Here is a 72,089-nt window from a genome sequence, read left to right as displayed (position 1 = left end):
GGAGCACCGCGGCTACGGCCGTACCGGGCCCTTCCTGCCCAGCGCCGGGCAGGCAGCCGGCACGCGGCGTCTCGGCACGCGGAGGCAGCAGCAGTGCCACAGATGCAGCTGGGCACGTTTAACACCCCAGGACAGGATTAGCTGCTTGCTGCGAGGCAGCGGGCTGCTTTGGAGGCCAGTGCTCACAGTGGCACAGGGAGACAAGCAGAGAGCAGTCCACAGCCATTCATCTTACACAACAGGCCGCGCCGTGTTCGAGCCAGGACTGCGGCTCTCCTGCATCTGGCCCTCCTACTAGCCCTAAATCACTCTCTGCTTCTCCACTCCTCTCCATTACAGAGGAAAAAACTGCCGTGGCTGGAATCAGATACCACAACAGTGTAGGCCGCACTGCTGCACAGAATGCCTGCTGCGTGTGTTTACAGGCCTCTTCAGAGACCTTCGGGCTTCACATTGACTGATCAGGGTGAAAGGAGAAAAACAGAGGGTGTTGATGCTCGTCATTGCAATTTACACGTCAGGAATCCACCTGGGTCTCACAGTAAGGCCCTCTTTTGTTGAGCTGCTTGCCAGGATGACTTGACCAGCGCTCAGAAAATCATTTGTTTCTAAGCAAGCGAAGATGTGAAGTTTTTAGGCATTCCTTGAGCAAAGCCTTAACACACGTGTCTGATGTAATGTACCTGAAACGGTCCTACCAGGAGTCACTTCAAAGGTCAGACCGCACTTGAGTGTTTTGCTGAATCAAGGCTCAAATGCCGGGCAAGCTGGAGCTCGTACCTTCAGTTCCTCCTTTCCCTGAGCGGGACGTGTCCCCAGAGCAGCAACCACCAGCCACGTTAGCAAGGACAGGAGACCCAACAAACAGGCTGAGCTCTTGCTGTGGGCCTAAGCTGCAGCCTAAAGAGCAGTGACGGGGATCAGAGGGTTCAAACGAGGGCCCAAATTCTCCATAGGAGCAACGGCTCCTAGGAGGAGATTAACTCAGGAGCAGCAAAGTCCTGCCTCCCATGATAAAACACATTGACTCACTTGCCATAAATTCAGCTAATTTCCAGCCAAGCAAGTTTGTCTGCCCTGGGAAGCATCTTTTAGAATATAAGTATAGCTTCTAAATTACCCAATTACTGGTAAAACTGGTAAACTCTACCCCCTGAACAGGCAAATACCACGTCCGTTCTGCATGGGAACTGGCCAGGTCAGTCCTAGATCAACAACACCTAGCTGTACTCAGACAATACATTATGAAATAAGGCTTCTAAATCACAACCTAATTAACTTCCTTGTGTCAGATCAGACACACTTTGATTTCTAACATGCAGCTGGACATGCAGAGAGGTTATCCCCAGGAAACAGCAGCAGGTACAGAAAGACAAGAAGGTGCGGGAAAATGGTCGCAATATTGAAGAAAATCAGGATGTGTTTTTCAGTGTCACTGAAAAGTAAAAAACAGTCATGCATGGAAGAAAATCCCTGAAGAAAATACGGACAAACAATTCAAAAAAATGATAGCTGGAAGTGAGATGTTTTCAGGGAAAAAGAGAATAATTTAGAAATTAAAAATAGGTTTAAAGTTTAGGGACACTTGCAACTCTTGGAACTGTATTTTGTAGTTGAAAAATTGTTCCACTACATGCAATATAAAATCAAACAAACATTCTCCTAGCAAACATTTCTCTCTGAAGAAAGAACTATTACATGGAGAGAGAAGTGTGAAGAGAGGAACTTAAGCTATCCTCATTCCACACTGCAGTGCAGCTCATCAGCGAGGCTGCTGCTTGCTGYACAGCGACCACGGGCGAACCATTAAGGAAGGGGAAATGTGGAAAAGCTTCCTGAGCTGAAAACCCGCCTGAAAACAGCAACCCTAAAACTGCACACAACTGTATGTTGTGTGTATGTATGGCAGACAAACTACCAAGAGAGAAAGAGAGGGTTCRGTGGGACTGGACCAACCATGACATGAGAGTCTTCTCCTGGACTTCAGCAAAAGCAGCCGCGTTGCAGAGGATGTGACTGAATAACTCAGACACTAATGAAAGAGATTATGTTTCAATAGAAAGCAGCAAAGTCTCTCAAAGACTCCTTATCAGCCTCTATTGCACCATGAAGAAGAGGTCAGATTCAAGTGGCACATTAGTCAAATAATGGCATCTGAACATTTACTTTCAGCTCACTCTTTCTGATGAAGGCCATGGCCAATAATCACTAATGGAGAAGAGAGGTTTATTTGATGGGGACCTGACGTTTATTACAGCAGACATTGTCATGGTTAATTGATCTGGAGGACTGTGGGCGAAACAGTTACGCTAAGAACAATGCCAGGAACAGAGCGGGGCGCGCGTGCCACTGGTTAGCGTCGCTTCAAAAGGAGGTCACTGAAGGAGCCGTGTGGGTCACTGGTGGTGGAAGGGCCTCCAAACCCACCGAACGCGCCGGCTGCCACAGATGCCCAAGTTGCTGCTGTGCATCAGCACTACAGGTGCTGGGGAGGAAGCAGACCTTACAGGCTATAAATATTTCAGCCATGGCAGATGAATAATAAATTGGTGAGAACAACACAGTGACATGAACTCATGTGAAACTATACCACAGGCTGTGAACAATATGGCCAACTGCATGGAAACAGGACAGTTTGAAAAACACTCCTAAGAGCTGGTCATCAGTCTTCTTGATGCCGTTCCACAGCTTCCTGACAGTATCTGGCCAGGAGGAAAACCACAGAACCAGCAAAATCAGAAGAACCAGCTCTCTGCATGAACCCAAACTGGGAGAATTTCTTTTCATCCTAAGAAGTTCAGTGATAAACTCACAAGTTGCCAGTACGGCGACAGATTTACTGCAAGCCTATGTAAGACAGTGATAATGATGGAAGACAGAGATCTGCAAGAGCAACAGCATTCAAGGAAGAAATGGAAAAAAGAATCTACATCTTCAGTGTATTTTTTCAGTTTCATGCAAAGAAACAAGCTCACAAACAATAGTTTTTAGTAAAATCAACAAAAGACGTTTCTAGGGCTTGGAACAGGCAGATAAAATGAAACCTAACCCTGATTCATCCCAGTCAGTTTTGCTGTTACAAAATCAAACACATAAAAATATCTAAAACAATTTGTTTCTGTTATTCCGGTTAAAGAAACGATATCCAGAGTCCCAGGGTTTGGGTGAGATAGCTGTGAAAACAAATGTCACTTGCCTGATCTCAGTTTCTTTCAAAATCTGAACATCGCTGCTTTACAACAGCCTCTACCACTACTCGTAAGGGAAAGAACGTGCCAGCCTTAAACTGATACTGAGACTCCACCACTCGCGTAGGGGAAAGCAGAGCCCTCCTTGCCAAGGGGAAGAGGCAGCGCTCTGCCCGCCGGGCTGGCGTGCAGGGGAGCAGCGCAGCGAGGGCGGCGCGAGGCCTCCTGCTGCCGCGGAGCTCCGCGGGGCAAGGCAGCCAGCACGGCGAGCGCCGCCACGCACGRCAACATCATACGGGACCTTTCAGAAATCGTTACTTCGACCAAACGCCTTCTTCCCCAGCGCTCGGATTATAACTCACTGATTTACATTGGAATATTATTTAATTAGATCAGTGTGGAATGACTCATCGTATTTTGTCATTTTAATGATTCTTTCTATTTCTCCTGCTTGATGGGTTAATCGCTGCCTATCACGGTTTATGGCCTCTATCTTCTTTATTGTGTTTTGCCTCCCATCAGCTATCCAAGGTGATGTGAACTTGGTGCTATTGACTTTTCTCACTCCTCTGGGGAGGTTGTCATGGAGAATTAAGCTATTGACACATCAACAGGCAACGTGCTGCACTCCGCGCACGTCATCACGAAGAATGTGGGAACCGGCCAGCTCGTGCTTTGTGCACAACCAAAACGTTCCACCGCACACAAGAAATCCCCCACACTGAGGCATCAGAATCTGCTCTCGTTTAGCGCACTGTAAATCTGGAATAAGAAAACATTTTCACCCTGTAGCCTCACAAACTCTCTTTAGAACAATTTCAGGCAGCAGAATTAAATGAATGAATTTCAGACTTCCACCAATACTTTCAATCCTTTCAACAGAAACTGTTTTGTTTCAAGAAGAAGTTGTCTTCATTAGGTGTGATCGAGCAAATGAACTAGGCAGAGACAATTAACACAGCGCTGACCACAAAAAGTGCTGTGACAATTATTTTTGCAATGAACTTAATAAATGTTAATTTGCTCCTTTTCTTCTTATTATTCCAAGTGTGGGAACTATTCTTATCATCGAGAAAATCTGTTAAAAATACCTAACTTATGACTCAGAATGGTGTCATTCCTTAATACAGAACTCCCCATTATCATATAAAAGACACAAAAAGATATGGAAGATTTCTGCACAACGAGAGGGTAAAAGATGATGACATTTACAGAGAGGTTATAACAGAAAYGGAGATTTATTCTGGTTCATTTTTCAAAGGCTGCCCTCTCCTCCTCGTCGGCATGATTTGCTAACAGCCGTTATGGATATGGAGCTCAGTTGCAGGTTCAATCTAAGTATGTTGCACAGTGGATCTGTCCAAGAGCACGTTTTATTCCCAAGCGTTCCTCTGCTTAACCGAAAATAGGTCTCTTAATTTACCGTAAAATAYGCCTCTTTGTGTTCCCCCTCGAATGCTTTTTTTTTTTTTTTCAAATTTTAATGAAAATGTAATTTCAGAAATGTTTTCTTCGCGAAGCTCTTCCCTTGCCAGGTTGTAAAAATAAGTCCAGCTTCTTGTTGTTGCTGTGGTTGCTGTCAGAGTGGATGGCGAGCCAAGGAGTTCGCACTATATGTTCTATTTCCAGTCCCCAATGGAAAGCTTTAGATAAGCTGCTCCAACCAGGGTTATGGAGCCAGTGCCAGGAAATGTGGTGGGAGCTAGAGGGAGTGTTGGACGGTCTAGAAAAGCAGAAGAAAAAGCTCYAAACTCAAAACTGAACGTTTAGAGATCCAAGTCACCTCCCTATTTTGTCAAAGGCATAATCTGATGTTTAACTTTASGGATGCAATACGAAAGTATTAAGTTCCATTACTTAACTGCAGCAATTCTTATTTCAGAGCTCGCCCTTTCTCTGCTACAAGTTAGCTGCAATCTAACACTGTCTCCCATTTCAAGTCAACGGATAAATCAGTTGGCTGATCAGATCACAGTTCTTTTAATGAACTGAATATACTTTTTGACAGCTGTGCTCTGTACCCTCCTCCTCTTCTGGAGATTTCAAATGCACTTAAATTATTAGTTACAATAATGCAAATCCAGTAGGAGAGAGACCCCTGAGACCTTGCATCAGGCAGCTCTATTAATTAAGCTATACGGTGCCATGAAGTGAAAACTTAAAGCTTGTCATGGTTGTGACCTCTGTGAAAAGAATATGGCTTTTAGAGCAGGTTTGACTTTAGCCGCTTAAAAATTAGCTGTCTAAAAATGAAACAAGCTGCACTGGTAATCCAGACTCCCAGGGCTGCCAAAGAAAATGGAAAGGCACTTCTAGAAGAACACTCAAATATTTTAAGGTAAGTGGCTGGACCACCAGGTCAGAAGCATCTCCCAGCAGACTTCCCTGCTCCTTGTCTTGGGAGCTCCTGGACGTGCTGCCAGATGCACTGCTCAGCATGAGCTGGACACTGAAACAAGGCTCAAGAACATCAGAAGAAACAATTTTGTGATACCGAGCTGTAACTTTCCTGTTTTCATACAGAAACGTCACCTCCTTTTAAGCAAGCAACTTGTCACTTCTGCCCAGCCTTGCTCTCTGCTCCTCCCTTCCCCRTTCCCTTTCTGCATCTCTGTCTCCTACTTCCTGCGCCCTCTTCTTTTCTCAGCAAGTCTCCCACACAAACAGCATCCCAGGACTTATTTGCCAAAGCCAAGACCTTTCTTTAAGCCCAGATGCTCCGAAAAACATTTAAAGATATTCTTATACTAATGAAGTAAAGAGGATGAGTAAGAAAAGGAAATAAGACTGATAAGCTGCATGGTGGTCATTGCTGACTGCTCCGAGTAAATCCCTGTGCCCAGACTCAGCTCCAATTCCCAGGGGAATCCCTCCATGCCCCCAGTCTCCCCATGGCAGCACCCGGGGGCTCCTGAGCTTGCCCAGAACGGACAAAATGGGATTGCAGATTTGAGGAAGGCAAAGGTTTCCATGAATCCCCATGAGTACATCTGATATTTTGATACCAGCTCTATGTGTGAACCAGGGAGATAAAAAAGAAGAGTGAGCGTAGCTTCCTGGGAGAAATTCAGGTTCTGTTGTTAGCAGGAGGCTGGATATTCATTAGGAAAACCCATGTGCAAAGGCACCCCGCTCGGCAGGAGGAGGAACGGGAGCCACCCGAGGTCCACGCTGTCCTACATGGCCCGGTCCCAGGGCYGCGCAAACACCTTCCGCTGCCTTCGCCGGGAGGCCGGAGCCCCAGATCCGCTCTTTTGTAAAGGAGCACGCACACAAAGAACGCATTCAACTGTTCTCTTTCATGTAGGGCACAACCCGCATCCCACCATTACCGAACGGGTTCATCTGTCCCTTTCGCTTACGAGCCGGTGCCGGCGCAACGCCTTCATCCTCACCCCCGTGACCCAGGCCGGGCTCGTCCCTGCCTCGCTGTGTGCAGCAGAGGCGGCCCCCGAGGAGCGCTGCGGCGGGGGCGGCAGCGCTGGGCTCGTTTCCCCCCGCGTTACACCCTGCCGTGCTAATTGCAGTGATGGCTGAATAGGCAGTGCCGGAGCAGAGCGGATGCGAGCGCTTTGCCATCACCCATTACCTCCCTTCAGATGTCGGCCGCAAATTTGCTTGTCCCCGCAGCCCCCGGGTCGGGTAAGAAAAAAACAAGAGCCCCAAAGCGCCTGTTGTTGCTGCCAGCTGCTCCTCAGGGGTCAGGGGCTGCAAGAGCGGGAGCCCCGCGGGTCAGGGCCCATGTCAACTGCACGGGGAAGCGCTTCTTGCCCTCCCTGCTGCTCGGCCACAGCAAACGTTATCTGTTCCCCTCCTTCATGAGCCTTGAACCACATTAAAAAAAAAAACAAAAAACACATGAGGAGGTGAAAATAAAGCAAATAAAAAATATTTACAGTGTAATCTCTTCTCTGCACACACCTCTTCCAATCAGGCGTCTGTGAAAGCTGTCCTCCTGGCAAGATAAACTATCATTTTTTAACAAGGTAGATGGATGCCTTCATACATTTTTAAGCTTGGGACAGGATATATTTTGTGGTTTATTTATAATGACATCAATTACACTTGCTCCTAGGTAATAATTCACTCCTTTATAATTATTTATGAGGTGATTTTTAGTTTTTTGAAAGTTTTATGTTTATTGATGTGTTTGGTTAACGAACACTTAAATGACATGGTCAGTTGCTTTGCAGGATGCTGGAAAACAGCAAAATCAATATGTTCTGCACCTGAGAACAATCTTGGTAGTTTTGTAGTAATGATTCCCTGAGCAAAGTCCCAAGAGCCGAGAGATAATTGCAATTCCACATAGTCAACAGTCTGTTCAGATCTATATAATCGGAGTCTTTAGCTGCTTCATTTTGTTTGGTTTTGCTGCATGTGATCTTTGTCATTAACAGCTCTTTCCCTGTGATCTCAACTGGCCATTTTTTGCTTCCCAACCCGTCCATCAGCTTTCGCTTCAGAGTTCCACCTCTCCTGAATCCAGACCCAGCACCGAGCGGAGAACAGGGTTATTTAACTAGCTSCTTTCTGCCACTCAATTTATCTTTGTTGATTGCTACCTCTGGAGAAGGCAAGTTCACAGAGCTCTGGATAAACATTAAAAAAGACCTAATAAGGCTTGTATCCCCAGCTGAAGATAACYGATCTCCCCCTTGCTTTAACAGACAGAGTGCAGAGCACAGGCGGCGCTGATGGACCCACGCRTGCCTCTGCAGCCCCTGTGCGCCAGGAGGCAGCGGCTTTAAGCAAGGCGAGCGGGGCATGTGCCCCCCTGCAGCACGCAGAGCTTCAGGAGGGGCAGCACGGGCTGCAGCTGCACCTGCRGAGGAGGCACCGAGGGAGCCGGGCACCCACAACCTCAGCGAGGTCTGAACGCAGAGCACGCACAGCAAGCAGAGACGCCAAGGGTAAACGAGTCAGGAAACCCTAACGGGGCTCAATGAGYCGTCTCTACCCCGTGGTGGTGGCCTGCTTGGCTGCTGGTGGCGGGCCAGGCGTCCCAGCCCTTGGTGGGGCGCACGGCTCAGGGTGCAGCCTCTGCCCRCCGGCCCCGTCGGCCTCCAGCGCACGCAGGGATTTGCTGCCCTGCTGGGACCAAGCGGTTCTGAGCCACCTGATAGCCCTGAACGAGGCCAGCCTCCGCGCCCCAAGCACCTGGGTGCTGCAAAYCACGTGGCCCAGCCGCACACCTGGACGCCCAGGCATCCGCAGGGCGCACCTCAGAAAACGCAGCCCCGACTCCTTTGCTTAACACGAAACAGGCCCGATGTCCTTCGAGCAGTCCAACGAAAACCTCCAAACGCAATGCTTGGAAAGTTATGAGCTGGTAGCTGACAAAAACAGTTCTTCCTCGTCATCTACAAAAATGAAAATTGGCATATTTTTTCTGAGCTTTAAAATAGAACAGTAGTAATGTTAAAAGGAACAAATCAACTGGGAAGATATTTGTAAATCTTATCAGCCAAAGAGATATATTTACCTGCTAGAAATGAGGATAGCTGACTTTTCTACTCCCCATAACTGTTGCCAAATCTCATAAATATAAGCAGAAAATAAATCCTTTCAGGCACTGAATATGAATATTCTCCTGGGAAAATCCAGCTCATATTGACTTTGATTTATGTGCTTAAAAAAAAAAAAAAAAAAAGCATTTGTTTTATAAGCCCAGGGTGAGCCTTAAAATGTTAAGCTAATGTGTGAAAACCACTAGGCCACACATCCCCTTCTCGGCTGCCACCCGTGCCCCTGGCAGGGAGCGCAGGACTTGGGGCCACGGTGTCTGCTGGGAGGGATCCCACAAATTTGGGTGCTGCCGCGTGGACCTCTCGGATAGCACCAGGGCCCGTTTCCAGCCAGCTCCAGGGCTGCTATTCTCTGACTCTGCACCTAAACTAAGAGTCTGGAGCCTAATACTCACTTTGACCGGAGCCTAGAGGGCTTCTCCATAGCCAGGGAAAGCAGCCAAAGCCTCAGCTTGACCTGACCTGCGCCAGTTCCTGGCTGCTTCTCTTCCACGTCCCCCCAGAAACRCTGCCTCCCGCACCATGGGCTTCGCTGATGCTCCGACGGGAAGTCTAAAATGCAACTTCAACCCCGCTACAACAAATAACAACAGAATATTCTACACTTCCGTGCTTAACAAGTGAACTTGGATTTACAACTAACATGAGCATTACTGGAAAATTTTGGCTAACTGCATCATCTACGTACAATCCATTTACTGCCGAGGTGTGAGCASAACATACATCTTGCAGCCACTCATTCCGATTCAATGCCTGCCTCATTTCAGACACACTAACCCAATAATCAAACAAATGGGCATGTCTTTTTCTTTTTTTTGAACTATCAAGGCAATATCATTAAGCCAGACGCGCTGCCGGGTTGGCGCCAGGCCCGGTTTTGGATGGAGGGTGCCGACGTGGTATCGCGGCGACCGCCCCTCGCTCGTGGAGCTTGGGCCCCGCGCGCCTGCCTGGCCGCACGCACCTTTCCTGCCGGCCACACGTGGGCACGGGCACAAGTGCACGCTTGTTCACTGCAGCGGTGAGGGTCGGTGCCACCTCATCTCCACGCGCCGGGGAACGCGGAGAGCGCGGCTGGCAGTTCTCAGCTCCACTCTGCAGAGGCCCCAACTAAAATTACGACTGAAAAGCAAATGCAGTGACCTTTAAAGGAATCGAGAAGAAGCTATTTCCAGCACATTACTAAATGCTATACTTTAAAGGTTCTAACCTTATTTGCTACAAGCGTATAATATCAGGAAAACCTTGTGAGTGAAGGTTCTGCATTCATCACATAGCTCAAGTCACTTACAGAAGAGATGGGGAAAGTTATTACTTTCCCCCTTGCAGACATTAAAGTTCAGCCTCCTTTCCTGTAGTGTTTTGTAGCATTAAATAAGGTCCAGGGATCAGCCTAGGAATTACCAGCTCCTCAGCTTAGCAAAAGTATAAACTTTCCTACCACCACCACCAGATGCATCATGCCAAGCAGGTTACCTGCTGTCTCCACAGCATAAACACCACTGAACCAAGCGCTGTTCTATGCGAGTTATAATAGAAATTGATTTACAAGACAGAGTTTAAAAGTAAAAGATGGGCCATATCATAAACCCCTGTGAGGCCACCCTTAAGCCTGGAGTTTAATTGCACCAAGTAAGCAGCATGAGGTGTGTGAATGCTTGCCTAGTGCCTTATTTAACACCTGACAGCCAGCACAGGCTTCACGTTTTGATGCTCAGAAAATCATAACGTGAAATGTAAACTTCACGTTATTTATTATTATTATTTATTGATTTATGTTGTACCTTTTGTATGGATAATGGTACTCTACACCAAATAAATCAGGGAGCATAAAACCTAAGTCACAGCAAATAAAGAATGAAAGTAGGCAGAACCAGAAACATCAATAAAATGCAAAAGCGGCTTGAAAACAAGTGTGTTTCTCATCTGATTTTTAAAGGACTGGAATTAGCTGTAAGGATATTGGGGTATCTAATGCTTTACCAGGTAAGTTCCTGATAAGAAAATACAATATAAAAAGACAAATAAAAGAGGCAGAGAACATAAATAACACCACCTGCAGATGTAATGCAATTTGCACAGTGGAATAYAAATCCAGTCAGGGAACAATGGTAAAATAAATTTCCAAATCTGAAACAGTGTCTAACATTTTTAACGAAGAAATGTTCAGATCTCATCCCTGCTAGCTGATACCTGGCCCAGTCATCTCTCCTATGGGGTTATCTATGAGTTTAATATCAAGCATATACTCAAAACTACATAGTAAGTGTGCAACTGAGAAAAAAAGTTGAAGAAAAGCTACAAATGCACCAAGCAAATGCTAACTTTCTACATGTTGTTTGGGCCATCAAGAAGTACCTCCAATTGCTTTCAGCATAACAGGACTGTGTCCCTAAAGAGCTTACAGAGYTACAGGCCCTGGATGTGCTTTAAAGCAGCACAGGAAATCACAGGCACAGATATGGTACTTGACCTTTAGTGGTGCAATGAAAGCACTAAAATATATGTTGGGCTGCAAAATGCTGAGATCTTCCACCGTGAAACAAAACAGATATTGATTTTTTCCTATGCACCTTTTACTACGACAGTAAGTCAAACATCGGTGGTGCCAGATGATTTTGGTTGTTGGAGGCATCATGTGGGAGGCTCAGTAAAAGGCCAGAGCAGTGAGATTTTCGCCCTTTTGCAGCCTGTTTTGCTGAATTAAGTTACCCAGGGCTGTGGGCTGGTTTTGCTGGCAGCTCCTGGCAGCGTGTCCCACCTCGCAGCACGGGAGGCCCCGTCGAGACCTGCTCGTTGCCCCAGGGCTGCCGGGGAAAGCTCTGCTGAACGAGCACAAGACCACATCTGCATGGCCACAGCGGGGCTCCCAGTTAACCAACGAGCGGGAAACCAGGAGGGCTTCCAAAGGAGCATATGTAACGCACGCGCCCGACTTTCGCTGCAAAGCAATTGCCACGGGCTTAGAATAACTCAAGGATTTGACAAATAGCAGTTCTTGGAATGATTTAAAACCACTGAATTAACTGGCACTGATTTGGAAGCTCAGCAACATGCTTTTGACTTTTTAAGAACAAATGCTACTTAAGAGGTCTTTATAAGCGAAGCAACATTTGATGACAAAGAATTCTGATGCGAAACAGATCCATATATCAAATATATTTCTGCAACCCAAATCAGGATGTTGATTTCTACAGACACATGAGAAAGGAAGATTCAGTGTTTGGACATGATTGTGCCAAGTTCCTTCCTGCGCCCGGCCCTAGGTTTAAGAGAAAACGAGCACACGGGGTTTGGCAGTAGATCCTTCACCCAACCTTGTTCAACCCTGCCATTATTGTACACACAGATCTCCGTGACTTCACCACAGGTCGGCAGCTCCGCTCTGCACCAGCCCGGCCCCGCACGCCTGTCCGCTCGTCCGCGGCGCCAGGACCTGGCCTGGCTGCAGCGCAGCGGCAAACAGTGCCCAAGAAGCCCCAGCACACGCTTTGGGCCTCACTGGCTAAATCCCCCGGGGACAGAAAAAAAGCCAGAAGTGCTCTCGGCAGTTTGTAATCAGATGCTTAGATAATGTGCTCGCTATCAAGGGGGGTTTCCAGTTTCACTGTAGTCCATTTTCTAACCTCCTGGCAAGGCCTTTTTTTGCCTTCTCATGCTAAAGACCTCCCAGTGACACCGTAACTTTACCCGGAGCAGCTGGTGACTATTCCTGATGACTCACGCCAGCCCAGCACACACGCGGAGCCCGGTTCTCCATGCCCGTCTCCTTCCTTGGGTGCTTTCAGAGGAGCCCCTGGCCCACATATCTGGGTCCTGAGGCTGAGGCTGTCCTGGCAAGTCGAGCCCCGAACGTGGTCGCGTGGGGCGCGATGCTGGAGAGGCATCGCTCACAGCTGGCCCCGAGGGAACGGGCTCTACGAAGATAAAATGAAGGAAAATAAAATAAAATAAAATAAAATAAAATAAAATAAAATAAAATAAAATAAAATAAAATAAAATAAAATAAAATAAAATAAAATATCCAGAATAATTACTGAAAGGAATAATCTAAAATCTAACATTTCTTTCCATGTCTCACTATCAGGGGTATTTTCTTGCTTTGATTTCATCACTGTTTTGCTTTTTTAATATTTATTACATTCGGTTTAGATGAAATGGGACTTGCAATGTTATTTCAGAAGGAGAAGTTTAAAAGATTATGGCTCTTTCAATAATTTTTGCACAAATAACCCTAGTTGTTGTGAAACGGCGCTTTTTCCATGCCTGTGACTGAGCCGGCGGCACAACAAACGCTGCCCTCCATCTCTCAACACGCAACATGTGGGAAAACTCCCCGTCCAGCCTTATTCGCAGGGCTTTGATCAGCAACGAGAAGCGGAGCTCGGAGGTTGCAGCGGAGCTGCGCGACGCCGGAGACGCCAGGCAGGCCCGGGCGCACTCCCATGGGAAAGCCACCGCGGGCGCGGGGACACGTGCACGCTCCGGCGCGCCACGGGCGGACACGGCGCACGCAGCCTGGCGCTTCCGAGCAGAGAGGCCGCGCTGCCGCAGTTCCCTCCTGCTTTGTTAGCGGACATCAAGGACACTCGGAAACAACACGGACTGACACCCAAGGCCCCCTTTTTTTGTTAAGTTCTCAAAATACATTTTTACACTGCTTCAGCTTTTCGTTTTGTGCTAAGTTCCAGCAATAAACCTGCTTTATTAAACTGACATTTTGCAAGTAGTTAGTCCTGAAAATTGACTAAGCCCTTTTGCTATTAGAAAAATCATTCTGGAGGCAGCTGAAATATTAAATGAAACAAAAAATAGCTAATGGAATGGCAGGAAATCTGATTAATTTCTTTTCATGGAGCAATGCTGATGAAGCAAGATAGCCATTTTATTCAGCAATGAGGTAACTTGTTTGGCAAAAATGGAAACTACCTGAATCTTGGCTGAAAATCTAAACAATGATTTTACCAAAGTTCCTAAATATTAGTTAAATTCATTATATTGTACTTTCATATTTCTTCTATAATTATGATGGATAGGTACCCAGATAAAATTAGAGCTAGTCAAGAGTTGGACAGAAACTCAAAGAACAGCCTAAAGCAAAGATGATGATTCATTTGGAAGAACATTCTCTAAGAAATCAACATTTCAGCCTAGTTACCTGACAGTGCTGCAGTTATATCACATATTKGAAACTGAAACTGATATATCTGTCACACGAGTTAATTTTATTATTCTCTCTACAGTTAGCTAAACATACCCTGGTAATCAAGTTTTCTAAGTGAATTTGGAAATGGAATTAAAAGAGAGCTTTCCAAAGTGAATATTAAATATGCATATTTTTTGGATATATCACCTTACGTGTAGAAAGAGTGGGAGCATAATGCAAACTCACATAAATACTGCAAAGATTTTTTTTCCTTGCACTTTCTGCAATTTTATGTAAGATCATTAAAAACAAAGCATATAGTGAGGTGTTTCCACATACTCTGCACATATGGGCTTGTGTGTTTTGTTAGCTAAAACACACCCCTCTGAATCCCTGCGCTTCACCAAAGTGCCTAATTCAGGTGGGCAATTCCAAAGAGCGGGCGCAGGCACCCAAAGCTGAGCTGCCCTCCCACCAGTGCCCCACGCAGAGCGTGGAGGGTGCCTGCAGCAACTAAAATCTTTTTGCAAGTGCATGCATTTTGGAGGGATAGATGCAGGCTATATGTGCATGCAAGGCAGCACCATTTGGAAACATACACATATATTTTTATTGCCATGATTTTGGGTAGTTCCAAGACAGGAACTCATTTGAGAATATTCGTTCATCTGATGCTGTGAAAACTCCTGCGAGGCGCAGTTTGCTGTAGCAAGCCAACTAATCTTTTAACTCRGTTCGGTTGTGACCTGTTAGGAGAAGTGACGTGCACCCCTGCTACCACCGCGTGCTGCTATTGCTGTTACTGCCTACCCGGGTCGGTCCCTCGCGTTTCCAACCCGAGCGCACACGCGCCCGGCGCGGAGCCGCCTGTGCCTCGTTCTGCCCCGGCGCCGCACGACACAAAAGGACGTGACCCCGAGCGGCACAAAACCTGCGAGTGGAGCAGAGCCAACCAGCTGGGAACACCACTGTGGGCTCAGCAGTGCCCCAGGCCACTATTTCACACCGCCCGCGAGGTCCTGGGGTGCTCCTGACCGCCTCGCATTCGGGGGGAAGGACGCTTTCCTTCCCTGCTCAGGGAAGGTCTTGCTGCCCCGTCGGACGGTGCAGCAGCACTCTATGCATTCCGCCTAGGAGCAGAGCTAACAAAGCAGCCTGCAGCTCCCTGCACTGAAGTCACGCACATGCCTTCTGCCCTTTAAATCACAGTACTTAAAACCAAGAAAAAGAAAAAAAATCCCTCAGCTCTCCAGGCTGGTACCGCACTCCGTCATTAATCTCTCCAAGCTTAGTCTAGTTTCTACAATGTCATCACACATTGCAGCCCATGTCCACATCCGAGAGCCGAGTACACGGATCTGGGAACTCTTGATTTAATACATGTTGCCACCCTGCCCTTGACCTCAGAGGGACTTTGAAGTTTTCTGGCTGGAGATGAAAGTTACAGTATGTGTGGCAGAGAAGGGCTGTAGAGTACGAAAGAATTGCTAACTCAACAACTTGTTAAAACACATACTTCCAGAACTGTTTTTATTATTTATTTTTTTTTAAACTAATAAACACACTATTTCCAGAATTCAGTCCTCTTGTTCAGATTGATTAGATGAGAGCAAAATTTGAGCAGACAGACAGATTAAATCAAGAGTTATGGGTAAATTATTTCCAGTCCTCCAAACTTGGCCTGATGGTATCCATTTCCTAGTGCTCCTCAAGGATTTCTGCTGGAGTGTGGCCTACAAACCTCCATCCCCGTGCCCTTCTCCAGGTTATGGGTGGCCATGAGACGCAATCCGAGGACAACTTCACAGGGAGGGCTTTATTGCTGGGAGCTTGTAAGGGGAGGCCAGACACAGCAGCTACTTGTTGGCTATGAGACCTTCCAAAAGGAGCAAGACCTTGCAAAGGCATCTGCTGCAGTGTGAGCAACCTGGGTGACAAAGAGGAGGGATGAGGCTCCCTCGGATTACTGCTCACCTCCCTGCCACGCGCTCCTGCTGCCTGCGCCCGAAGCACACATCTGCGGGACACACATCTGAAAAGGCCACATGGGATTCAAGTGTGTAATCATTTCTTGCCATCCAAAGGAACTGAAAACAAACAAATAAACCAAAAAGGAAAAAAAAAAAACTGAGTACCAGATCACCTTTTTGTCTTTTCCACACAGGATCACATTTGCACAAGCAGAAGTCTCAACTTTCAATGTGCTGGGCAAAGATTCGCCCATAGTGAGAGCCTAGACAGGCAGGTTTCTAGCAGGAAAACAGACAAAAAAATCCCCCACTTCCCAGATCTCTCATTGGTCCTCTTAAAAGGTGTGTTTTTTGGGTTTTTTTTTTTTTTTTTTAACCAGAAAAAAAGTAGAATCGGCTCTTGATATCACTTTGTGTCTGGAGAATACAACATCTGTGCACAAACAAATTGTGCACAATTTGTCACAGTGAGAGACGTTCAGGTAAGACTAGGAACAGCTTTCCAGCATTCAGAGTGGAGGTTTGTGCGAGTCTTCAGCACCTTCTTTGGAGTCATTCTCCTCCACAGGATGCTAAATTCCACCTCAGATCAACATGCTTGCTTTGCCTGCCCCTCCTGGGCATCAGCTCTGCACTCGTTTTCAGGGCAGCGTTAGCATTACTTTAATTTCCTGGAACCAGTGTCTTTCAGAGTGACAGCAAGAGGAGTTCGGCACTACCAGAAGTCTGCACTACTCGCTAAGCTAAGCACAAAACACTGTAAAAATCACCAAGCAAGAGAAGCAAGTCATTGCAAGGAMCTCCCCCACCAATTAAGAGGGTTCATCAGACTTGCAATTAAATTAAAAAACCATGTATTTTCCTGCCAGTCAGTGAACTGATCTGCAAGCTACAGTGATTTACTGCACTGACCTCCTGGATGCACTTCACCAAACCCCTCCACCATCACCAGCTGATAAACTGCAAAACGGACCTGCAATATTTAAAGAACAAAAGGACACRTGAGTTGTTAGTCTTGTTGCCCACACAGTGATCCTGGTGTCACTCCTTTGAATCGAGTGTCAGCAACAACTTCAGGAGGATCTGCACCGAGAGCAGAACTTCAGAGTCCATCCTAGAAACCAATTTATTTGTTCTTGTTTGCGTCGGGATGTGATTCTCAACCTGTTCGTGGTCAGAACTGCTCCTTATTGCTCTTCCATCTGGCTGAGTACTAGACCCTCTGGGTTCTCCAAAGCTGCCCAGCTCTCTCACAGACTCGGCACGGAGGATGCAGCTGGAATTCAGGTCACCTGGATAGGGCTGCTGCCTACTAGGGTGCTCAGACTGCTGTAATTAAGGAGGAGAGAGCCCTCTGCACACACAGGGACACACTCAACAGCTATCCAGAGAAACCCTGCTGGTACAAGAGCACTGGAAATATGCCTCAGCTTACATGCAGGAGCCAATACCCATAGCTTGCTTTTACTGTTTGCTATATAGGTGCTGACAGATTGTTTCATGAGATTTCCAAGCTCAGGAGATGAACAAAAGCAAATATTGAATCCAAAAGAAAAGGAACTATTCCATCATGCTTTGACTTTCCTCAAAAAGCAGTGCTTCCGTTTCTCTCTTGCTACTCGCTGTTTCTCAGCATGCCTTAGGTCACAGAGAGGAGGTTAAACAATTTTGAAGTGTTAGTGAACTGAACTAAAAAGTCATTTTTTCACACCTAGTTAATATGAACATTTAAAAGGAGGAGATTTTACTTCAGTTTATTAAARGCAGATGTGTCGGATCAGAGAAGACTTACAAAGCCACCAAGGGAGGTGTCACCTTCYCTACCCTATCCTATCCAAGCCTCCTCCATCTCCGAGGGGTGCAGGTATCCTGCACACACATTTCAGCCCATCCTAAAATAACCAATTTCAGGCAATCCAGATGAATTGTCCTATGATCGTGACTGTTTCTCTCCCACCGCTGATAGACAAATCTCCCCAGAAACTCCAAAATCAATGCCACATCGGAACCACTCTTTCAAGACAAATCTCTCTTTTTCTTTTTTTTCCTTCTGGCATCAAAGCTGCCAGACAATTCTTGTGTTAACATTTCTCGTGCTAGATCTTCCTGAGTTACAGGTCCAGAAGCAGAGCTGCCTACCTCAACACTCTTGCAATGTTTTTCAGCTATTTCATATAAGTTGCAGGACTTCCCTGGGAGATTTTCATGGTGGTGGTTTTCCATCTTCAGGAGGTGAGAGATCATCCATGTAACCATCCACAAATGGATCTCAGCAAAACTGCTGAGTTATTTCAGGCCTGGCCGTCAGTTCAGCTGTGGGAAAGCCTGCAAGCTACACGGCTAACTGAGCTTTAGTGCCACTCCCAAGTGATACTGGCACATTAAACGAGCCTTTTTCTATTCACATACCCCTGCTTTCAGTCTCCTTTCCTTTTTCCTTTTCCTCCCTTCCTTCTTCCCTTTCCTCTTCTTTCCTCTCCTCAATCTACTATTTAATTCCTTACAGTCAGGTGTTTTGCTTTGTATGAACCGGTCTGTCTTGCCCGGTCCCACAGCACATCCAGTGTAAGGTTTTGACATAACCACATTTCTCATTTCTGAGTCTGAATGTGTTTGTGCTTGCTGGTCATACATGCACTTTCCCTTGGTGTGTTTCTGGGATTTGGCTTAGGCCAAGAGTCATCGTCCGGATGGGCACGGCTCTGGACCCAGAGCCCTCCCTAAACTGCAGGAAGAGATGTCATCTAATGGATTGGTTATGGTAAAAAAAGGCAAATATCTCAGGTTGACACAGACTAATGCAAAGTGAAAACAGACACAAATGAAGTAATTCTGACTGTTCAGAATAGGCCTTTTGCTGTCATCTGACAAATGTTAACAGTGCAGCACAAGGCATTTCAATGAGTGAGGGCTGCAATGTCAAGCTTTTGAACTCCAAAACCACTGTGGCATTTTAGAGGTTTGGGTTTTAGAAACCAATTTTCACATTTTATTTGCCTGGACACATGGCGATGCAAGATCTGACATCTCCATGCCTTCAGTCTACCACATTTCTCAGCAAAATCCATCAGCACTGCACTTCCATGAGGGACAAAGAACCGAGTATTTATTACAGGCTTTATGACTCTGTAATATTTGTGAAGATTTAACTCTATGGTTTAAAATTTTATATTGATTAGTATAGTCACACAGAAAATGTATTTTTAATAAATCTTTGCAGCTTTGCAGCTTGTTATTTTAGTCCTAATTTCATCTCACTGCCATTTTCTGTCCCTCCTCAGTGCTGCATCATTTGAAACCACAGTGACCTGCCCCAAAAACGGCACAGTATTTTGAGTGGGGTCTTAATAAAAGAACTGAGTAATCCATCACCATCTCCTTAATCTTATATTGTGCACTCAAGACTCCAAATCCTGGCATTCATTTACTGCTAGTTTAAGACAAGGTTCAATCTGTGTTCCTTCAGAACCTACGGACGCATGAGATTCCCATCACCACAATGTCAGAACTGGTTCTGATCTCCACCTCCATCTCCTCCAGCACCACCACCTCCACAATGAAAAGAAAAAGAGTTTTCAGGGGATGGTCAGGCTGCGAGGGTTGATCCATCCCATCCTACAATAGATAGCAAAGGTAAAACGCACCTTCTGGCAATTCTTTTTCATTTGCATTTTCAGAAAACAGTTACTTCAGCAGAGTAAACTTAGACACACAACATAGAAAAGCTTGAATTAGGTAAAATGAGCCTACACAATCCCAAGTAAATGAACCTGCGTTCTYAAGAAAGGTTACCCCTTGCCATGCTGAATGAGAATGGAAGACATTAGGTGCAGACAAATATTTCTGGTCTAGGAGACATGATTTCTAGCACATCCTTTGATTTTATGGTTATGATTTCAGATTTTGGCTTTCATTTCAAGGATTTCAAGAATATTGAGGAACTTATAGAGAATTTGAGAAAGGTGACTCTCTCTGTGAATGTAATTCTGTGAGTTAAATTTGATTCCACTTAGAAAAGTACCTCATCTGTCTTCTCACCTGTCTTGTTAAGGGCACCTTACCCCACAAACCCTGAAAGGTATGGATTTCTTACACCTGCTCCTATAAATGTCTAGGTTAGGAAGCAGGAAAGAAGATACGACTCTGCTCTGCTAAGTGGAAGGGAAAAGACGTGCTGGCAGATAGCAGCTTCACTGCTGATCTCCAGAATGGTCTCGTCTAGTTTTCCAGAGGGGAAAAAAGGACCAGCATCTGGTAAACTCCTATTTATTTCACAAAAGCTATGCAGAGAATAGAGGTTTGAGGATTCATATCCAATGAAAAGGAGTCTAAGTGACCTTCTGCAGGGCATATATCGCAGAGAGCTCATAGCAAAAGTAAGTGTTCAACTTGCATTTATGATGCATTTATGATTAATTCTCCACCAAAAATCACCACCTACAGGCAGTTTTGGTTATCAACACTTGGTCGTGCCAGTTGTAAAATGAGGCATTCGTCTTTGCAGAGCGCCTTGAAACCAGCACAAGAGAGCAGCCAGGCATTATTAACAGCCACATTTCCTTTCCAGTAAGGATAACCACAACCCAGAAACACAAGGGCATTGGCTATTAGCGTCTTCAAGGTACTTTCCCCCAGGATTTAAATCTGATATTGCTATCTGAAGTCACAAGGAATACAAATCTCAAACCAGATGAATCTCTACATATCTGGATCTTATCCCATGCAGGGCAAATATACACATTGCTCACTTTAAGAGYAATTCTTCTTTATCACAGTGAAAAAACCTTAAAATACCAATTTTTACCACTGACTTAAAAGAAGCACTATCCTTTTACCAGCTCTGTAAAAAATTGTAAGTCACTGTATCAACAGCTTAGAAAGATCAGTTTCAACTCTAATCCCATGTATGAGACTCTCTGGTAAACAAATGCTCTGTTTTAAGAAACAGTCATTGCTTTAGCGTAACAAATCCTCTGATAACGGAGCATGTTTCGTGCTAGGTAGCCTCCTTAATGAAGTGTTGGAATACCAAAAGCAACATATGGGAATACACATAAAAGTAGCCCATMCATGGGTCAGCTTAGTTTTTATACAGTAATGAAAAAACATATTTAGCATCATTCCCTGAGACTAATGAATCTATTTTATTACACATGCAGTATATGGAGAAATAGGTGGTCTTAACTGTCCCTTGCCCAGCTCTTAGGCACTTGCGGTCCATGAAACCTCCGTGAGGCCAGTGAGATGTTACCACACAACGTCCTCAACCATCCCATCAGAGACCAGTCTGAAGAGGACAAGCAAAGGCCATGGAGGTAGCTGACCCTGTCGTTTCTGAAGCCTCTTGCTCCACTCCTGGGTTCCTCTGCAGARCAGCTCGTGGAGCGGCAGGGAAGGCTCCGAGCCCTCTGGCAAAGGCCTCTCCTGCCTCTGCTGAGCTCAGGAGCCTCCGTTGCCCCCRCTGGGGCCACGACTTCATACCAAGGTACCTCGGATGCTGCCACTTCGTTATTGCCAAAATCACGTTAAATGTGTCAGTGTGGGCATGCAGATCAAGCAGGAGCCCTAGGAAAGCATGACATGGTTTGCTACAAAATGCTTTACAAGTTCCACCCATCTCACAGTCCAGCAACTGCTCTGTACCCATCACAGCCACAGGTCTCTGCTGTTTTTTCACTGAATTAACCCCAAGCATTTAAAAGAAAGAGCATTTCAATACATTTTTTTTTCTGACAGGTAAGAAATTAACTGCATACCAGGAGCTATTGAATTCAACTTTAACAGTATCAATAAACATTCTGATTAAATTATGAAATTGATTTTATAATTTCAACCATTATGTTTTTACATCAATATCATCATATGACAGCAAATGTAGTTACTGCTTCCTTATTGATCTTAGACATGGCACTGCAAAGTACTTGTTTGACTATATTACAAAATCAAACCTGATTTCCTGCAGTGCTACAGTAAGTTTTGGTCCTAAGTTGATACGAGGAACCAACAGCAAATGGATTATCAAATTATTAAAAGGCATGTTTCTCCTCAGATGCCAGGAACAATTCTACTACATTTTGGGGCAGTCTCATTCAGGGACGTTGCTGTTCCTTGGTGCGAAATCACAACTCCTTCTCTTTCTCTCCATGAACTATCTATCAGGTTTCTCATGAGTAATCGAAACACTATTTATTAACAAGAAGGAACAAAGTGTTATTTGTGTTGCTCATTCAAGCAACCCAACCAAAACTCAGAGTTTCTATAGGTTGGGAGCATTACTCTTGATCTCAGCCTCCCTTCTGTCAGGATAATAGTTATGTGCCGGACCCTTCCACCTCCTCATAAGGTTTAATGTTCTGTTAAGAGAATGCATAATTCAAAAGGACTGCTGTTGCTCTGATATGTGCATAATAGTAAATCAAAGGTGTAATGTGCTGGATATTTATGTCCCAGGGTAAAGAACAAGTCCAATCAGATTAAAGAAATTTCAGCACTGGGCTTTTTGGCTGTTGTAAGTTTTTCCATGGGCCCTCCCAAGCCCGAATCCTCCTCGGCTGAGGGACTGTAGGAGATCTTCACTGACGGGAACCGCCAACACAAAGAGGAGCCACGAGCTGAGAGCACAATCCAGCTCTTTCGCCAGCTTCTGCTTTTGTGGCATATCTGGGCACCCAGCCGGGTTACCCCAAGGTGTCTTCTCAAAACCACCAGTCATGTTTCTTCCCATGTAATTATAAGGGCATCTGTTTCAAAACGAAAGCAATCCCTCCAGCTTTGGTGGGCTGGGGAAGGAGCAGAAGGGTCAGTTGCAGCTTGTGCTCCTGYCCTGCCGCAAGAGTATTCCCCAATATTCACAAAAGCATCCAGAGCACTGACAAGTGTTTGTCCTGACAAGCCTCTGGAGAACACGATACACTCGCGCCTGTCCCAGATAAATCCGTCTCTGAAACCAGACATCAGCAGAAGACAGAAAGTTATTTAGCCTTTTTTTTGGACCAAAAAAAAGGCCCCAAACTCTAAAACAACAACCRAAAAATGGTAAACTGCTTAAAAAAATACCTTAGCAACTTAATGCCTATGGGAATGAGTGATTTACAGAGTGCTGGTTCAATTACAGCACTGGCAGGGGTGGATACAGTAACTGCAGCCCTGCAGCTGGGCACTGCGGCCAGCACAGGCGCCCACCAGTGCCGTGTGGCGCGCCTGGTGCGGGAGAGAAGCCGTTCCCTCTATGCAAGCGCTCCTTCCCATCCCGCGCCACTGCGCACAGGGGCTCTTCACGTCCCGCGTTCATGGCACCATGATCCCATCCTCAAGCAAGTGCAGAAGCGGGAAGGATCCCTGACTGCACGGGGAGTTTGGATGGCTGGCCTGAACTAGATACTAAATTCTAGATAGTTAAAATCAAGGGAAATTAATTGCCCCCTAAACAATTTCCTAATTCCACAAAACAAACACACACACACACAGAAGAGCAGCAGAATGGAAACAAAGGTCTCTCTTTTTTCGCGTTTTCGCACTGATAAATGAACCACCAAGACATTTCTTCCTTGCCGCCGAGCCACCCTGCCCTCGCCCCTCAACATTCATGCCCAAAGGAAGGTCTCCCAGGCTCATGGCAACCTCCACTCGGATCCGCGCTCMAAGTCCTGTCATTAGCAGTCCCTTTCTCTCCATTCTGAGACAAGCTGGGCCTCCAACAGAGCCCAAAGTCTCCCTGCCTCCACCAGGGCATTCGGCACCTCAGGGTCTCAGCGTGGGCCACAAAACGCTTGCCTGACCGCGAGGCACCGCGGGGCACTGCTCATCAAAGCAAGCACCAAACACTTCAGGCTGCAGGCTCCATTCCCCTTAGTTGCACAGCTTTCCCAAGCACAGAGCTAGGGTAAGCAGGGACAGAGCTAATGAAGACAAACGGATTTGGGGATGAGAGGAGGCTGAGTTCCGCGTGCGGCCACCTCCGGAGCCGCGACCAGCAGCTCCCTGAGCGCGGCACTTCCTGGGACCCTCCCTGCGCGCCGCGCACACAGCCGCTGAAAGGCACAGGGCTTTCCTGCCTGGGTTAGCTGAGGTTAGACAGGTGTTTTTGGTAAGGATTGCGGTTACATTTTGATTACGCTGACCCGCATTCTTACATCACGTAATGCAACCCGATATACCCGAATGGATCCGTGGCCGCCAAACCGGGGCGAACACCGGCGCGGAGCTGGGGCCCCGCTTGATGCTGCTCTCATGGTGCTCTCCATTAATCCCACCAGCTCTGCAAAGCATGGCCAAGCAAACATGGGCTGCTCGGGGATAGTCTTCCTTTCCCTTTCTCTTTCCTTTTTCCTTTCCCTTTCCCTTTTCATCTTTAATTCTCAGTGCAGCAAAGCAACATTTTCAAGTTGAGCTGCATTATGACTAAGATTTGTCTGAAGTGAAGTACAAGTTGCTGGTCTATTGCAGCTGGATGACGTGTCTTCCGTAGCAACCTGGTCTATCTCCTGACTCCTCCGTGGGGCTGCAGCCCCTGCCCTGGGCGCACGGGGTGAAGCGCCGCGTGTTGCTTCACGGAGGAGAGACGTCGAACACTCTGGGACAGAGCAAAGAGGCGGCTCTTGGTCTCATCTCAGAGCCCCTCCGCAGGCTTTGAACATGGCCAGGCTCTGTCTGCAGCCTCACTCTGGCCACCCCATCTCCACTACTGGAGCTGCCCCTTCTGGAAACAGCGCTTGACCAAGTGGATCTCATTCTTCCCTGGCAGAAAGCTGCCTACCTCAGGAATGTGGGCTCTCCAGGGAGCAGGGGCCTCAGGCTTGTGGGGAGGCCACGATTTCTGTGCTATGACATCAGGGACAATTTTGGCCACTGGCGTCTCCTTACATTTAGTGCGGATGAGGAACATGTTTCGCTGGGAAACTTGGGTCCAAAGCAGAGCAAAGGGAGAGATCCCAACGTGGAGTTCGCTGGAGACGCGCCGTGCGGAGCAGCCACCAGTGACTCCCGCGGTCGGGCTCCGTGGGAGCGCTCCGTGCGTGCTGCAGAGCCTTGGCAGATGTGCATTATTATGCACAGCACTAACTGGCATCTATTAAAATGAGAGGCTCGAGCAGGGCGGGTGACGCGATGCACCTGCTCGTGCACCTTCTCATCCGCCGCTGTTTCTCACTGCAAAACAACCCTTGATTTATGCTCATCTGCATTACGGTCGGCCCTGTCCTGCYGCCCGGCCACGCAGCACGTTCCTGTTTGCTTCTCATCCAGTGTCCTCTTGTCTCCAGACCCACCACACAGTATTCCTCATCTTCCTCGCCCTTTGGAGCCACCACACAGTACTCCTCCTCTTCCTCGCCCTTTCCCAGACCCGTGTTTCRCAGCAGTTGCTAATCCTGGCCTGTGCCAGGCCGGCTGCTGTCACCGGGAGGCCACATGAAGCCACGTCAAGAGCTGCCTTTGGGGATGCTGTCCAGGCGGGCTCTGCTTTGCTCCATTTCATTGCACGGCAGTGCACGCTGCCTTTCTAGAGGCCCGTGCACCTGCTGCAGCTCTCGGCACTGCTGACGCCCGGCCTCCTTCAGCTCCTATTTCGGAAGGTGCGCAAGGGCACAGGTTGGTGAGAGCAGCTTACGGCTCTCCTGCTGCAGCCTGCGCAGGGCTGCCAGCTCCCTTCGTGCAGCCCCAGCCTCACACCGAACCGTCCCACCCGGAGGGCAGCGCCGGGGCCTCGCAGCCCCTTCCTGCCCCTTCCCCTCCTCTCAGCAACAACCTGCCCTGAGGGGTTCAGGGGAAGCCGCTGCAGGGAGCAAGGGCCAGGAAAGGCAGCCCAACAAGGCTCCATCGGAATTTATTATTTCATCTTGTTTCCAGATCCTTTTCTATTTCATACACAACAGATTATTCCTGACACTTTTAGAGGGCCCCTGGCCCATTTGCTTATTGGTCTGATCTTTACTAGCAATGAAACTAGAAGTCTTTGCTTACTCGACTTCTGCAGAGTTAAGAGGATACCCTTTTATATTATTCACTGGAATTGCTTCTTGGCTAAAATATTCTCCTGTCAGTGCTTTTCATGTATTCAGCAACATCTGCAGGATGTGGAAAGAACAGAAACAAACCAGATGTTGCACAAGGTAGTGACACTAAGAAACATAATTATTACAATATCTTTTTCAGACTTTTGTTTGTTTGTGCTTTTTTTTTTTTTTTTTGGTCTGTCTTATGCCTTTATAGATCAGTAACTTTTCCTGCTGAAACAGGGACTGACTCGTCTAAGTTCCCTCTAAACAGATTTACAATCATTTGTTAAAAACTGACGTATACCCCCCATTAAAGCCAAATTTCCTTTAGCAATTCCAGAGCAAAGTAGATTAAGGGAACGCAGGTATTTATTTCTGCCATCAACATTTCTTCATTGAGGCGATTATCACTTCATTACAAGCAAGCGCGTGGGGAGACTGGCGAGCGCTGAGCCCTGCGTGCCCACGCTGGGGGTGCCAGGGGCCGCGACGCGACCAGGGCCCTGGGTGCTGGAAGAGCCTGGGTGCCGCGCTGGGCGCTGCACTGGGTGCTGTGTTGGGCACAGCGTTGGGTGCAGTGCTGGGCAGCACACTGCGCTCAGCGTTGGGCTCAACGTTGGATGCAGCGCTGGGTGCAGTGCTGGGCACCACATTGGGCTCAGCGTTGGGCTCAACGTTGAGCGCAGCGTTGGGCTCAACGTTGAGCGCAGCGTTGGGCGCAGCGCCAGGCGAGTGGCTCCAAGCTGATCCAACAGCGCCCCCAAAAGCAAAGCCAGAGGCAGCCGCGCGCCCGGCCGCCTCGCGGCACCAGCCGCCCCGCCAGGTCGCTGCAAACCCGCTGCCGAGCGCAGCCCCACGAGTGCTGGCTRCAGCGGGGAAAAAATAAAAACAGGGGCCTCAATTAGATTCAGAGAATTTTCCAGCTGTTTTAACACAGTCTCTAGGAATTTTGCAGGGGGGATCAGAAGACTGGCAAGCTCTGCCAACTTCGGAGGGAACAAAGTATAACTAGATTAATATATAAATCTTATTAACTAAAATGTAGCTGAATACGGTCATTTGTTATCAAAGTCTTTCAATTGTTTAACAAATTGCAACATTTTGGTCTCATGGGCTTCCTGCCAAGTTGAGGCCTAATTAAGGTGGTTGGAAATGAATAGTGTTCTAATTAGTTTAATTACTATATGATGAATTATCAAACTAATTTTTAAAAACAATGTGCAATTAGCCTTTTCGCATTCTCCCCCCACGTTCCGCGCAGGGAAGCGAGGCGGAACACGCATGTTTTTATGGGCAGGCTGGAGGCCGCCGCGTAGGGGACGCGCAGCCTCCTCCTCCTCCTGCCTTCATCCCGCTTCATCCTCCGCGTGTCAACTGCGGCGCCTTGGGCTTCGCCCATGGACAGCACCTTGTTAGACGGGACCAACGCTCCTTTCCGACGCCCGGCGCAGGGTTCTCCCGCTGCTCTCCCTTCATTGGGATGCCCAACGCCCGTCAGAGCAGTAGGTGAGGCTGCCCTGCCATCCCGACCGCCTTTCCAAGCAGGGAACCACCAAATCCACAGAAAGTCATGCAAGTTCCTACCTGCCGCACAGGGGGAGGGAAAGCCTTCCACCAGCAACCACCGCGAGCACGCTCACTCCATGATGCCAACTGCATAAACGCTATTTTTGATTTTCTGCACGTTTCCTTCCTATTTGTCCCCACAAGGGCTATTTCCTGCCCTGGCTACCAACCCCCTGCGTGGCTCCTGGAGCAGCGAACCCTTCCCAAACACCCTTCCCAAATGCCCTGCAGCTGCAGGGCCGCCAGGCAGCGAGGCTGCCCCTCGGATGCCAGGGCACCACCAGCTCCCAGGGAGGAGTGACTGGAGGCCGGCACTATTCCCAGCACCATTCCCAGCACTGTTCCTGGCACTGCCTGGACACGGGCACAACAGGGCTCAGTTACAGCATSCTCATTGCGGAGCCAAGGAACAGGGTACATGGAAAACACAAGTGCCCGCTCGATGGGATGGATGGAAGGAAGGAGCAAGGAGAAGTTGACTCTAACGACACGAATCCCTAACAAATAATCAGGTTAAAAATGATCCACTTGGTATTTTGATGAGAATGGATTTTCTCATCCTGTGAACCAGAAACAAAATGTGGCAGAAAAATAGCTTTCGGCATGACTTAATTATCCCCAGGAAGGCTGGGGATCCTGCTCCAGCAAAGCACTTAAACGCATGCCGAACTTTAAGCACACGGGTGTTCTCATGGGACTATTCATGTATCTAGAGATAAGCATATGCCTAAGTGCTCCAGCAAGATACAGATCAAATTGAAGCCGCTCATCAGGGCCTGAAGTCACAACTAACGCATCTGGTGGACATGACAGYGTCTGAGATGTCCTGTCCACCCAGGCTCTTATAAAATCCCCGTCATGCACAGGTTTAAAAACGTGTTTACCAATAAATGAAAGTAATCACTGTTTCCTCACTTACTGACGGGCGTGTAGAAGTTGTTTCTCGGCAGGTGCAGGTACCTGTAGGTGAAGTCAATTCATCGAGGAAACCAAACCAGGGACATGAACACGCCAAGGACATGAACCAAACCAGGGATATATGGCTGGGGCTGGGCGGAAGCTGCTGCTCAAGCCTGTCCTTCCCGGAGGCTCGTTCCATGACTTCAGTCTGACTCCCGGCAGCCTCGGCTGCGGCAAAGGATGGGCCTGCGCCTCTTCCCAGGGCCGTCCCCGCCGCTGGGAGAGGCGGCGTGTTGCCGGAGGGCATTTCCCCTAGSACACGGTGTTCCCAGGTTGTGGAGGCCATGTGCCTGGCCACTCCGCATGCTCCGGCCGCAGTGACCCTGGGAAGGCGGCCGCCTCCATTCGCCCGCCACGCCAGCCCAGCGGGAACAGGGAAAACACTCACCGACAGCATCTCCCAAAGCACTCACCGACAGCATCTCCCAAAGCACTCACCACAAAGCACCTCCCAAAACACTCACCCAACAGCACCTCCCAAAACACTCACCAACAGCACCTCCCAAAACACTCACCCAACAGCACCTCCCAAAACACTCACCCAACAGCACCTCCCAAAACACTCACCAACAGCACCTCCCAAAACACTCACCAACAGCATCTCCCAAAACACTTACCAACAGCATCTCCCAAAACACTCACCCAAAAGCATCCCCCAAAACACTCACCCAAAAGCATCTCCTGGCAACAAAGAGGTTAACAGAAAGCAGTAGGTACACAGATAACTTGAACCCATCATTAAAGAAATTCAGTTATTTAGTCAATTTTACTTATTTACAGGCTAGAAGATTAATGAGTTCAAATACAAACTGAGACAGTAATTAGGTTTCAAAAACATACTATAACATAATCAATCATTGCTTGGGAGTATAATGACATTAGGGTAGAGCCCTCTTTCAGCTGAAGTTATTAGCATGTGATTGGCGAAGACTGGACTTGGAGAGAGTCTACCCCAGGGTCCTGTAATAAAATGAAAGAGGAATCTTAAATAAGGAGAAACTATGCCTTTGACCCTTTGTCCTTTGCCTGTAGATGTAGAGATACTGAACTTGGGATTTAGGAGTCTCTAACAGGACTTTGGGGAATGATGGCATTTCAAAAGACAGTTGGTATTTTACTTTAAACAAGACTTTACTTGAGACCTAATATGACACAGACGGTATGTACATGTCCTCTAATCTGCTCTTGGAAGCTATTAGCAGCTCCTTCCAAGGCATTTTGGATCTCTTCTCAAAGTCTCTGCAAATACGCTCAACTTAAAGAAGGATTTCAAAATGTTATAAAACACTAAGTGGAAGAGGAGTAAAAAATAATGCAAAGAAAAAGAAGAAAAAAAAACAGAAACCAAAAAGCAAGATATCCAAGCAAACTTTTCACTTATTTTTTGTTGCTAGAGCAGTATTTGCAGGAATGTTATATTAATGTATTATATTCAGAGGCTTTTATATATTCCCACTGCAGAGAAACTGGGTAAACGTTCTTTAAATCACTGCCAGTTAGGTTCATGAAGCAAGAAAGGATATGGCTTTTAAGATTTAAGCCAAATATAGGAGTCTTTTTTTATGCATTTATCAGCTTTATCCATCACCCACAGAAATGAGTGGTAATTTTCACAATGATTTGAATAGGAGTAAAATTTGAACAGTGGAGAGAGCTTTTGAAATTCCACATAAGTATCTAGGATCAGACACAGTTTCAAAAGAGGCCTCGGTATTTTTTGTGCTCTCTAAAATGCCTTTGAAAACGACACCCCGAAACGGTGTTTGGGCAGCTGAATAAAAGTGGCCTTATTTCCAGAGACACGGAGTACACGCAGACTTCAGCAATTTCAGTATTCTCTGATCTTGTAACCAGACTACTTGATCCGAACTACCTCTATATAGGACAAAGTAACTCTAAGTRCCCGGGTTTGAGGGCCGTCAGCCTTTACCCCACGCTCCCTCCTCAGGCTTATCCGGGCAAACACACACTTCCACAAATAGCTTACCCATCACCACCACTTCTAAAAACGAAGTCACAGAATCTCAGAATGGTTCAATCTCCTCAATTTCTGTCACCTCGGGGCTGGAAGGCAGATCCCACATTTCACTCCTAACATCATTCTCCACAGACATCTACTTGCTGTTATTTATGCACTCYGGTATTCTCAACCATCCCAATTCCCTAATGAACAATTAGAATGGATTGCAATAAGGACGTGACATACAGGAATAAGAAGCTGAAATGTATTTCCTGGCTCCAGCCTCCTAACCTGAGGGAAGGTTATGATGGTTGACATGACCAGGGTCAACAGCAATTGGGTTTAGTGGTTACTGTCACGTAGATACTATGAATACTCCTGATGGCATTTCAGAGCAACCCTAGCAGCTGATAAATCAAATGCAACATGAAACTTAACTCAAAATATATTATTATAAAGAATCTCAATGTGGAAGGGAAAGAAATTTTTAAAACTGTTATTTCAAAGCAAGAGTGTGAAAACATAACATGCAACTCAAGTCAATACAATCAATCCTGATAACAAGAGCAGTCAATGCAATTACATTTTATAAAATCAATGCATCCTGCTCCTACCCAAAGCAGGCAAGACAGGAAATGAACCAACATCCCCCTCTCCATCAGCACGTGGTAATCACAGCTTCACCAACACAGTCGGTGAAGGAGAACCCTGATGGAAAGGGCCGCACGACAGAGGAGCTCCAGCCCACAGGGCAGGGTCCTGCTTAGCCTCTGCTCCTCTACACGTAAAATCCTTTCCGCCCACTGATCTCAGAATGCAATCCTTCTAATTATTTTTCATAAAGTAACAATTAACAATTACCTTACCAATCGTTAAGCTGGAATTACTACGCTTATTTATTTTTCATTAACTCAGCTGCGGGACTTTGTTTTTTCTTCCCCCGTGACACAGTTCCGAATGTGAAGCATGGCACTCACAGCTTAGCTCGAACCACCCGTATTATGGCTCACCAGGCAAGCTGCGAAGCACCTCTTAACTGTCCTCATTAGTATAGCCACAAAAATCCAGCTGGAAATCATCTCTTTTCCTTGGAAGAGAAGGCTTCAATTATTGTTTCCTGGTATTTCCAGCTATGTGTCCCTCTGTAGCTTATCCATCATCTAATTTTCACATGTATGTGACAAGACTCAAGTTGTCACATGATGACAAAAGTATCTGCAGAGCCCTGATTTGTTACGTCTGTACTTCTCTTGTAGCCTTTTCTCACCAGTTTTAAAAAGTGCTCAGGAAATCTCCTTGGGATTCAATGGATCAGATAACATGAAAGGGCCTGTAAACCTGACAAATGTTGAACTGTAAACTACCACAAACAAAACAGTAATCCCCAGGCATCTTCTGCACCATCCATAAGGCCGCATACTCCCTCTTGGAGACGGTCATGGAGTGATCTAATTTAATTTATTGAGAAATGAAAGAAAGCAATTATAAAGATTAGAGAGAAGGAAACAAAGATGGAATACATTTTGTCCTCCCTTCCATTCTTTAATACTTTCAAAAATTAAAGAAAATAGTTCTTAGAGAGGGAGTACTTTCCTCCAAGCTGGCACACACTAATGACTATTACCAAAATAAGTAAGACTGCTCACCAATTAGGAGCAGAAAATGTCATTAGTTGAGAATATCAAACACCTTCAACTCCTCAGGTGATGAGGCAGCGCAGCAGCAAAGCGTGATCTGGTTAAGCCCATGTCACACAACGGGGAATCAGAAATGGCATCGAGCACCACGCGTACCTCCCCATGAGCCCCTCCCCATGAGCACCACACCATACCATGAGCCCCATACCACACACACCTCACCACAAGCACCACACCACGCACACCTCCTCATGAGCACCACACCACGCACACCACACCATGAGCCCCATACCACACACACCACACCATGAGCACCACACCATGAGCCCCATACCACACACACCACACCACGCACACCACACCATGAGCCCCATACCACACACACCACACCATGAGCACCACACCATGAGCCCCATACCACACACACCACACCATGAGCACCACACCACATACACCTCACCACAAGCACCATACCACGCACACCATGCCTACCACATGCACACGCGCCAGTAAATCAACCCAATGCCATCAGCTGCACCTGAAGAAGCCAGAGATACTCATCTCCAAGCAGCTGCATTCCCATTAACGTAAGACTTGGGCCACTCTCTACACCACAGCCAGAGCTGCCTCTGAACCGGTGCGACCTTACAAGACCAGACTATAAACCAAAACAGTCATAATGACACACACCTGGCACACAGGTCCTCTTAGGCCAACTTATTTAATCCAAAGTACCGGTAACTTTGCACAGTTTAAATCTATGATGATTGCTACAGCTGGCTTCTCCTTCAYGGGCTCCACAAGGCCTTCAAAAATGATGAGGGATTGAGATTGAGCCAAGCTCCTTGTCAGCGCTTCATACTTCAAGGCATTTGTATTTATAATTCTTGTTACTTAACACAACAGATCCTAGCATGACAAATCCAAAAAAACTGTTATGCTGGGGTCTTCATTTTCAGGATCTGCACCAAAGCTTAACTAAATTAGAAAGTATTTGTATGGCATCTCTGCTTGAGCTGCTGGTTGATGTTTTATGTTTTAATGTTTTAAGTAAAGTTTATTATGACAAGTCGGTGAAAGTGCTTTTAGTAGGTCAATAAATCACTGACCTATCATATCACTGGGTGACAGCTATGCAAAGCATAGAAGGAAATCTGATATTATTCCAACAAAACAGCAACTAGAGCTACTTCCAGCTTAGCTGCAAAACCACTTCAGTCTGTTGACTGTGAACTGAATAGGTAAATAATTATGTTTTAGGGAATGGGAGCAAAGCCTTTGTAGATTTTTATCTGTTTGGCGTTTCTAAAACTCCCATGTGGGGAAAAAAAAAAAAAAAGAAAATCTAAAATAGTCCACTGGATGCCCACCATAGAGTCTGTTCTATAATTACCTAATGTGGAGGAGTRGGGAAGGGGGTGGGGAGAAACATAAAGCAGATGAAAAAAAGGGGGATAAAAAAGATTTGTGAGAGACTGAATTCAGTTTTGGCCTCCCTCCAACCATATGGAAATTGAAGGGATGTTAAAAAAATTCTAAGACAGGATGCAGAGGACAAGGGTGGGAAGTTTCCCTCGTCATTATTGTCAGGAAGGGAAGGGGAAAAAAAAGAAAGAAAAGCAGCGGCTTTTTCTCTGTGAGATGGCAGAGCACCTGCCAGCGCGCGCTGTGCGGCTGATCCCTGCTAGAAAGGCTGCAATAACCCAGCGCACTTGGAACCGGTTCCCASCCGAGCAGACACCCTGCAAAGCCTCGCGCAGGTGTGGGGTGCACTTTGAGGTGCTTGAAGGGCAATTCGTGGGGAAAAGCAAAGCTCTTTGCTCTTCCACCCRCCACGGCCTCAGGCCGGGCGCATCCACTGCCTCACGGAGCCGCGCGGCTGGAAGGCAGCGGGGAAGCCCATGTTGAAACCAAGTGTCTCGTTAAATTTAGACCAGAGAATCCAGTGTCGTGTGTTTTTCAAATGTAAAGGGCAAAACATGTGTGCTCGTTATGGAGGCCTTTTTTTTCCCCCCCTGAATGTGAATACCAATCCAGAGACTTAACAAATATAACCGCCCTGCCAGAGAACTGCAGCACTGCAAAACCTGGCACCTGATTCCCCTGACTCCAGGGTCAAAGGTGGGGGTCCCTCGGGCACCACAGCATTAGTCCATACAGATGTGCAAAGCTACAGGAAGCCCGGGCACAGCACTTTAACCCGCTTTGCCTGGGGATGTGCACCGCGTGCCCGACACACGCACTGCCCACACGGCACACGCAGCTGACTCCTGCACTCCCGTCCCCTACGACAGCTCCGAGCCCGGGAGTCCTGGGTACCACCTATCATTGGCACAGGGAAAGGGGGTTTAGTCTCGACAAGGTGTCCTCGGCAGCCGAGGCCTTGATGGAGGCTAGAGGCTCTTCCCAGGCAGCCTCCCCGCCTGTGAAAGCGCCCTCAGAGCCAGGAGCTGCACGGGCTGCAAAGCAGCAGCATCCGCTGCCGCCACGCTCCCAACAGAAGACTAAGAAAAGCAGGCCTGCAAACGGCTAAGAAAGCAGTATCTATCCATCTCTGGTGGTTGATGCCCTTAACTTTTGTTTGACAACAGAACAGAGGAAGAAAGAAAGGGTGGTGCGCAGAAAAGGACAAGCGTACACTGCTTGTCTCCAGTAAGCACAGCAGTGCCAGAAAGGTGCTTACAGGGAACCACATGATTGGATGTGATTAATTACAACTAAGAAATAGGCATAATTCTATATAAAATATGGGGTGCAAAAGAGAAGTGTAAAAATCAGGGGGCAAAGTTGGTGTAAAATATGATAAGGAAGGCAAAGATGGAGAATCAAACAGAGTAAGATCACAGCAGGGGTTAAGATAAATAAGACATTTTTTAAGTACATACAGAAGGAGAGGGCACCGAAGGAGACAGAAGGACCTCTTAAAAATGGCACGGGTAATTTATTGACACAAGTAGTAAGGGCATTGTTTAAGGAAAAAAATGAAATGAATTCTTTGCCTGAGTGTGCAGAGGAGAGGACAGATGCCAGAAAGAGAAATAAATTTCCCAGAGGAGAAAAAAAAATGCTTAAGGAAATCAAGATCATACCAATGCTGCTGATCAAGAAAGAGGAATGTCGCAGGACTGAACGAACCTGCAGGAACAAGCGTGATGTATCCCGAAATCTAAGAGAGAGGGGAAGCAATACTGCAGAGACACTCAGAACCTGGAAAGCACTTGGCGGGAAGCCTTATGTGCTGGCAGAAATCTGACTCTCTGCTACCATATGGCTAAAGCTAAATTCAGGTTGTGGATGCCACCCAGCAAGCTGGTATTTTTGCTTCAAAGGCCTTTTGGCAGTAAAGGGAACTTTACTAGCAATAAAAAGGCCAGTCTTTGCTCCCTTCTTGCTTGCCCGGTGTTCTTTTCGCCACCTGTGACAAGGAAGAGGCTTAGGGAGCTGTTGGCCGCTGTGCTTCCCCGTGGGGCAGCTGGAATGCCCTGGTGCAGCTTGCTGCCCTGCACCAACCCCACGCACATCCCTGCCTGGGAACTGGGGGCTTTTAAGTGTTCCGGGGAACACGGGCTGCACCAGAGACACAGGGCACGCACAGAGAACTGCCACAGCAGGGACTTCGGTCACTCCTCTAAAGCTGCAGGCTCCAGAGGCCCTGCATGCACCAGCTAGGCTTGAAAACCCCCTTGACTTCCATGGAATTACTCACAGACACACRTCCGAGCACGCACATCTCTGATGCACTGAAGAAGCAGCAGTGAGACTGGCCCTCCAGCACGTAKATGGAAAGAGCAAACAGCAATGGAGGGGCTAATGTTTGAGGGAGCCGGTGTCAATGACATGCACTTAAGCAAAGGCAGAGCCAGGCCCCACAGGAATTTGTGGGAATTTCATTACACTAAGAATAGACAGTACTTGGGGCGGTGATGGGGCAGCTGCTATTGGGAGCAGCTCAGAACRGCTATTCCAAACGTAGTGCACAAGTGCCCAGAGGTGGTAAATACTGCAGGATATGCGCAGGTGCCACCGRGAAAAGCATGGCTGGTTGAGGAGCCCCGTCAGTCAAGGTGCTGAGTGCCAGTTCCTCCGAGGAGCTGCACTGACCTGCAGCAGCCCRGCCCCTGCAGGCTTCCAAACGGGCCTCCTTCCAGCGCCCACAACGACGTCCCGGAGCTCTGCGTGGCTGGAGCGCTGCCCTGCACCACGCAGGAACGTGCGCAGGGCACCCAGAGCAGAGCTCAGGACATCTCCAAGGGCCTCGCAGGAGGCACGTCCAGGCCCACCCAGCTCCTGCAACGTCCCTGAGTAAGTGACCAACTTCACACCACGGGCGGTTGTGCCAGTGCCCTGGATGAGCGCGCAGAGCAGGAGCACGGAAGCCAAAGGCGCGGGYAGTGAGCAGGATGGGCTAGAGGGGCATCCACAGTGCAGGCAAGGCGAGGAGGGCACTCCAGGTGCCTGGCATTGGCAACCAGGGGCTGCGCTCCCGGCTCAAGCTCTGCCCAGCGATCGCTCGGCAACCTTTGCGGACGAGAATGACATGCCGAAAATAAACAGAAGCGCAGCTGAGAAATTTAGGACAAGACAGAAATAAGAGCAGAAGCTGTAACTCTTTGGGAGATTCATAATTTATGATCGCTCCGTGGCACGAGTTCAACTGTGACCTCTCAGCTGGCAGCTGTCTTCATGCTGCTTTCTCCTTCCACCTGCCTAGTGAGAAAACAGCCACCGTCTCGGCGAGCACAGATAAATCTGTCACACTGACTTACGCAGTGAACTCTCTGGAGGAAGGCTGAAGCCGTCCAGAGAATAAATCTAGCCCTCAGAAACAGTAGCAAGGTTGTCCAAGTTTACTGCATCTCCTTTTAACCCCCTTGGTGCGGAGCGGATGGGCTATAATCACACGGCCCGTGAGGCTGAAGCCGCTTGATGGATGCCCAGCGCGGGACCCTTGTCCCATGTGGCTGCCCCGGCCTTTAAAGTCTTTCCCAAGGACATCCAGGTGGGCAAAATGCTTTTAACAGAGAAAAATGTCTCTGCCGAAGTCGGACCACAAGGACAACACATTGCATTAGCTCATCCGTGGGCTCTAAGGCCAGAAAGGCATTTTCAGTTTGGATGGATTAATAGGCTCCTTCAACCCACCCCACCTTGTGATGGGACTATGGCAGACTTTAAACTGATGCTCARCCTACTTCGGGGCAAAAAGACATCATTCCCTGATAAAATGAAGGCAAAATAACATGGTACATTCCAGCAAAGTACCCTTGACAAACCAAAAGGTAGTCCGTGTATYGGAACTAGAGCTTCTTAAAAATCTAATACTAAACAGTTTTGAAAACAAATCTCAGAGACATGGTAATATTAAGAATTTATATCTAAACAGCTTATAAGGATTTAGGACTGTGATTCGTAGGTGTTGTGTTGGATGGTGAATTCACTGTAACAGATTGTCAATGAATTGCCTGTCACTGTGGCTTGTCTTCAACACCTTCTGCAGATCTGCTCGAACACCTTTGGAGCACCTTTCCATCATATTTACAACACGTCTGTGACCTCTTTTGAGCCACATATAAATAGGACCTTAGTACAAAGCCAAGGAAACTGCAGTATTGCACAGTGTTACTACCAGGATRGATGCCAATGCCCCAAATCCCCACTGGGCAAACCCATGAATCTCACTAGTCTTCAGTTCTATTCACGCAATTTCTTGCTCCTGCAGCCCTAGTTGTACTGGGGCTTCATGTGGTCTCAGCAGTGAGGTGAATCTTCCTAGGATATCTGTAAAGTCACATCCAACTCCAGCATGGCTGTCACCAGAGCAGCCTTGTTCCCAAGACTGCAAGGAATGGCAGAACAAGGGGGTGAAGAAAGACATTGGTATCCACTCTATCTAYTCAGGAAAACTGCTTGGCAGCAAAGATTAATGTTCCTTCCTTCCTCCCTTCCTCTTTCCTTTCTTTCTCTTCTTTCTTTTCTTTCTTTGCCAGGCCTTGAATAGTGCACTGCAAGTATTTAGTCTCTGTAGGTTATTACAGTTCCTCTATCATCATCCTTTTTGCTCCGCTGTTGAGCAGGATCTAAACGGACAGACAATCTCACCTAGATTTTCACTTCCTCTGTTCCTCAGATCTTATCACACTTCCCAGGCAGCTTTCAGCTACTGTGCCTAACTTCTAATCAGTCAGTGCTTCTCTTCATGAGCCTCCCTTCTAGTGATCCAACGGATTCTCCATTCCTAACTAATGAAGAGAGAAAATATTATAGGGCAAAGGGAATATTATTTGCCTGGAACTTGTGAAATCATGACTYAAAACGATGGCTTAACCGTTCTGGACACTAGTTCTCCACTATTCTCCAGTAATTTAATAACAGGATCTCTCCTGCAACCTTGTGTCTATGTTCCTGCTTTGTATCTGAAACCTTCAATAGCCAGGGATGTCTCTGATGGGATGGAACACTGAATTGACCAAGAGATTAGTTAATTTTATGAGGTTTTTTTTTTTTGATAAAATTTAATGAAAAACAAAAACAAAACAAAAACAAAAACCTGAGGCACTTTTTTGGGAGGTGCCATTCAACCATTTGAGAAGGTCTTTTACCTTTGAGGCAGCCTGCAAGCCAAGACTTGAACTGTGAACCTTCAGAGTCCTTTTCCAAGAATACGACTGTAACGAACCACTTCTGCATAAAAGATCCCCATTTGAGTGAGTGCCACAACAATGTTCTCATGAACTGCAGTGAGAGGAAGCCATGCAGTGTGTTATTCTGACYGCTAAAGCCGGGTCCTGGAAGCAGCTGGGTATTCTCAGCCTCCCAGGATCCCAACAGGAGCAGGGGGGACTTGGATGCATTTRGGATCTTGCAGAACTGGGCACCAGATAACCTACGCTACAATTCAACAAGCTTGTACACAGTTTGCTCTTTAAACATTCATTTCCACATTCCCTAACCACATGTTTCTGAAAGCATTTTGTTGGGAGCCGTGTGAGGCACATGCCAGCAATGAATGTACTGCCCTTTCCAAGATTCAGCTCATGAAAGCACAGTTGTAATCCTAATATCCAGGACACCGTTGCCAGTGCAGGAGTGCAATGCAGCATAAGGCAATGGTCAGCTGGCATGTAACACAGACCACAAGCTACGGGCATGAAGCGGCACCACGTTGCTTGCCCCACTGCTCTGCTGGCAGAGATTTAGTGTTCACTCCTGCAGTTTAGAGGTTATCCTTCTCTTTCCTTGCCTCGCTCCCACAAAACGCCTTGCAGCCTCACAGGGCAGAGCAGCCCAGCTCAGAGCCTACTCCTCCATGGCACGAGATGCCATTAGATGACGGGGAGACGGCAGTGACTTTCTTACAGCTCTAAGGAGACAAGGGATCTCTGCAAGCACTTTCTGAACCTCCCACGTGATGCTCCTTCAGACCAAGGGAGAATGCTCTTTCTAAGCGCACCTATCTTTAGGAACACGACCTTCCCACCCTGTCTTCCGCACGGAGAGGGAGTCCCCTGCCTGAACCATAACATTCTCAACACAGCAGAGCACAGAAGGAAAGCAGGGACAAAAGTGAGCATGCCCTACATCTTCCCTAAAGGAGAGACAGAACTGTCAACGCAGATCAGAGCACCCAAGCCCCGCAAGGCCACGCCAGCCTGGAAACAAAAGAAACTCCTGCAAGGAAATTAACCAACGGGGATGCACTCGTACAGACCGAGTTGGTTATTAAAAACGCTTCCACTGTTAGATGTCAGTGGTTGCCCTGGACCATTTGTATGCACCAGGATATCTGCTGCCAACGTCCTGCACACCTGTGACAACGGTGGACACGCTCTCAGCACCAGCAAGGTGCCCCTCGACACATGGTCATCTTCCCATGAGGTGATAGACGGGGAGAGCACAGAGAGCCACAGCACGCGGTGCTACAACTGCAGCCAGCCCTTTCCTTCTTTCCGGACACTGATGTCTGAAAATAGGATATTATTGCTGGGCCTGCATGTGGAAACTCAAAAAGAAGTCTGGGGAATAGCAATAAGGAATGTTGTTTACTCAGCAAGATTTGGAAAGAAAGGAAATGATCTATTTTGCAAACTGAAATTATCCTCTTAATGAATTTGGCTCGCTATTTCTAGTCAAAAAAAAAATATCCATGCTTTATTTTTGTTTAAAAAAAAAAGTCATCTGTCCAAAAATACTGAACAGCTGTCCTGAAATAGCAGATTTTCCTGTTTTTTTTTTCTTTTTTATGATTCAGTCCATTCCATAATTTCACAATGAGAACTGCAGACAGTTCTATTCTGATTGCAAGAAATATGCATGGTATGGCATGTGCCTCATAATCTGCTGTGATTAATATATAAAAACACAGTCAGAACATATTTAAACGATGGCTTGTAGAATTATAGAGATTGATCTTGGTTTCACTCATGGCCAATAGCTAAGGAGCACTTTAATCTGCTGCAGTTTAAAAGGTAACGCAAACACTCTTGTGTTTATTTAGGACAGCGATTGGGAATATTTCATGCCATATTTCAAATACAAATACTCTTTGGCTGTCTCTAACTTAAGGAAATATAAAGTCATTAGTATATGGTTTTCTACAATCTATTGTAAATATTAAAATTACACAGGTCATTTGACCCAAATTGAGATTTCTGCCTAGTTTCTTCACGATCTTGGCTTTCAGGGGACTGAGAGAGGAAACAGTCTCCACCGTGGCATCAGAGTGCTAAAAAGGCCCCTCCATTATGAAGCAGAAATGGTATTTCGGGATATTCTTGGCAAAGGCTTCAAGCTGCCTAGAGATTTAGAGCAAGATTCTGCTGCCATTTAAGCCAATAGATACCCCCCTTTGACTTCAATACTACAAGACTGAGCATTGTCTTCTAAAAAGGCCCATATGTGGCAAGTCTCTCAATGTTTATTTTGACACACAGGTTCAGCTGCTGTCAGCTGAAGGAGTTCCTTGGCTTTCACACGAGATCCCTTCCCAAGGAGTCTCCGAGGACGGACGCGCGCGTGCCAGCAATGCCTGGTTAACCGAGATGATTATTTCATGTAGGCTTGGACTCGTTTTCACGGCAACAAAAGGAAGAGWTAAGAGGTGAGGGCCCCTGCAGAGGCCCCTCCTTGCTGGGCTCACAGCTAGGCGCACATGGCGAGTACATCGAGAGGCACCCAGCTCCCCTGCAAACACCTCCTCCTCCTGCTCCCCAAGCTCCCCACACCAGCCTCCTCAAATCCCCATCTGTTTAATCTCTGTTTCTGCTGAGCACCTCAAAAGCCATCACGTTAGTGGCTTTTTACAGTTTGTCTCTGCTCCATAAAACTGCAGAGACTGGAAAAAGTGGAAGCAAAATGTAACAGGAGAGATCAAAACAGCCCCAAACACATTCAGGATCAAACTGACCTCTCTTACAGCGGCTACCTCTTTGCTATGTCTATTAGGTTTTCACTGCTCCTACTTTTCAAGGCTAATCTGGCTCAGGACAGGTCCTGAGATAACAAGTCACTGCCTGAGGCACCTCAGCGAGGAGGCCGCTCCAGGGGCCGCGGAGCCACGAACGGGCCGAGCGAGACACAAACCCTTGGGCATTTTTAGTCTCTCTAACGGACTGAAAACATTGGACAGAATTCACATCCACAAGCAGAGCTAACTCGGAAACATGGGCACCAGCTATTCACTCAGATAAAGAGCTGCTTCAATCTAAGTTTAGTTATGAAAGAAGAGTGGCCATGTATTAATGCACTAGGCTGGGACACAGGGAGACATAAGTGTAATACCTGCCTCCCACACAGCCTTTATGTGAGATTTATGCCATGCATGTCCCCAGAATGTGTGCTGTTTTGGGTACGAAGATGCTTCAGCACGGGTGGATTCAGGAAACGCTACCCACGGCACAGGACGGCCAGGGCAACCAGGCCAGCTCAGCCTACATCAGCAGTGACGCGAAAACCTGGCTAACTAGTTCTGGCCAGGCCAGCTTAACTTGCTCCTTCTGAGCAGGAAAAGGTAACACAGGTAGCACTAAGGGGAAGGCCATCACTCCACATGCAAGGATCGCAGGATGTGCATGGACATCCCTGAGGCTTTTCCTCTTCCCTGACAGGYATCCCTGCCCGAGCATCGGCGTGCACTAGAGAGACAGAAACTGGAGGGCTCAGTGCTCACAGAACACAGATTCGCTGCCCTCCACAGGCTCCAAACCCTTATGGACAAAAAATGCAATACAACCAAAGCCCTTTTTACGGCTGTTCCACATGTGCCACCCACACGAGTTTCCCCAGCGCTCTCCATCCTCCCTTGCCCGGAACTGCTGGCGTTGCGGCGCTCAAAGGCACTCTCAGCACGCAGAGGGGCTAGAGAGAACAAAGCTGGATCAAAACACCAGTTCCTCCCTGGGCCCCAGGAGCTAGAGGCTGTGAACGCAGGGGAGCTCCCGCATGCGAGCCCGCGTGGACGGGCGGCCCGGCTGCAACACGTGCCTGCTCAGCTACACATCCTTCGCAGGGAACAAGAGAAATGCTCTCTCCCTTCAAGATCTTTTCATTCCTTTTCAAGCATTTATACAAGTATTCAGGGGCTTAACCAGAAATGAAAGAAATTCATTTTAGGTTATGTGTATTAAGAGGCCCTGGGACTCCTCTACCTGTCTGCCTGCACTAAAGATTTCCTTAACTAACTCTTTTTTCCCTCTGGTAACCACTATTAAATCCCAGCACTAGGTTGTTGTGTCCACCTGAAACAAACTTGCTTTTCACACCAAGAGGCATTCAAAGCATTTGAAGATGTATGGGATTCATTCAGCACATTTGCTGAAGAATTTAGTTGTAATCGCTTATAAACATCTGTGGCATTTTAGCTCAGTAAGTGTAAATAACAGCAATATAATGGCATCTCCATGTTGGATGCCACATCTTGGAAAAGAAAAACAGAGTTACATTTCTCTTACCCAGCACTCAATTGCCAAAAAAAAGAAGAAAATAGTAAACCAAAAAAAATTAGAAAGTGCAACATCCCGCTTGAGGAAGTGGAGCTGATTAACGGCCTCCCCTGTTAAACCATCTGCTCTGGAGGACTCGGCTCCGAATCCCTGGGCCCCTTGCCGGGTCAGCACTTTCTCTGGTGCTGAAAAGCGACATTAACTCTGCTGGCCTCCGCCTGCAGCAAAGGAGAAATAGGCCATGGAATTTCATTTGCCTTGGAAAAACAGAGATATCTTCCCAGATCATGAGCACCAATGTTGGCAAAGCTCAATGCAAAGGAAGTGTTGGATCAGCACGGCTTGGGGGAAAACCGAAAATGTGACAACGCAGTAGGAGTAAGTTCAAAACGTCCCTCCAGGAGCACAGAATAACCCGACGATCCTCAGAGTGGGGTGTCATAAAATGAAAGGGAGAAAAGGGGGACCTGGGGCTTCTCCGTGGCACACCGAATAGCCGCGCTTCCTGATGCTGTCTTTGATAGGGTCCCTATCTGCTTGTCCCTTGCACAAAAGGTAATGCAGGGCTCGCAGTAAATGCTCTAATAACGTTTTGAACTCTTTGAACTAGATATCACAAAAGCTGGGGGCAGTCAAAATGCCAAATAAAGTTAACTAAGCGCAAGAGCGGAGGCCAGAGACAGATGCTGCGAGCTGAATGTCAGATCAAGGGACGAGATCAACAAGGTGCTTTAAGAGGCATTTCCTGGTTAAGTCGGGGATCTCTCGCAACCTTTGTAGTCTTTCATCCAAGCCATATTAAAAGAACAGAGCGTGGGTTGTATAAGGGATACGGGGACGCAAATGCACGTTCATTCTGAGCTCACCAGACCTGACTGGAACKCTCCTGGGCAGCTATCCTCTTCCATCCAATGCTTCAAGAAATGTTGTCAAAACAGGACATAACAAAACCAGGGATTTCCGCTCTGGCATTACACTTAGTTTCTTCTCTTCAGCTGTATTCATTCAGGGCAAAGTATCTTACCACACAGATATTACCGATGACTCCATTTTTCCCCCCTTACCAAACCTTTCCGCAACAATATTTTCCACCAGTAACAGCGGGTAACCAGCATCCCGCCAGCCAGCTGTCTGTGGGCAATGCGTGGGGAAGGAGCGATGATGGCACCAACAGTGTCACCCTGGTGCCGGCACCCGCTCCATGGCTCCCCAGGGCCCCGCGCACAAYGTGCCCCGCGGCAGCAGCACGGGAGGCGCTGGGGCCGGGAGGCAGCCGGGCTGCAGCCCGGGAGGGCTCCGCTCTGCAGAGCCTGTCCTGGCGCCCGCCGCCCTGCGGCCCCTCCGCAGCCACGCTGCCAAGGGGACAGACTCGTCCCTGCAACCTACAGGCTCCTTTCACATCCCCCTTCCTTTGCCTGCCCTCCTCATACGTGGAGACGGGCTGCAAAGATGACTCTTAACCTCGTGTAAAGCATTATCCCTGCTTCCCAGAAAAACAGGACTGAGATGAAGGCTTTACTAACACCTTCTCCAACCTAGTGACTTTGGTCTGCGTTTAGACCCTTGCTGCTATGTCTAATTTACCATTACTTCTATCTGCAGACTGTAGATAGAGATAGCATGTGGTAGCCCAGAAGATCCCACAGTTTGGATCACTCCTCTCTTTCACGGACTAAAACACTCATACACACACTCTGTTTTTCATAGTTGTTACTGATGTGCTCCCATACTGTACAAGAGAGAAGGAGCCATGTAAATGTTCTGCAATCCAAATACAGATAGATGTGTTTGTGCTGACGCGACACACATGCCAAGGCAGACACTGACGTGGCGKCGACGGCGGCACCGTTCCCCGGGTCGGGAAGCACCGACCGCGGCCGTGTTCTCAGCCTGCAGACGGTCATCAGGTCCTCTTGCCGTGCCCTTCACGTGAGCCAGCGCTCCCAAAGCGGAGCAGCTGGCCGAGCATGCTGAGCTCCCCTGCTCCTGCAGCCACAGGGACCAGCTCGTCACAACGAGGGAGCAGATGATCTGCCCGCACTCACCAGGACAGCACACTGCTCGCACCGCTGACAGCTCGTGCTWTTGGGAGCACATCAGCTAACACTGCTTTATGGTACCGTCCCTCCCTAGCTCCTTTACTCCTCGGGAAGCCGAGGAAAGCAGCAGTGCAGGATGCACCGTTCACAGCTGCGGCTTTGGCCAGGACACACGGAGCCCTGCTCCACAGCGGCCCGCAAGCCCGAGCGAGCTCCCAGTCCTCCTGCGGGGAGCTCTGCACAGACACACCTCGAGAGAGGGCCCCAAACAGCACACAGTTCTAATGGACAAGATTAAAAAAGTGGCTGCAAGGCGCAACAGAAGTACAGAAGAGACTAAATGACATGCACAAGAGCTGGAGAAAAAGAACCCAGTTCCTTCTATCTGGAGCATTAATCCATGAGCACGGGCCCTGCCTCCATCTATCTCTAGAAACCAGAGCGTACAACAAGCTTGAGCAGCAAACTTTTTCCACATTGAACGGACAGGAAATGTTAGAAACAAGCAGTAATGGGTGGCCTCTGAAATAGTTTTGACATACTGGACATTGTAGAACATTAAAGTAATGTCAATATTTATTATAGGGCTATGTATATTGATTGTACAGTAAAATGATCCAGGGTAATATATGCCATAATAATAGCTGAACTCCATTCAGAAAAAGAGCCCTGACATGCAGAGACAGAAAAAATATCACAAAAGACGGCATCACTTTATTAAATCAGTTTGCATGAATATGTGATCCCTGAGCAAGCAGAAAGAGCTACCACTAAACAGCAGCCACCCTGCCCGCGTGCAACGCAGGGAAGCAAGGCCCCATTCMCCAAGCGGCCGCCGCAGCCAGCGGGGCTCTGCGAGCGCGGAGCAGGGGAGCAGCGAGTCTGCATTGCTCCTCGCCCGCCCGGTTCCGAGGAACGCTGCCGAACGCCCACGCACGCCACGAGTGCCGTGTGCCGCAGCCAGGCTGGCATCGCCGCCCGCGCGAGCGGCCTCCCTCCGACCCGCTCGCTCCCCACTCGCACCCAGCGGCACYTCTCTGTCCCCGCGCCCCCTCTTTTCTTTTACGTGAGTGTTAAAGGAACAATTAGCCTGGCCAGGGATTTCCTTTGCTTGTTTTTATAATCTCCAGCCAAGCTGAATTTATTTAGACACAAGACTACCATATAGTGTATTTCCCACTCCTTCACTGTGTGACTGATTCTTTCTTTCTCAGCTTTTGATAGGGGAACAATAATATCCAATATTGAGCATGGAATGAATTCCCCGTTAAAGACTGCAGAACTGCTGGGACTTGCGAACATTTTTATGCACATGCAGGTATGGCTGTACCTGGGGCTGGACAGAGCAGAGGAACCGCAGGGAAGCTGCAGTCCGTTTACAAACCTGCTTGCACACCTYGCTCGCGTCATCCTGCAGCCATTCACAACACCCTAGCTAACAGTTAGCTTGGACTGAAGACCTATGTCCCCAGACCACGCTACCCTGCCATAAGACCACACASACGGTATCAAAAAAGAAAAAAAAAMCAACAATTTGGCCAACGTGGTGCTGGCCAGACACACTGCTTGAATTCACAGGAGCCACTCAAACCTCTTTACCGAACTTACTTTAAAAAGGAATGAACACAAACCAATGTCAAAGTAAGTATTTTGACAATTACCTCTGGCAGAATTACGCTGAACTTGGGGAATTCACCTCAACATTGCTGGGCCTTCTCTGTCCCAGGAGGTGTGAGCACCTCCCCAGCACCCGCTACCTCTGGCACATCTGGAAAGGAAAAGYAAAGTTCCTCTGGAATGGCCTTCCTTTCTTCCCCCTTGATTTTTATTCTTATTATTTTAATTTCTGTCCTTTTCCCTGCTGTTCCAGAGGACCTGACGCCTCTCCCGCATGTACTGCGCAGCGGCGCAGAACAGCCAAAGGGGATAAAAACTGCACAGGAGCAAGGGCCCCGACTGCCTCCTGATGCAGCGTGACACTCTCCCTGATTTCTCTCTCCTACTTCTTCATTCCTTGAGGGCCATTTTCCTGCCTTCTCCTCAAGGCAAAGGGGGAAGCAGACATCATCATCACCACTRTTATCTCCCCAGCAGGAAAAACACCTTAGTCCCAAGGACTGAAAGGGAAGCAGGAATAGCAAGAATACTGTTCAATTAAAAATTTTACCGAATAAATGACTTTAAAAACGTTTAACTATTGTACCCTTTTTTTTTGTTACTCTTTGTAAGGCAATACTTTTTATTTTTTTGTCAGGAGTTTAAGTAGATCATATGTCTTGGTACTTAAAACTCTCAGCTTTCTTCTTTTACTATCCACTGTCAGAGCTGAATTAAGTTTAAACTTAACAGGCCCCAGCCGGGGAGAGCAGGAAGGCAGCGTGTGCGGGTGCCAGCAGCACGGGCCCCGTGGGGACACGGGCTGAGCCCACGTGAGGCTCCCCTTTGATTTTGGGGAATTTCTGCCCTCTGCAACTGCTCCCKCAAGTACTCTACTACAATATTAGTAGTGCATGTTCCCAACTTAGTTCCCCACAGCCTGTAAGAGCAACGGGTCAGACAGAGGGGAACAGGCGAGGACGTGGTCACCYAGCACGCACACACTAGTGTTTTATGATTATTACTATTATCATTAAAGTACTTCAGATTTCACTTACTGTATAACCAAAAAGGGAACAGTCTGTTTGAGCTCTGTTTCAGAAAGGCTTTTTTTTCTTCCTGAACTGAAACTGGTTGCATTTAGCTTGCAGTGCTGTTCGTACGGTGCAGATACACTGATGATTAATGATGTGCCAAGTGGTTCAGAGAAATTCAATTCAGACCCACAGACACTTGCCAGCCTCCAAGGAATGACAGCACTTTTAARAGTGACCCACTAATTACCCATGAAGAGATGCAGGTAGCAGAGCACACCTGACCTGCATCTCAATGGCAGCTGCAGCTTTGATGCCAGGGAGTTTCTTCTACTTCCTTACTTTGCCAGCCTCAAAACTTGAAAGGCTACAGTGCGATCAGCTTCTCCTCCATAGTTTCCAAATTTTTCCAGATGATATTTTGCACGATGATGTGTCATTTCATGTTGTATCAATCACATTACAGTATGTCACTTAATATAGCATAAGGCAATGTGATTGACACAATCTGAGATGACTTGTCACAACACAACATGTCAGCTGGGACATGTCCGTGTTTTGGGTTTGTGTACACACACACTGTGGGCAGCGGGAGGACAGCTGCCCTCTTTGGAAAGTTTTCACACCAATTCCTCTTGCGGTGACTGATAAATATCTGCTAAATATATAGAAACGTCCTCAGTTCCCTCTCCAGGCAACCTCTAATAATAACCTACCCCAGCTTGAGTTTATTCCTATCACTATTTATAATATACACCTTGCTGGACATATAAACAACAGCCTTATTGTTAGGGAGGGGCATAACACAAAACCTCGTTACAATTAACCGCTCGTCCCCGGATTAGTGTCCCACTGGACACCAATCTAGCTCCCAAACAATTAATTTAGAGCCACCTCAGAAGGCAATCCCTAAGCRACAGTAATTGGCTAATTCTCCTCTCCTTGTGGCTGTGCTCATTACATTACAGAGCACTCTAAATCAGGCTGTCATCGCGGGCCGGCGCTGTCACCGAGGCGATGCGGCGGGATGAGTTACGGCAGCCGCGATCCCGGCGATCTGCCCGTGCCGAGGACGCTCCGCGCAGAGCTCTGGGAGGCGCCGAGCGAGGCCCCACAGGGCTGGCGGGCACCGGCGGACGGGGCCGCACGCGGCGCTGCAGGGAGCCAAGGGCTTCATCCCCAGCACACACGGGGCCTCCCAACGCAGGGAGGGAAAGGGGCACTTTCCGTACACATCTCCATGCATTTTCCTGGACACCTACAACCACCGGTTCGTGAGGACAGAAYGCACAAATGGCTGGAAGATGCACCCGGACAGTTGCAGAGCAGAGCGCACAAGGGTTGCGCTTGACTGCTGGACTAAACTGCATCTTTCTTGGACTGCTGCCACTTCTGGCATGTGGGGAAATAGCTCAGAGGGGCAACTGTACGGCCACATGTTGTAAAACCAGCACTGTAAGATGTTTTCTGTGGCACAGAGCGGTGCTTTGAATACTAGATATTGAAACTTACCCCTAATAAGCAAACTCCGGTAGCCGGAACGGCACGTTCTGTCCAAGAACATTCTGCCTTCGGTCAAAAACTCCRGCAAAAACTCTAAAATCTATTTAGCATCTCTGGCACAGAAGTGAGGTGGTTTCTACCATGCCATATGCAGGTGTATCCCAGCCTGCGAAGCGGCTGCAGGGCAGTCAGGAGTGCAGGTCTGCCATTTCAGCTCATGCATGAACACGATGCCTGCGCAGAAACACCGTATCCTCTGTGCTCCTTTGGAGGCTGCAAAGTAGCACGCAGTAAGAAAAACAGTAGTTACAGTAGGAACGGATGAAACATGCAAGGAAAGAGGAGTCTTCCAAAGCCAAATGCTTCTGCTTTCCCCAACAGGCTGCACCGGGGCCTTCTACAACACAGGGCAGGGGGAATGCCGAGAGCTCTCCCTCCTGACTGGCAAACTGGTGCAAGTGCGTTTGCCACTGAAGTAAATGAATAGATCCAAGGTAGCCAAAATACATTTTCCCTGCAAATTTACAGTTTGAAGGGGATTTTTTTTTTTTTTTTTGATACTCTCAACTCACGGTACCCATATGATTATTTTCAAAAATTCAACATGCAAACTGTAAAGAAATTCAAAGGCAACTGATAATCTGAAGCGACTATATATCAGAAACTCAGTTTTTCTAGTCATCGTTACTCTTTCCAAGCGCTTAGTTCTTCCTGCCCCACTGTAAGCTAAGTCGAGGGTCGCGGCTCCACGTGAGGCCTGGACAGGCACCGCACGAAGGCCTCGTCCCGAAGGGCACTGAGGAAACCCGTGCTGTGTCCCACGCTACTCGTGTCCACACCTAGCATCCACAAACACGTCGCATCTCCGACACAAGGTACTGCTCCTGATTTCAAACAACCCCTGTATAAGCGCAGGCTAATCGAAGCTGACATACAAAAGGATCCAGCGCTACCCTTGTGCTGTCAATGACATGGGATCCCCTAGCTTCAATGGAAAGAAAGGCTGAACAGCTGCCCTTTCAAATGTGCCTCCCAGATGATCTGCAGCTAGCCCTGAACTCCTGCTCAAGCTGCAACGGGGCCTGCCCGGCACGTTAAGCCCTTGCTGAACAGCCTGGCCTGCCGCACCGTTCAGAGCCAAGTCCTGCCTCTCACACATGAAGTCTCAGGCCCCTCAGCTAAGCAGTTGGTTACTTACTGACAGACAGGAAAGCTCCAGGTTCTCCAAACCCCGGAGTCAGCGGGGTTACGGCGCAGCCAAAGCTGGACCCAACACGATGGCCACGTGAAACGCGATTTGAACTCAGTGTGAACACTCCCTGCCATCCGCAAGGAATTGCAGCCTTTGAGGTTCTACTTTGCATTTCTCGTCAGAACAAGCCCCAACTCTCCAAGCAATCTTCAGTCAAAATAGTCAAGTTTCACACCAGTTTCTCATTAAAATATCATGCAGAACTTCTAATTTGGTGCGACTGTAATGCTCATGCTTGTTTGAAACTGATCTCACGTGCATTAAAAGTGGGTCAAAGCTCCTTCAGCAGGAGAGCCTTTGGAAAGGCAGGAGTAACGCTGCAGTTTTTGCTTATGTACTGGGTCATTCTGGAGCTGTTAATTGATTCACTGCAAGTGCCTGCAAGCTTGACTGCCAGAAACTCACACAGTTTTAGCTTAAATTTACCTTGATCCAGCTCATTATTACATCCATAAGGGCAGGTAACACCACACGTGCTCACAAGCTCTCCAGTGCCCTCAGTAAAAATAGGGATGGAAATTCAGCCTTCCATGATTTATTCCACTTCCACTTCTAGGAATGCTGCCTTTATTTCCTGGTCCTTCACCCAGTTCAATTACATACCCGCAGCCTGGCCGAGATAACGAGCAAGCGTGCTGCTCTTGCTGAGGTGCAGCCATCAGCACTACGTCACGTGTGCAATTTGGGGCAGCCGGGGGGCAGTTCCCGACGGCGCTCCGAGGGCAACAGCAGCAGCAGCAGCAGCAGCACAACGCGCTCGGCAGGCCACGTGCTCGCGCACCAACACTCACCCGAGCAGTTAACTGCAGCCATCAAAGACGCTCCCAGGCCAGGCGGCTGGAACAACTTTGGCAAAATATTTTTTTGATCAAAATACAATGTTTTTGTCAAAGCGGGAACATTTCACAGARATATCGATTTCAGCAGAGTTTTCAAAAGGAGGATCTCTGAAGCCTGGCCTGGCCTGCCCTGCTCTATCACTGGGAAAGAGAGAAACCCTACACTCGGCCCCTCACACAAAATTCCCTCCTGTGCAATGCTCAGGAGCCCCAGCTTCTGTTCTAATGATGAAGCAAAACAAATAGTTTAAAACCTCAGGAGTTGTTGCAAACCCTGTCATCCTCTGGCTGCCCTCACCCTGTCTGCTAGCGCGAGGCATTGCAAAACTCGCAGCATCTGAGACCACCCAATGATGTGAAATGAGCATCTACAGYGCAGACTGCGTGAGAGCTTCCCTACCATCTTGTGCACAAAGGGAGTTGCGGGATAACCATTTCTTTTCATATTTTTAAAATATTGTTATTCATTTCCGTTCTTAGAGCAGCCCAGCATAAGCAAGTCAAACAGGTGTGGTGCAAGAGCTCAGCGGGGCAGGAAGAGCCAYCAAAGATGCTTCTGTGAAAAGAAGTAGAAGAAAAGCCAAGGAAACTTTGAAATGTGAAGCACTTTGTGCCTATGGCATTGGCCTGGGTGCAAGGCCWCCAGAGACACAGTTCAGAGGCGCGTCCCCTGGGACGTTGTGTGGCTGCTGCACAGCGAGGAATCACAGAGGCCCAACACATCATAACGCCAGGCTGAGATTCACGGGCTGGCAGGAGCGACCGTCACGAGCAGGTGCCCCAGTGCTGGTCCGATGCGCGAGCGGCCCCAGTCCCGCGCCAGCCCAAGGCACCGGACAGCATTCGGGGCGCTGGGCAGCACTCGGGGCGCCGGCAGCCCCTGCGACCAGGCGGGGCGGGCACAGCGCTGCACCAGCGTGCAGGGAAATGAGCATCCCCGCGCCTAGGGAGGTCCGGCCTCTCTTACCCGGGGCTCGTGGATTGTTGTTGTCTGCAAGTCTCGCTGAAGACAGCAGACAAAGGATGAGATTCCAGCTGTGTGGATTCCTCGGTGTTAAACAGCACGTGAACTCACATCGAAACTGTTTCTTCCGATATGAGATCTGACAGGGTACCTCTCTTCCCTATCCAGCTTCCTGTTTTCCCCAAGGCTGTGGGAATCTGTGGAACTATCATGAGCCAAAGGCAACGCCAAGTGCCAGTGCTCGCTGCTGACACAGGATTGACAGCAGAGTCTCAGTGTCGTCTCCAGAGAGCTCATGAGYAGACAGTAACATTTCACTGCTTCATTTGGTTGCAATCACCCRTTTTAGCTCACCAAGGACCATAAAGGAATTTCCCAGCCCCTCCAGGCAACTCCAATTGCTYCTCCACATCAGGACGGGAGCAGGGAATGCAGGGCACAGGGAAAACATTTGTGGCTTTCAGTTGTGTGGCTAAGAACTTGCTCCTGATGTGCAGCCCCAGCAGGCTGGTGCCTTTAGCACACCCTCTCGTGCGGGGGACAAGGCCGAGTGCAGAGCGAGAATGGCGGGTCCAGCCCTGGTCCTGCCGGGTGCTGGGCGGGCGGCAGGGCCCTCTTGCCAAGACCTCTCCGGGCCTGTCGGGTTGCGGGTGTCGGGAGCGGCCGGAGCGACCAGCCTCYGTCCCACCGCATCGCTCCCGACTCCCCTGCCCGGCAGTGGCCCTGAAGCCACGGCCTGACATTCCCGCTGCCCTCGTGCAAAAGGGAGCTCGGCAGCTGGCACTGTACCCTAGGAAAACACCATTAAACCTCRGGACTCGGTGGCAAGAACAAGTGACATCGGCCAGGCAGGTGCCTGCGTGTTATTTAATCCCAAACCTCTGCCGTAAGGGAAAACCAACCACAGCCCGTTGTACGCTGCAGCTAATCCCAGAGGTTAATTTTGTTGCGGGCACGCTGTAAACAAAGGGGATATTTATTTCCGAGCCCCAGCACGTCGCGGGGAAGGCGAAGGGAAGGGCAGCTTGCGCGGAGGATTACGGGAAGGCTGTGAGGCCAGGAGAATCCCGTGCTGACAGACGTGCTTATTAAAAAGTGTAGCCTTGTGCCGCACAGCCATTGACGGCCCAGCCTCAGACACACAGGCACAATCGGGAGGTTGTGCGTGGCGGGGACAGCGGGGCTAAGGGGCACTTCTAATTTGTCAAAGTTGTATCTAATTCCACAGAACAAAGTTAGCAAAGAGAGATGAGCAGAATCCACAAATTATTGCTCATTCACCAGGCCCTGATGGAAAGATAGCCAGGCGCACAGATTGTGCTTTGTAGGGTAACCCAACCTCCTCCAGCCAACTTGGGGTAATTCTGCCCTGTGGGCATAACAGTTCGCCTTGTTTCTTCTTTAATAGGATTATTCCTCACAATATTAAAAAGATAACATCAGCGTCTTTCAGGGTTCCTATAAACCATTTCTAAAGATGCGAACAGGAGCTTCAGGTGATTCTGCTGCTATTTCTGATATATATTTATGCTAATCGAAGATCTAAGAGAAGAACCCGATACAAATCTGATATTTATTCCCTAAATAAACTAAAACATCAGACTTTTCTAAGAAACAAAGAGAGCTAAAGCTGACGCAGTAAGAGCAATGAAAGAAGAGAACGTGTTGAGAATGACTGTCCACCAACCTCTGGATTCAGAGCCCCATCAGAAAACCTTGCCRAATGCAGTCCAACTGTGATGCAGCTCTGCTTACAACCAGAGGAGACTCCACATACGATGTGGATGTTGGAACACGTTAGTTCTTCGCACAGTTAGTTCTCAGATAAGGAATATAATTAGTGCATATAAAAATAATTTCCCCACATTCATCTGGAAGACACAATATCTTCTGTCATACCTTAAGGGTATTTTCAGAAGATAGTAAGAAAGAAGACAAATACCTGCACCATGTCTTTCCTTTACAAGAGAAAGAGAATATGCAATAAAAAAGTACTATACTATCATATTGTATATTAATTTGTACAGCCCTCAATGAAACTTTATGAGAGTAAGACTGACCAGAGCACGGCTATTAAAATGTAACAAACTAGGCAGCCAAATCCAGGGTTGATGAAACAACCAAAACTCACAGCAGCTGCTAAAGACTTCAAAAAATAAAGTGCTGGAGAGCTTGTTTTACTTGTCCTAGAAGTTTCCCTAAAAAAAAATACTAAAATGTTTTCAATTGACAAGGCACGTTATTTGGAAGAGCTAACATGTTATTCTACACTTCATTTAAAAGGAGTGTGATGGCCATTTAATTTTGAATTTGTCTCCACCTGGATCTCAGACACATTGGTCTAACACAAATCTGGTAATAGAAAATTACAATTACTGGAAGGCAGAACGAGTTTTTTTCTGGAAATAAGTTGCAGATGCCAACGCTATTTGCAGGTTTCCAGCAGCCTCGGCGGGCCCTGCATTCTCCCCACATCAAACAAACCACGGGGCGGATTCCTAGGATGCTATCGCCATGAGGAGGACAGAGCAGCATCTGCCTGAGGCTGCGATTCTGCTTAAAGGTGGTGCTCACATTTTTAAGTGTAGCTCGTAATTTCAGGTGTCTAATTATTGGGGTCTCAGCTTGGGGTATTTTAAAGCTATCTGAATTCCATGAAATATCACACAACCCATCTCACTTAAGGAACATCTGATTTAAGGAACAACTTAAGAGTTTGTAGTGACCAAAACCATCACCAGCATCTTTGTGACTCAGAGTGCCAACAAGCCACTGGTAGAGCAACCAGGTCACTTTGCTCCAAAGCCACCCCAAACACCGCGCTGTAATTCTGTATTTATGCAGTTGACACCAGGCAAAGCTCCAGGCACACACACACGGCAGCGCCTCTGGGAGGCAGGGACAGCCCTGCTGCTCTCCCCGGCCGACACAGCGCACAGCACCATGGTGCTGGCTTTCCCTCCTTGTTCAAGTGCCACGGAAAAGGAGGCTGTAAATCTGTTTGGGTGCTGTTTGGTTTTAATAAATACAGGGATTTTAAGGCTAGACAATGCCATTCATCTTCTACCTATCATCCAGATAATCATTTGACCTTCTCTGTAATCCAAAGAATCCACCTCAGGGATTCCTTTCATTCACAAAGTCTTCATTTAAATACTCAATCTATCACACCTCTGGGGAAGCTTTTCCACTGCTGATTTAACTTCAGGGCTAAAAATACGTGTCTTTTCTTTTTCCTTTTTTCTCTATTTTTTATACCCAAATATTGGTCTTTGCTGTGCTCAAGAAAGAAAGAAAGAAAGAAAGAAAGAAAGAAAGAAAGAGCCCTTTTAGAGATATTCTTAATGATATGGGTGTGTGAAAACTAAGTCACCCTCTAAACTTCCACGTGAAGTAGGTTTAGATCTTGCCTTCTGAGAGATTACACAGCAACAAATGAAGGTGCTGAATTGTTTTTCCAAGGAGCAAACAGGAACATTTCTGCTGACGAGGGAAAGCATCAGCGTAAGGACAGGGAGAAAGGAAACCTGGCCGCAGCCGCAGGAGCCAGGACACTGCCTCCACACACATCCTCGGAGCCTGCTTGCCTCCACGGCAGCTCCACAGCTTGGACTAACCAGCTATCTTCCTAATTCGAAAGACAATCTAAAACAATCCCACATATCGCTCTTTGGTGCCACGCTGTTTGTGTCCTTTGACTTGTCCCCACCAGATGGGCATCCTGAGCACCCTGTGCAGAGCTCCGTGCCGCCACTCAGTGCGGGTCTGATGGGGACAGCAGAGCCTGCTGGCTGTGCCTCTGCACGCCTGAGGGCTTCTCTGATGTTTCCATACACTGCAAGCGTGGGATGTGTGCAAGCTGGCATGAGGTACCAAGTACCAGCCCTGACTAAATGCAAGTACAGGGCTATCAAGAATAATACAGTTTTTGAGCTGGCTCCGCTGTCCACAGTCTAGCTATAAAAATCCAGATKTTGGCTGTTGTACCTGGGCTTTGGGAGCAACTCCTGTGCTGGGTTTCGCTTCACAGGGAGCAGCCAGTACCTGCTCAGCTCCCAGGGAGGAGGCAGGTGGCAGACCCACTGCAGCGCACATGGGCTTACATGTAAAGAGTTACGCCGAATGAAAAACAAGTCGCATTCATTTTTCATTTACGCACGCACATTTTTKACATACTCATTTTCAGGTTCTCAATATATTTGTTTCTGTAACACAGCTAAGGTCTGCTTTGGCTTTATTTTCTGATATTGCTCGTTAATTTAACTACAATGAAAATTTTTCATTAAACATTGCAATGCCTATATATTCTTCAATACCTTATTTTCATTACCGGCCTGTTTGCAGCCTTGACTGTTCCTTTAATTTTAGGTAAGGGAACAATATAGGCCGTCTTTAAGAAGTACCTTGAAACAAGATCTGTACCTTGAAAAAGATCTGTTAGAACGCTATTCCCAATGTTGCCAGGAAGCGCTTCCAGGCAGAGGCGCGAGCCCTTCGCCGCCATCCAAGGACTTGGCTGTTCGGCTGCAGGGCGCCTGCCAGGAAAGGCTGCGCGACCACGACCTCCCAGACACCAGTGACCCGCGAGCTTTGAGCACCAGGGAAGAGACCTTGAACCTGACTCGGGGTTTAGGAAAGCCAGCACAGYCGAGGCGACCGATAAACTCAGCTTGCGTGCAACAGAAGACATGATTCCAGCTTGAGTGTCTTGTTTTTTAGGATATGAGTAATTATGATACCCATCTCCTCCTTTCGTGATAAGAACCACAAGAAACAAAACAGTTTTTGTAGTTCTATTTCAAAATGACATCTTATCACAAGAGGAGTTTATCGCTGCTCTTTCTCTGCTAAMAGTAAAAATTGATTTCTGATGCCAGAAATGCTTCAGGTGCTTTTAAAGCATTTTCTGCAAGTGTCTTTTTTCCTGACATGAATGGAAATTCTTCTAATAGCAGGTGGCCAAGTGGAGAGAGGAGCAGTGGCAAGCGGGGTCCGCAGGACGGTGGTACCCCTTGTGCTCCGAGCAGCCTCTGCCCGCGACACGACCATCCATATAGTAACGAATGCACTTGCACCGAAAGAGGCTGAAAACGTCACTCCATGCAGCGCTAGACTTTGCTCTCTCTCTGCACCTTTGCACCTCAGATAGGGAAGTTTCTGCAGTTTTAGCTCAAATACAGAGGCATCCGTTTTCTTCTACATGCTGCCCGTTATAAAGAGGAGAATGAGAGATGCTGCCGTTCCTTGGCAGCACGGACAACAAGTGACACAGAAAGACACTTAGGCACGTCCCCAACAGACTCATAATTTCAAGCTTGAAAAGCTTTTTGGGGGGCAGACTTGAAGAGCCCACTGAGTCCTTTTAAAGGTTTTACACAAAGAAACACATCATTTTTTCATATTAGAGTGAAATTAGAGTCCACGTTACTTCTGCTGAAATTTCCTTATAAACTGTGACAGGCCGGACTTTATTTATTGGTCTTTTGTAATTGTCTTGGGAAATACAGACCGTCTAGAGAGCTCAAAATAAGGCAGAAATGGCATATGTAGCTAAGCATTGCAGTTTTAGCACATTTTTTAATCACTTCTCGATTGGTAGCCTGGTTTTATGAGGGTCAGCCTTGTTTTCCCTTGAGCTGGGTTAGGTCACCTCAACGGGGGAATTTCCTTTCCATGCTCCGGCCCCTGCCCAGGGCTGTGCTGTGAGATTCCTGCGCAGAGGGGCCGGGTGCCACCTGCACCCTGAGGGCCAGTTCTGCGGCCCTGGAGCAGAGCCCAAGCCTGCCTGCTGGCCCTTCTGAGCACAGCTCACACACGCACAGGCCGCAGTGATGTCGTAGATAGGTCTCTGAGTCATTCGGCAGGATAGGGATCACCTGCAGAAACGCTGCACCATGCAAGCACCAGAGCTTCATAACGACAGAGTCCTTAACCAGCAGGACTGGCTTCAGAGATACCTAATCCATGCACAATCCAGGATTCACGCGCTGAAACACGGCAATGTCTCACACGGAAGAGGAACAAGCCTGGCCAGTGATGGCACGACGGGCAGGCAGATTTGCACAGCAGCGCAGAGGTTTACATTAACGGTGATCTGCCCCTGCCCTGCAGAGCACACGAGCAGCTGGAGCTGCCCGCACTGTTACCCTGGCACATGGGACAGACCCGCGGGGCAGCTGAGAGGTCCCCCCGAGTCGCAAGGAGGGTGTGAGTTAACTTTGCTGCGTTGGCTCTGAAACCAAACTGTGCCCCTCAAACACCATCACAGGCGGCTCTCACCCCCACGGAGCCCTGCCAGGAACGAACAGCAGGTTACGAACCAGCACGTTGGCACGAGCTGCCCTTTGGGACTGAGGCAAAGTGGAACGCGGCGGGCAGCTCCCGGCACCCTGCGTGTTGCCCTCCTGCGCTCCCAGCTTCAGACACAGGGCAGGGCAGTATCTACATGGAAAATACAGCAACAAACAACATCCAGGACTAGAAGGATGCCACTGCCCCCATTCGAAAAGCTCTAAGCGCCCAGCAGCCACCGTCTCATAGCCCTCAGGGCAGCGCTTCGCTCTGCAGGGCCCGCAGCTCAGTTAGGGTCTGGACACGTTTGCAATACAAATAATAAGTGATAAAAGTAGTGTGCTATGCCCTACTTTAAAAAAGTACGTCACACGATGATGAATGAGGCTTGTGTTGTATAGGATAAATACGCATATGAATTTACCATTTCATCTATTGTAACTATTAAACACAGCTGCTGTGAACATTTCCTATTGCCTCACAGTATTTTGCCATAAATCAAAGTAATCTGCATTACAGTACAAGGTTTCACTGCAATCTCAAGGAATTTTTCAATTGCCTCTCTTGCATTTCAACTGAGATCATTTAGCTGAAATTATGAAACACACATTAGMGATTAATGCTTCCAAGATTCCACATTACTGTCAAATCACTAATACATTACCTTTCATAATCTAATTTGTTCACACACTAAAATACACAGAACATGCAGAGCTTAGCAAATGGCCAACTAAAATGTCACAGTTTTTTTCCTGCCTGTTTTATTCCTTAAAGGGAAAAGAAGTCCCCCCTCAAACATCTAGCAAACATACACTAGACTCTTCTGCTTTGGGGGACTCCCTGTGCATCCACTTTGGGCCCTGCCAAGGGTTCGAGCCGGGGACGCTTTGCCGCTGGTGACACCTCGTGTCCCCTACGGCCAGGGCACAAGGCACTTGCTGCACTAGCAGCACCTGCCACGCTGAGGCCTGAAGAAATCTTGAGAACAAGTGATGGAGACAATGCGTTACTGCGGGACAGGGCAGGTGACAGCACGGGAGAACACCAGACACCCGCTAGGAAACACACAACTGTCGGCGCTCACATAGCAGTGATAAAGATATATATTTTTACATGTATATTTATACAATCTCAGATATCAAAAGCTGGAGCCAGCCACATCCTGCTGCCTTCACAGCCAGTACTGGGAGAGGGGAAAAAAACCTGCAAAATGCTCTTCCCCACAGAGAGACTATGGCAAGTATATATCCATGTATATAAAATCAGCACAGCCTTTTATTAGCTGAATCATCCATGCTCTAGTTGGCCGTCCCCTGACCTAGGAATTTCTGAACCCAGCGTTTTCAGAGGAGATGATTTTCATAGCATACCGCAGCTTCTTAGAGTGCTCTCAGAGAGCAAAGTCAATCCTAGGTCACTATTCCAATGTAGTTTCCTTTGTACTAAATCCTACTTTCAAGAAAATTCTTGCCATGGTTCAGTGGTATTTAACCTATCATATAATATCCAGGTTTACTGTGTTAGAAGAAGCAGAACAGTATTAAGCTTTTCCCACAAGCCTGTGATTGCATTTGACCCAGTAACCTGTATTAGATTAACATTTATTCTACAACTCCGCAGCAAGCCTCGGACCTGGCTGAGCAGCAGTTTATAGAGGACACTAACCATTTTTACAAGTGGAGCAGGAAAAGGGAATTGAATCTGAGGGAGTAATTCCAAGCAAGTATGTTGCTGCAGCAGTTAAATTGTTTATACGAGGAGTTGGGGAATTACATCTGACTGACCTCTCTTTTTATCTGCTTAAAGACAAAGTGCAGGTCTCCATGGCAAGTGCTAACTCCTGGGGAATGCGGGATGAAAATGCACTGTGCAGCAGAGCCTCGGAAGCCACCAGGAGGGGAGCTTCAAAGGCACGCAGCAAGTCAAAGCGCGGGGATTAGGAAGGTTTCCCGTCGGCCGGCCTGGCGGCAGGTTCCCAGGCATTCCTGCCTGCAGAGCCGCCCGCTCCGCACTCGCAGGGAGCTGGGTACACGGGCAGAGCTGCAGGGGGGCAGGGAAGGCTTTTGTTTTTTTGCTTTGCATTAAGCTGAGCCTCATATTAGCTTAATATTTAGGATAGAGAGGGCCAAACCCGCTGCTCCATTGATTGATTAAATTCTCTGAAGACTTAGGTTCACGCAGTTGAAACTGCATCCAAATGCTATTCAAAACATGCTGCGTCTTAAAAAAAAARCGCATTAGCATCCAACAGGGAAAACATGGGGGAAGATCAGACTCCACAGGAAGCACRCAAGTCTTAGCACTTCCCAGCTTACCAAGGCAGAAGGGAGCAGGCAGACTAAACTCCACTGCAGATGAAACTTAGACCCACGTCATGCTGCCTATCGCCACCCTCTCGTCTGTGTGTCATCCCGCAACACTGCACAACTGGTAGTCAGCGGCTTAGAAAAGAAACTGATTTTACTGAGTCACACTGTTCTGCCCAGCCAAATCCCACCCAGTCTCTCGCCAAACACAAGTTGCTCCCTGGGCCCTGTGGCAGCCCCAGGCTGGCCGTCCCGTCACCGCGTCCTCGTCCGCGCACCGYGCCAGGCCGGCTGGTCCTGCAGAGCTACTCTGCTCCTTGCGGAACTACGCTGCTCTTTGAGGAAGGAGCAGAGTCCGCAAGTGCCCTAGCTCAAGGGGCCGCTTTGAGGACAGGAAGATGAAGCGTTTCTGGCCACAGAACCCGCAAACAGCCTCCTGCTCTCGGCACAACTGCAGCTCGCGCGGGCCCATCTCGCCGGGCGCATGCGCTCCGAGGGAGCYGGCTCACGGGCTTCACCCGCCTCGAGCTGCCTCTTCCTCTGCACAGCAGCAGCAGCCAYGCAGGGGCAACGCGTGGCCTGAACTTGCGGGAAAATAACTTCGTAGAAAATAACTAAAARGAGGGAGAGGGATGCCAAGGGGAAGGCAGCTTCGCAGGGCCGGCGCTGGGGCATCCTCCCTCACCGCGAGCGTTCGAGGTCGCGTCCTGCTTGCCGTGCCGCCGACACCAAACAAGCCATCGCCCTGCTGGCCCCCACTGGTAAATGCCCTGTGGTGCTGATGGATGCTGATGGAAAGAACAAACTGGTTCTGATTTAGCCCGTTCAGCATCAGTGGGAGTCATAAAGCATCAGGAGAGCGCTCCTGTACACAGCGTGGGGGATTTAAAGATCCCGTTTGAGGAAATGTGCTCAGGTAGAGCCATTTAGCTGCAGTCAGTAGCATTAATTACCTGTGTAAGACACAATATGGCATCAACAGCGCCTTCGGATTCAGCACCCCTCATTAACCGTTTCCCCATTAACCTTGACTGGAATCACACGCCAAGTCTACGCGGTGAGATTTTTTTCCTTCTATTTGCGAACATCCCCATTTCATCCTTCAAGCTCCTCAAATTCTTATTCATTGTAAATGGTCCTGCTTGTAATAAAGTGCTAGTGGAAGTATTTACTGTTTGCTGCTTAATTTTGTCCTCATGGAAGTCGACGGATGCCAGCTCCAACAGTAGTTAATATACCTTTGAGCACATGCTGTGACCTTTCTCCAACTCATGCCTGACTTCATTCTCAGATCTCATTAAACAGGAGAAATTATCCTCTGAAAGAGCAAAACCAGAAATGTGCAGATTTGCCGCAGAGCTACAGAGGACAGCTTGATTTAAAGCACACCGTGGTAAAGGGGAGGGAAGGGGGACAAAATAAAAGCGCAAGATCCTTCCCATACTCAGGCTAACAGTTATTTTAAAAGAAAGCCGCATTAAAAGGCAGCAGTTTATAGAGCCAGCGCATTGAGCCCTCGTAGTTGTTCATTTCTCAGACGCGCTGGTGTTTGCTCTCGCTAACGCAAGCAAGCTGGAGGCAGGAACTTCGCCTCGAGGACGGCAGCAGAGCCTCCCTCGCGGGAGACGCTCCCGCCCGGCGAGCGCCCTGGGTGTCCCAGGCCAGGGTGTCCACGGGGCGCTTTGCCCCTCACTGCTGCCAGGCAGCTCCAGCCCCACACCCCCAGGGCTCCAGGCTCCCAGGGCGCGCGGAGTGGGCTCTGCTGGTGCTTCGCCTCCCCGCAGCCTCTGCATGGTACTTGGTGTCTGCCTGCCAAAAGCCAAGCGTGCCCAGGTCGAGGCACAAGGAACAAGGGAATTCCGGCATCAGGAACACGAGCAAAGGGCCGCTCCACCACACAGCGGGAGCCCAGGGGCAGCAGGGCCGTGGGCAGCGCTGCCGGGAGCAAAGGGTCGGCTCCCGCGGGCCGGCRCCCGGGCTAGAAACCAAGGGGTTAAATGACAGCAAGGCCTGGCCTGGGAGCAGCTTTGGAGCAGCCAGAGGAGCTCTGCAAGGCAAAGMCTGCCTGAGGAGCGGCGTCGGGTTTCTGTTACAGAAGGTTTTTAAGAGCAGGTTTGCTGCTTATCTGTCAAGGAGGGTTAGATCTAGTTGATCCTGCCTTGGGGAAAGAACAGGGCTAAATAAGGTATTGTCCTTCCGAGCCCCGTTTGCTAGGCTCCAATGATACACATACATCCTGCTGCGCTAACACTAGTAAAGCTAAATAGAAAGAAAATAAATGCTTACTATGGCAGCCTTATATGTTCTCTACAGGTAGAAAAGTGTTATCACATGAAAACTTTTGAAAACTTTCATTTTTTTTCAGAACTGCCTTTTCATCCTGACAAATACAAGTGGAAAGCTCTGCAGTTTTCAAAACCCACCCGCACAGGGAAGGATGCAGCTCAAGGAACACCAGGAACACACGGTGCTTGCAGTGCGGCACGGGGCTTTGCAACCATAGCTCCAAGGGAACCGCTTGATAGTTTGGGCAAACATTGTGCCTGTGAATATTGGTCACTCTACCCTTTTTAAACAGGGCCTATTTGAGGGGCTTGGTGCTTCCTGCTTTATGATTCAGCCTATTTTCAAAGGCTTAAGCACGTTGCCTGTGCAGAGCACGTGCTAGATCCCAATGCTCTTCCCCGCTACCTCTGGAAGCCRGCGTGCAATCAGCCCTGCAGAGCAGAAGGAACCTTCAAGAACAAGCAAACTAACCGAGGCTTTAACACCTGACCTAACTTGGCATTACTGTCACACAAAAAGGGCCAACTATTTTCGTTTCCAACTCTTCAGGTCACTGCCTGCACTTGATAAGCTTGTTCTGGAGCACTGCAATGTTACAGGCAGATGAAAGAATTTGCACTGTTTTTGTTCCTCCTCAGGAAATGAGTGCAGTTATGAGCAGGTAACTCTTCATTTTATTATTAGAGTATCAAATGACAGCCCATGCACTCTTCATTGCTGATAGGCAGGACAGCTAGGGAAATTTCAAATATGGACATAAAGTAGGCTTTGCTCATATTGTAAGAAGCAATGCGAAAGGACTGAAAAACACACACATTAAAAAGGTAAAAATAAATAAATAAAAACCCGAAAAGGAGACCAATGGTAGGAACTGCATTAACATATGATCTTTTTTCAAAAAAAAAACCTTTTCAAAAAAAAAAAAAAAAGAGCCAAAAAGGTGCTTATTTGGCTGTGTTTCTGTGAAGCAATAGCTACATCCAGTGGTCACTGCAGCTAATTGACACCAGGACCTTGCTGACATCTAAGGAAACTTGGGGGGTCGGGGGAACGTGCTTTGCCCTATAGTGCAGTGCTCAAAACGTCCCTCCTTCCTCAGGCCTGGCCTGGCCCCATACGGCTCTGCCTTAACCGCAGAGGAGAGGTCTGTCACACACCAACCACAACGTGCTCTGCTTCCAGCCATGCTTCTGATCTGCCCTGCAGCACACCTTAAAAYAGAGTAAATAACTGTGAGGATGGCCCCTCCTCAGCACAGAGAAGGCTGCCTACAAGAGCTTCGCCTCGGCTGAGGAAGCAGCTGCCCGTGGCCTCCGAGCACCGTGCGCAGGGGATGTGAATGAAAGCCGTGCAGAGGGCTGCTGCCCTCGCAGGGGCTCCCCAGGGAGCAGCAGGCTCCCAGCGCACCGCAGCAAGACCCGTGCCGTGCCAGCGGGGCAGCGCAGCAGGCGGCTCCAGGAGGAGCTCCCGGCGCAGCCCAGGCAGCGGGCRCGGGCCAGGCCGAGCGAGGCTCAGGAACCCATGCACGGGGCCGGGCTCCCACCTCCACAGCCCGCCGGGCCCCATGGCACCCGCACAGGCGGCGAGGCCCAGGCTGCACAGCTGCACCGGCCCCTGCCAGCGCGGCAGCCTGCATCGGGGAGGCGCACGAGGCCTCTTCCCTCTCCGTCTGCCCAAGGGCACGAGCAGTGCGGTGCCCACCTGCTGCTGCTGCTGTTGCTCCTGCGCTGCTCTGCCCAGGCGCTGGACACACGCGGTGAGTGGGCAGCAGCGCTGCAGTGACGCCCTGCGCTCGTGGCCGGGCGCTCCTCAACCAAAAAGCCTTCAAAAGTCTCCAAACACCCAAGATACCATCAAGCCAAAGCATTTAAGGAATCTAAATAAACCTCTAAGGTTCCCCAAATCAGCTTTGTAGTTGTGCCAGCCTTCATCAAAGTCAGAAGAGCTGGAATCAACATTAGCTGCAAGAAGAATAAAACTAAAGCCAGTGTTAACTGCTAATATATCTGCCTTCAATAAATAACATCAAATGCATAGGGCTGAGTAGCTCTAGGAAAATCAAAAGTTATTTTGGTTTTTTTTTTTTTTGCTCTTTTTTTTTTTTTTTTTGCCTATTTTTGATGCTCAAAATGGCAACGTGAAGCATTTTTCAACACGCAAGAAGTATTTCACGCTCCCTAGGAAAGCCATGGGCTCGAGGGCCGGTGCTGCGAGCTGGAAGCAGCTCGGAACAGCCGCTGCTGGCCTCCAGCAGCCGCCTGGCTGGGCAGCTGCATGGGGAGGCGCGAGCCCCGCTGSGGGCTGCACCGTGTCTGGGCAGCCCAAGGACGCCCCTTCCTCCTGCAGAGGAGGCTCCTGGGCCCCGGAGGCACCAGCGGCACCTGGGCTGCCGAGGCACCGCCCGGTAGGACACAGCGCCCTGGGATACGGGATACGCTGCCCGGAGGACAGAACCAGGCCGCGGGGTTTATCTGCTTTGCTGGTTCCTGATAACCAGTGCCCAGAATCAGTCCTCAAAATTCTGCTTCTGCAGRAAAGCTGCTTCAAGAGCACCTGAAGGTCTGGTCCTTATCTAAGTGATGAAACAGGGAGACCTGCAGAAAATTCAGCGGCAACAAGGAAAAGCATGCTTAAAATTAGAAAATTTGGCACTAAGTGCATACATCTCTTTCCTGAACGTTAAGGCTAGTCACATCCTTTCATGAAATCCAAGCTAAGTGTTTCATTCAGATTCAAGTTTGTGATGATCTTGGAACACTTCAGCTGAAAAAAAATGAAGATTAAAGTGCAAAGCCACATCCAGCCAGGAAAATACGGTCTTCTGTTTTTGTTATTTTTTTTCTTGCCACTGCTGTGGCTTAACAAGGTTCTTCAGTCTGGTGCCCCACAGCAAGGCCCGCAAGCAGCTTCGCATCCCTAGGTTGCTCCAGTGACCTCCGTAGGTGCAAGGTAGGTACGACCCTTCTGTACCAAGCAGAGGCAAATAACCCGTTCATAAACAAGACCCAGTCCCCGGACTCGGGGCAGAATTCCTCAGCAAYGGAGTGAGCATGTTTTTTAACAAACATATGAAAGACAGTAATAATCTTTATGGCTCCCTCGGGCTCCGGGCACCGTGGCTTCCAAACTAGACGCACAGGACGCAGACAGAAGGACAAGGGGACAACCCGACTCAAATACAGGATGGCACGGCTGAAACAAAGCCTTCCCAGGCTGACGCTTTCTCTCACCTCTGCCCGATTCTCTCCTACGTCCAGTTTTACCCCAGCTACTGTGAAAGACCACAACCTTCATCGAGAGCTGGATGATCCCTCCTCATCATTCAGCAATATCAATAGCTTAGCTTCTAATTTCCACACTTAGTGTCTTGTTTAAACTTCAGCAGCTGAATGCTATAACTTAAGAGGCTTTACGATATTTCTGCTGTCCCCTCCCTTACCCGGGACTGGAGCCGGTGGGCCAAGGCAGGCAGGTACTCAACTATCAACACAAATCAGCAATAACCACAGCTCCCTGATGTGTCCCCGCTGTGCACGCCAGCCTCATGCCAGGGGCTGCAGACTCTAAGCAGCAAAACGCACCGTGGGTCTCTGCGTTAGGGGAGACGCCACCGTAAAGCTAACACCCTCCCGGGAAACCACTGCCAACAGGGCAGTGCTGGGCAGACAAGATAAAACGAGTACGGTGGGCTGATATTTACCTGAAAATCCTCTAGGCTTTTGTTATAATTTGGAGAAAGAAACAACAAGAAAAAAAAAATTAAGCACCTTCTTCCTCCCACTCCCTCCACCTCCCCGCCCACAGAAGCCTCCAAGTTTTGCACCAAAACCCAGCCAGCCTCGTATACCCCAAAGCGATTTCCAATCTGCTAGGAAAATAAAAAAAAACACGACAAACCATGTGCAATGAAAAATATTGAGCTGTATCTGCCACAGGCATTATTCGGTCGGTAAAAGCAGGAGTTCAGCTTTCATAGYCAGCAAACCCTTGCACTGCACGCTCCCAACGCGGGGCAGCTGGAGAAGCTGCTGGTGAAGCACTTCAACCACGTAAGCTGCAGCCACAGCGAACCAGGGATGCTGGCCAAGCGCTAGTGACCTGGCTCAAGCTGGGATCAAGGAGAAAACCTGCTGGTAAAACATGACAATTATCTCCCAAAGCGCTGGTGCAGAGGGGGCGATGAATGTGTCAGTGCTAGAGGTGAGCAGCCATGCGCAGCCCCCAGCAGCCCGCTCCGTGCACGGCCCAGTGCAGCACACGCTGCCAGGGCACACAGAGCATCCCCACMCGCCATGCCCCTTCTGGCTGCAACCAGCACCGAGGGGGCGAGAGAATCACGGGGTGCCAGGCACAAGGCAGAGCTCGAAGGCAGCCTGCAAAGCTTGGGGGTTCTTCTGGCAGCAGCTCCTTGCCTGGGCACTGAGCGTGCACGGGGCTCTGCCATCGCTTTTACGTCACGCTGCTCAGCGCTCCATTGACCTGACAACAGATGAGCAGTAGGTGGGTAAAGGGATAATACCAGCCTCAAATAAGCTTCCTTCCTTCCCTCCTTTCAAAATAATAACAACAACAATAACAACAACTTATAAAGTTTGACCAGGCCCCAGGCCTGCTTCCAACACTGATGAATAGCTTTCTTACTCTCCTCCTGCCAACCAGGTGTATTGATCTCAAACCAATCAAGCAGGACAACTCACTGAAAACTTAACACCACAGAGAACAAGTCCAATGAGCTGTCTCTGGCACAACTCCCGAGAGCAAAGCAGCACTGCTGGCTGTGAGCACACACGCGCCAGAAAAAAGGAGGCTTTGACTTCATTCTGCAGGAAACATGGGCAGCTCCATGGTGCTGTGCAACAACCGTGCAACATCTGGATTTGGTAGAGACCTTATTAAATAAGGTATTACCGGTCAACATTGCTGCATTCCCTGCAGTAAACTGTAGCACAGGGTGAGTCTGCAAAGTTGAACTCCCCTCTTCATTTTCCTGACTTGAGTTCATGATTTTTCTAGGTCCACACAGATAGATCAGTGGCAACAACTGCAAAAGTCAGAGGAGACCTGTTTATTGCTTTACCTTTAAACTTACTACAATCAACTACTGACTTCCATGAAGTAAGAGCAGGAAGATTTTCTACCTCAACTATCAGTTTTCTGGCTGAGGAGACAGTTTGGGCAGCTCTTGTCCACTGGCTAGACTTGGAGTGACCACAAGTCCCCAGTGAGCACCACGGTCCTCTGCTGATAAAAGTCCTCCAAATGTCACTAGAGAAGCCGTTGTCCTACGTGGGCCCTCCTCACATGCAAACAGGCACCCAACACACAAACTTGGGCCTCTTCAGGGACCTTCTTGGAAGAATCCCCTGGGTCAGGGCCCTAGAAAGAAGGGAGGTTCAAGAGAGCTGGCTAATATTTAAGGATCACCTCCTTCAGGCTTCCAAATGGTGCATCCCAATCACAGAATCACAGAATATTTAAGGTTGGAAGGGACCTCTASAGATCATCTAGTCCAACCTTCCTGCTCAAGCAGGCACACCTACAGCATGTGGCACAGGGTGGCATCCAGGCGGGTTTTGAAGACCTCCAGAGWAGGAGACTCCACAACCTCYCTGGGCAGCCTGTTCCACTGCTCTGTCACCCTAAGAGTAAAGAAGTTCCTCCTCACCTGCAGACGGAACTTCCTGTGCCCCAGCTTATGGACATTACTCTTCGTCCTGTCGCTGGCCACCAATGAAAAGAGCCTGTCCCCTTCCTCCCTGCATTCTCCCTTCCTGAACTTATACATATTAATCATATCCCCTCTCAGCCTTCTCTTCTCCGGGAAGAGAATCTTCTTCCAATAAGCAAGAAGTCAAGAATATGGATAAGAATATGGATAAGGAGCTCCTGGCACAACTCCAAGGGGAGGAAGTGCACAGAAGGTGGAAGCAGGGATAGGCCACTTGGGAGCTTTATAGGAACCTCACCCGAGTATGCAGGGATGGGGCTACAAAGGTCAATGTCCATGTGGAGTTAAACCTGTCAAGAGATGTCAAGCACAGCAAGAAGGGCTTCTTTAAAACACATCAGTGACAGGAGGAGAACTAGGGAACCATTAACGTCGGCCAAGAGGCTGCGAAACGACACGGTGCCTCCCCTGCCCTGCCGACACACGCATCCATCACCAAACCGAGGACTYGGCCGGCTGGCCACGCAGGAACCAGCAGCACCTCCTGTATGGCAGGAGCACCGTACGGGTCTGGGGCGGGTAAAGGGCACCGCGCTGGGACCTTAACACTCACAGAGTCCCTTAAACACATACAATWTATTTCAGAAGTGCCTATAAACATCCCTAGAGCTGATGGGAAACCTGTGCCATCATTAGCAGGCGGGTCAAACCCACAAACCAACCTGGTGATTTTTCATTTCGTCTCTGCTTTGCTGTGCTGTGATTTATTATATTTATTATATTCTTTTTCCTCCTTGGACTGGAGCTAGAATTGGTCGCCCTCAGCACAGCGATCACCTGCTCGTGGGACAGGGCTAGATGTTGCCTCCAGGGAACGTAACTGAGATGWGCCCACTCGGCTGCGGGCAAGAACAGCCCGTAAGCCTCGACACCACACACAACGTACAAGCGTGACCGTATTTTTCCATGTAAATTAGTCATACTTGTGAGGAGGGGCTGGCACTGACATTTCATGAATGGCCTCATTATGTTGCACCTGACCTGCAGACATTTCAATCACCTTTTTATTTTTGTTATTTATTTTTGCCTGAAGAGTTATACATAACCAAATCTGTTACAATGCTAAATCATCTTAAGAAGTTTTGCTTTCCTTCAGTAAGGTTCAATCAATCTATGCTAAAAGTACAGGAAGATCCCACTATGATACTAAAGCACCAAGGGATGCTCTGAGTAGGGAGGAAGGAAGTTAGCCACAAGTATTTTCAGAGCCCCACATGGTTGCAGTCTTCAGAACGGTTTAGGGTTTGCTTTTATTATCATGATCCTCATTTTACAAATAGGAAAGAAAGAAATGACTTAGCAGGAGTGGGCCRGGCTCCAGGGAGGGGCCCTCTGGAAGAATTTGCACAGAGTCCAGGTTAGCTCAGACTCGCATCGGCCTCCAAGAAAAACATTCAGGAGAAACATTAAATCCTCAGAGGGGAAATATTAACAGATAGTCATGAATGGAAACTGATTATTAATTATTTTTCTCCCTTTTCTCTCCATTTTATATTTTTAGTTTAAAATGTCATATATAGCCCGACATTGATAAAAACGGCAGGAAAAGTTCCTTGTTCGATTGAATTACTACAAAGACCAGCTTAACATCTGCTTGGCAAACCCTTCATAACTGCATGGCATTAATATTTAATAAAAATATCTACAGCTTTGGTTGGTACTGGAGACATTTCACACTTCGCTCACACATGGTGTTTCATATAATTATTCTCTAAAGGCTGTCATTTCAGTCCTTTGGAAAAATAAAAGCTCCAAAGATGATTAAATATATGAAGTGTATCTCCTAGGAACACAGTGTTCCTCTGGGAGACCATTCTTACTGACTCTTACCTTGTGCGGGAGAAGCACGGAAAAGAGAAATTGGAGTCAAACCGGAGGAGGAGGGGGAGGGAGGAAAGACCTCGGCACTGCTACCCACACGGCTTGAGTCAGGGTGGATTTGGTAGGTTCAAGTCAGGCTTTATAAAAGCAAAAGGAACATATAAGGACCAAAAAAGGTGGAAGTTATTCCTCACCACTGTTGAACCAAAGAAAAACACACACTTGCAGTGAGTTACCCGCAAAATCTAAGCACTTATTTCTTTTGTTTCTGTGATTTTTTCCCAGCCTGTTGCTTGCAAAGCCACTCCAGAGCTGCCATAAAACCTCATGGACACCCAAGTCCTCCAAACACCTCAACTCTCAGCAGTCTGAGCCGACAGTGGCAAAACTTCCTAACCCCAGAGGCTGCGACTATAATGAGAATGCCATGAGCGTTATYCTGGCATGTGCTAACTGTGCCAAATGTTATGTTGCTCTAACAGAGAGAGATCCAAATCTGGGCAGAGAGCTCAGATCCAGTGAAACTCAGAGCTGAGCTGCTTTTGATAACACTGCTAACTAGTGGAAGAAGAAAAAAAATCGCTGTCCTCTCTTCCTGTTACCCACTGGGAATAGTTTTCCCATTACAACCGTCTAACTTTATACTGGTTTTGTGAAGAGGAAGGAAGGGAAAAGAGCCAGGGATGAATGAGGCTGCAAGAGAGGGGGAAACGCTGGGGCTGAGGGGTGGCCACCCCTCACCTGGGGCAGTCTGCACAACTAATCTCCCTAGTGCTATAAGCTAGGTATCAGCCAAGTAAAAATGTTTTAAGCTTTCCCATCAAATACGCAGAAATTTAATCAAAATCACCAACATTCTTTTCCATGAGCATTTTTAGTGTCGAGGACACATCACATGTCACAGAGGAAAAAAACTGCTATCACAAATTTCTAGCTGTTCTGATTAAAAACTATTGCTCTAGGAAGAGGGGCCCAATGGTCCTGAAAAAACTCCCTAAATAGAGCCACGTGCAGCAGCGAAATTTGCTCCCATTACTTCAGGCCCCTGGGACCAGGACAGTAGCTTAGTCATAAATGCTCTCTGACATTAACTTTTCCAAAGGTATCAAAGCTTTGACCAGTAAACTATAAATTTATGAGCACCAGAAAAAAAAACAACCAAACAAACGGTAGACCAGACCTAACGTTTACATGGGCGGAGGCAGCTCCAGGAGATTCACTTCATTAGCCCCTCACTGCCCAGCCAGCAGTGAGCATCCCAACTAGAGCAGCCACTCCGGATCAGAAAGGATTTTGCAAGGAATTCTGTGAATAATGCAAAGAAACCCTACAGACCACACAAAGTACTGTGCGATAAACTGAAGTATTGGTTGCTTCGCTGCGCAGCCACACGTCTCTATACAAAATGGGTGCTGGGAAGAGCGGAGCGGGCTCGAGCAGGAGCCCGAGCAGGGGTCGCGCCCGCGCTGGCCCCACCGTGCTCTGCTCAAACGCCAGGCTGAATCCTCGAGCCCAGCACACAGTGCCCACGAGCCCAGTGCCG

The sequence above is a fragment of the Nothoprocta perdicaria genome, unplaced genomic scaffold, assembly GCF_003342845.1.
Source record: "Nothoprocta perdicaria isolate Ctin4 unplaced genomic scaffold, notPer1 scaffold_138, whole genome shotgun sequence".
Lineage (NCBI taxonomy): Eukaryota > Metazoa > Chordata > Aves > Tinamiformes > Tinamidae > Nothoprocta > Nothoprocta perdicaria.
The sequence above is the reverse complement of the archived record's forward strand: the minus strand, read 5'-3'. Positions refer to the sequence as shown.